The sequence below is a fragment of the Erpetoichthys calabaricus genome, chromosome 9, assembly GCF_900747795.2.
Source record: "Erpetoichthys calabaricus chromosome 9, fErpCal1.3, whole genome shotgun sequence".
Classification (NCBI taxonomy): domain Eukaryota; kingdom Metazoa; phylum Chordata; class Cladistia; order Polypteriformes; family Polypteridae; genus Erpetoichthys; species Erpetoichthys calabaricus.
The window spans coordinates 76,798,770-76,870,858 of record NC_041402.2 but is presented as its reverse complement, the minus strand read 5'-3'; the positions used below and the strand labels follow the sequence as shown (position 1 = coordinate 76,870,858).

The window sequence follows — 72,089 nt, the reverse complement described above, 5'->3', positions numbered from 1 at the left end:
GTATGCGAAGCACCGTGCAGCATGTCGCTTCAGGAAGCAGCTGCACAGAAGGTAGCAACGTGAAGATAATCTTTCAGCATTTTTAGATGAGCATCCGTATAGTCTAGGTGTGCGAACAGCCCCCCTGCTCAATCCCCCTACATCAGGATCATAGAAAGTCAGCGCAAGAGATAGAGAGAGAAAAGTAAGTTGGGTAGCTTCTCAGCCATCTGCCAATAGCGTCCCTTGTATGAAATCAACTGGGCAAACCAACTGAGGAAGCATGTACCAGAAATTAAAAGACCCATTGTCCGCAGAAACCCGCGAACCAGCAAAAAATCTGCGATATATATTTAAATATGCTTACATATAAAATCCGCGATGGAGTGAAGCCGCGAAAGGCGAAGCGCGATATAGCGAGGGATTACTGTATATGTATATGTAGATATGTGTATATGTAGATATGTATATATATGTATATATGTTTATGTATATATATATGTTTACATAACCTCTTTAACACACTACTTCTCCACTGCGAAGCGCGGGTATTTTGCTAGTATATATATATATATATATATATATATATATATATATATATATATATATATATATATAGTCACGCTTGGGTCACAGATTTGCACAGGAGGTTGTAGAAAAAAAGGAACTTTATTCAAAACACTGCAAACAAACATTTGTCTCTTTTCAAAACTTTAAACGTGCTCCATGACAAGTCAGAGATGACAGTTCCGCCAGGAGCAGAGAATGTCTGAGAGAGAGAAACAAAACAACTAATTCCAAAGCTGAGAGGCGCTGCACAATACTTTTAAGTAAGTGGAGTACCGCGTGAGAGGTTTATCGTGCATTATAGCGCAAGTAAGAAGGGTAAGGAGCAATGTGAAGGTAAACTGTCAGCTGTTTCAGGGGTTTTCCCAGGGGCGTCTGTGTCCTCTGAAGGTGCGATCAGTGCTCCAGCTTACAATATATATATACTAGGGAGGTTCGCTCACCAACCCCCCCTCCCCCCACCTGTGCTATGCGCCAGCAACTTCGCATCTCTGTCGTTCGCATATGTGGATTTCACTTTCACCAAACAACAAAACTTTTAATTCTCACTGATAGGCCTCTTAATTGGGAAGTAACACTACTTTTCCCTGATGGCAACACACATTAGACGATCTACAAGTCTCTGACTTAAAGTTTAAAGCCAAACAATATCTACATACTTCTGTCATATCACCTATGTCCATATATTCGATCTCTTTTCACTTTTACCTTTTCATCAATATCGCATTGAATTTTGATTCTGTGTTTGGAATTACATCGTGACAACGCAACGTATAACTGCCCGTGAGTGAATATCATTTCTTTCTCTCTACATGAACTGTGTCTGACAATACCATTCACACAAATGAGAAATGATTGAACCGTGTGCGTGGTTATGTGGGCAGAACTTTTCCAAATCTCTTTGCATAAGTTCTTGTCTCGCGGGGTTTGAAATTTTCTCTTGCGGAATTTCGCTTTCACCATACAACAAATCTTTTAATTCTCGCACATGTGCCTCTTCATTGGGAAGAAACACTACTTTTTTTCCCCACTTTCAAATTTTTGTACTTCCATTATCTCTAACCTGCTCTGCATGTGTGCCATGCCAACGTTTTTGTATTGTTTACGACGTTCTACTTTGTCATCTACTCTTTGTCTTTCATCTCCAGCCCCGGGCGTGGTTAAATCTCTTGGCACAAAGACTAGTCTCATGGGACTATATATACTGTATGTATATATATATATATATATATATATATATATATATATATATATATATATATATATATATATATATATATATATATATATGTGTGTGTATATATATATATATCTGCGGTGGGTTGGCACCCTGCCCAGGATTGGTTCCCTGCCTTGTGCCCTGTGTTGGCTGGGATTGGCTCCAGCAGACCCCCGTGACCCTGTGTTCGGATTCAGCGGGTTGGAAAATGGATGGATGGATATATATATATATATATATATATATATATATATATATATATATGTGTATATATATATATATATATATATATATATATATATATATATATATATATATATATATATATATATATATACTGTATATCTCCCCCGTGGCTCCACCCACATAGTAGTAAAACAGGACAAACTTTAAAAATCAATTAAAAAAATGTAATTTTGGCCAAGCAGAAGGCAGATATGCACCAACATCAAACATTGGCATTGTATCTGATTGTGTTGAGCTCTGACAGGAGAGTGTCCCAAAAGCACATGGCCATGATATCTCTGGCAATCAGCAGTTACACTCTAAAATACACGTAGCTCTGATCTCTCTCTCAAAAACATCAAATGTTACTCCTTAACAATCTGTAGCTGATAATGTCTGTTGAACAAACAGGTATCGCTAGCTAAGTGGAGGCAAGGTGCATTCCAACACGTGGTGAGAGGTAGACTGACTTGAATGGAGCCTTGTGAGTGAGTGAGGATGGTTTGGGAACCCCTCTTAATTCTTTGGATTTTTGTTTATCATTGGCTGAGCTTTCAAAGTAGCAACTTCCTTTTAACATATTACATGCCTTATGGAAACAGTAGTATTTCAGCAGTGACATTAAGTTTATTGGATTAACAGAAAATATGCAATATGTATCATAACAAAATTAGACAGGTGCATAAATATGGGCACCCCAACAGAGATATTACATCAATACTTAGTTGAACCTTCTTTTGCAAATATAACAGCCTCTAGACGCCTCCTATGGCCTTTTAATGAGTGTCTGGATTCTGGATGGAGGTATTTTTAACCATTCTTCCATACAAAATCTCTCCAGTTCAGTTCAATTTGATGGCTGCCAAACATGGACAGCCTGCTTCAAATCATCTCATAGATTTTCGATGATATTCAAGTCAGGGGACTGTGACGGCCATTCCAGAACAATGTACTTCTCCCTCTGCATGAATGCCTTTATAGATTTCGAACTGTGTTTTGGGTCATTGTTTTGTTGGAATATCCAACCCCTGCGTAACTTCAACTTTATGACTGATGCTTGAACATTATCCTGAAGAATTTGTTGATATTGGGTTGAATTCATCCAACCCTCGACTTTAACAAAGGCCCCAGTCCCTGAACTAGCCACACAGCCCCACAGCATGATGGAACCTCCACCAAATTTGACAGTAGGTAGCAGGTGTTTTTCTTGGAATGCGGTGTTCTTCTTCCGCCATGCAAAGCGCTTTTTGTTATTGTAGCTGCGTTTTTCCAAACTTATCAAAGTTCAGCAGCTCTAACTCAAGAAATGGGATTCAACAAAAGCCTGATGTGCATAAATGATTCCACAGACAAAATATCTTTGTTTTTAAAAGTTTAGTTAAGTTTCAAAGTAAAACAGTTCACACAAAAAACAAAATTAAAATAGCAAAAAAGGGAAAAAAATCATATTAAGAAAAGTTCAGTTCTAAGCTTAATCTTGTTACATCTCAAATTGTTACAATTTACTTAACATTCCTGAACCATTTCAAAACGGTCAGAATGCATGCTTATCCCATTTCTAAGTTGAAAATGGGTCTTTCAAGTCCCTGATTACTGGGACCTGTTCTAGACAACAACTGACTCAATTATCACACTGTTTCTCAGTTATAGCAAGAAGGTTCTATCTCTTACTAACTTATAGGGGGAAAAGACCATACCATTGTCTATGACTATGGAAGAAATTATATTCTATTCAAATTAAGCAAACATTAATATGAGTTTAACTCAAAACTTTAACTTTCTAAAATTGGCTCTTACATTTCCGACCCCTAATTGGCTATGCAGGAGCGGAGACAATTACTATACTTTACTTCAATATGAGCCAGTTAACTTTATATTAACTATTGTTTTCAAATCACTAGCAATAACACTGCAAAGAAACATTTTAAAAATTTAATATTTCAAACATTGGCTGTTTCTTGAAGCAGGCACAGTTTATTCACGGTCTGTCCAGTGTGCTGGTTTTGGTCTGCACACAAACTCTTCTGACTGCACCTTTGGCATCTGGCATCGTCTTGATGACTCGACCCATTACCCAGGAATTGCGAGGTGTAGCTTTATCTACAATTAAAACAACGTCCCCTGCAGTACCGCCGCTCCCTATACGCAGAGTACGCAGTCTGTGTAGGGCACCAACTCCCAGGGGGGCACCATCCCAGCTGCTCAAAAAAATCGTTTTTATATATTATAATAATAAATTAATATTAATAATATACATATACAAATAAACAAAAATATAAATGTATATATTGCATTTTACGGTGAACGCAGAGTAGGCTAAGCACACCTTATTTGAATAAAGTTCTATTTTGGCCCCTATAGTAGGTGTTTTTTTTATTATTTTATTTTTACTTCCGTAATATTTGGGGGAGGGGGCACAAAAGTAAATTTCTGCTTAGGGCACCCATTTGGCCAGCAGCAGCCCTGGTCCCCTGGTTCAAAATTTCTTCTTGGTGCAAGCCATTTTGGACGTTCTTGAAGTATTGGCAAATACTCTTTAGTCCATCTTTTCCAAAACAAATCAGCCATGAATTTAATTTGTTTCCAGCATTTTCTTGGGTATAGTTCATTTTCTGAAACGAGTTCAGGTGGCATTTTAGGTTGTGTTTTCATTAAGAGCAAATGATTGGGTGTGAGTGGTTCTAAATCATTTGGGTCATCTGATGTCTTTGTAAGGGGTCTGTTATTGAGTATTGATTCCACTTTACACATCATTGTATGAAGATTCTCATCATCGAGTGTTTGTTGATTTAGTGTTGAATTTAAGATCTTTCTTATGCTTCTGATTTGTCTTTCCCACACTCCACCTTGATGAGAGGCTGATGGTGGATTGAAAATCCATTAATTTTCTTCCAGCATCATAGCGTTGCCGATATTTTTTGGGTTGTAAGTTTTTAGCAGCTTCTCGTAGCTCTCTTTCTGCTCCAACGAAATTTGTTCCATTGTCTGAGTGCATGATTTTAACTTGTCCTCTTCTACTCGTAAATCGGAGTATGGCTTGGATATAAGAATCAGTGTCTAAGCTATGTGCAATCTCTATGTGCACAGCTCTGGTTGTTAAATGCGTGAAGATTACTCCATACCTCTTGACTAGACTTCGTCCTCTTTTGACTAGAAAGGGGCCACAATAATCGACTCCAACATTAGTGAACGGCGGTTGGGTGGGTGCTAGGCGATCTTCTGGCAAATTTGCCATTTTTTGCTCACCTGCATTCGCATTGTATCTTCTGCACGTTGTGCATTTTGAAATTATTTTTCTGATAGCTGAGTTTGCTTGAGGTATCCAGTATTTCTGGCATAACTGTGCGAGCACATAGTTGTGCCCACAATGTCCGATTTGTTTATGAATGTGCTGTAATATGAGAGAAGCAACATGTGAATGCTTGTGAAGAATTGCAGGATGTTTAGCTTCTTCGGGCATTGCAGCTTTGCAGAGTCTTCCTCCAACACTCAGTATTCCATCTTGTATGATCGGGTCAAGTTTATAGATTTGACTGTTCCTTTTAAAACAAGTCTTTTTCTTTAAAGCTTTTAATTCTTCTGGAAATTCATGCTGTTGACTTAGGCGGATAAGCTCTGTTTCAGCTTTAACTAAGTCCTCTAGAGAAATTGGACTTGGTTTTAAAGTCAGTTTATACCTTTTCATATGCTTTGTGATGAGTGATTTTTGTTCTTCTGGATTACTTTTAGTCTGACTGACTTCAAGTTGAAATGTTTTTCTTTCATTTCTTAAGTTCAGCATTAAGTCTTTAAGCTTGAGGAACCAAGCCACTGCTTTCTTCAAGCGATGCCAATCTGAAAAGTAGGTGATTATTTTGTTGATGGGCTTGGTTGCCTCCTCTATTCTTGTCATGTTAACTGCACAAGTTTTAACTTCTGGATCATCTTCAAAGAGTGAATCGCTCAGTTGATCTGGTCTTTTTGGCCACTCACGTTCGAGTTTCAATAAGAAACTTGGACCTTGTGACCATGTGGTGCTTTTGAGAAAATTTTCTATGCTTAGCCCTCTGGATGCTTAATTAGCTGGATTAAAGGCAGATGTGACACAACTGTGAAGGTTGTGAATGATCTCTGATCACGGAGATTCAGTTGGCAACAAAGATCTTGAATCAAGTGCTTTCATTTGAAATGTATTTTAGCACTGTGGTGCTGTCAGTCCAAAATATAGATTCTTCTAAGGGCATTTGAAACTCACCTTTAAGATTTTGTCCATTTTAACTGCCACAACGGCTGCTGTCAGCTCCAATCTTGGAATCGTGACCTGCTTCAATGGTGCAACTCTTGACTTGCCCATCAGGAATGAACAATGCTTTTTGCCCGCTTCATTGGTTAAGACAAGGTAAGTGACAGTGCCATATTCATCTTCACTGGCATCTGCAAAAATGGTGCATTTGTGCTGTCTTTATGGTTCCAAACCCGGTAGGATTGAAGCATCTGTTCACCTTATAGTCTGTAAGTAACTGCAAATCATCCATCCATTTTTTCCATTTTTGAATGTGTTTGACTTCTACTTCTTCAACCCACCCAAATTTCTCTTTGCATAAGTCTCTTAGAATAAGCTTTGCTGGCAGTAAGGAAGGTGCTAAAAAACCAAGTGGATCGTAAACTGAGCTAACAACAGACAGAATACCATGCCTTGTAGCGGGCTAGTTTTGTAACTTAATCTGAAATTTGAAACTGTTTGTTTCTGTGCACCACTGGACACCCAGGGCACGCTCTGTGAGAAGGAGACTGTGGCTCAAGTCTAAGTCCTTTTGTTCATGAGCTCTGTCTTCTTCAGGTATGGATAATAAAACTTCTCTGTTGTTACTCACCCACTTAGTCAAATGAAATCCTCCTTTGAGACATAGAGATTGGAGGTCCTTTGCCAGATTTATTGCTTGTTCTTCTGTTGCCACCGACCTTAAACAATCATCCACATAGAAGTTATTGAGAACGGTGTTAACAGCTTCCTCAGGAAATGTATCTCTGGCATCTTCGACTGTTCTACGCAAAGCATAAGAAGCACGACTGGGTGAATAAGTAGCACCAAAAAGATGTACTGTCATTTTGAATTCTTCAAGGTCTTTACTTAGGTTATCTTCTGGCCACCATAAAAAACGTAAAAGATCAGTGTCTTTATCTGGTATTTTAACTTGGTAGAACATTGACTTAATGTCTGCCATTAGGGCTACTGGCTCCTTTCTGAATCTTGTAAGGACACCAATGAGTGTGTTAGTTAGGTCAGGGCCTTTTAATAATTGTTCATTAAGTGAAGTCCCCTGGTAGGTGGCAGTGCTGTCAAAGACCACTCAAATTGTATTTTTCTTTGGATGACACACACCATGATGTCAAATGTACCAAACTCTGCCTTCATTGCAATTCAGGATTTCTTTGGGTACCTTGACAGCGTAACCCTTGTCAATAATGTCTTTCATGAAGGCTTTGTAGTCTTCGTGGAAACCTGAATTTTTGCTCAGTTTTCTTTTGAGTCCAATAGCACACTGTTCAGCAATACAGTGGTAATTTGGCATTTTAAATGTTTCATCTTTCAACGGCAAATTTAAACAATAGTGGCCATCTACCAGTCTCGCAGATTCTGAGGCTATGTGCATGAACTTGATGTCCTCCTGTGACATTTCCTATTTTTCTTCACAACTGCGCTCTGGAAAATCTGTGTTATATTGTTGCAACAACATATCCTCAATCTCTGTTATTGACACACGATTGATTGAATGTTTGGGCAGCTTACCACTTTGTTTTACGAGGTCATCTATCTCTTTGTATGGTCCACCAACCATCCATCCAAGTGCAGTCTTCATAGCATGAGGTCCACTTCCTTGGCTAGGTATGATTCGCGACTGCTCAAAGATTTCTGGGTAGTTGATTCCTATTAAAAGATCAACTTCAGAGTCAATATGAGATAGACGTACCTCTTTAAGATATGTCCACTTATCGATATCTTCTTGTAGTGGAATACTTTCTCTGTTCACTGGAATGGAGATCTGTGTGAAGACCTTTGGCAAATCAATATATTCAACATCATTGAGACCACAGACTTGTAAAGCTGATAAGACAGAACATTGGGTTAGCACTTTTGAATCATCATCATGGTTACTCATAGTTTTGAGGAATACTTGTGTTCTTCTCCCTTGAAGGTTTAATTGTCTCTGGAGCCTTTCAGTGCAAATTGTCACTGTGCTGCTGAGGTCTATAAATGTTGTTTCTACATACCTTTCACTTTTCTTTTACCTTAACGGGAACCACGTACAGTGTGCCCCAGTAAAGGCACAAGTCCCAGTCTTGGTTTCCCTTTCAGTAGGTGTCACTCCAACCTCTTTTGATATGCAAGATATCTGGGTGCTGAAAAGAACACATCTGACATTTCATTCTTTCTTTACAGTTCTTACCAAGGTGCCCCTGTTTGAGACAGTTAAAACATAAATCTTTAGATTTTAAAAAGTCAATTCTTTCTTTATGTGGCAATTCTTTGATTTTACTATATTCAGCAAGGGTATGCTGGCCATTACAGAATACACAAGGCTTTTTAAATGCACATGTATCATTAACAGTCTTTTTGACAGAGATTTCTTGAGTCTCCTTTTCAGCAGCATCAGAAATATTGTTTGTGAAAATACCTCCCCGATCTCTGTCCGTACTTCTGAGGAGGCCTGGCTTTCTCTGTCTTTTCTTTTTTCTCTATACAAGTGTAGCCTTGTGAAATGGCACTGTGCACGGGGTCTAGAAGCATTTCAGCTTCGCTACGCAAAAAATTAATTAGTTCAGGTATGCCAGGTCTCATTTGATTTTCTCGAAGCTTGTAAGCATACCTCATCCATTCGTTTCTCAGAGAAAATGGAAGTTTCTTAAGCACAGCACACACATTATGACTGTTATTGAATTCTCCACCGTTCCTTGAATCATTCATAGTGTTCATGCAGATTGAGAGGAAGTTAGTATAATCTCTCAGAGCCTCCCCATCGTTTTGCTTTATCGAGATATGTGTCTGCTATGAATAACTCATTGCCATAATATCTTTCAAGCAACATTCTGGTTTCTAAGTGATCTGCTTCTTGTAACATTCATGAAGAGCCTTTAATCATTTCTTGGAGAGAACCTCTGGTGTAATGGATCAGGTAATCTAATTTATCTTGAGGGTTTTTTAGCACATCCCCAACACAGCACGATCAAAAGCCCTAATAAAGTCTGCATAAGCCAACGGGTCACCTGCAAATAAAGGGACCTGCCTGTGTGGTACTTCACCATTGGTTAGCAATTTCACCATTTCAGTGATTGCTTTCTGACATACGGCTTGATTTTTCTGATATTCGGCTTGATTCTGAAATAACATATCAATAAGACCGTGTCCATATGACAATGACTCCCCTGCGGCAGGTACTGACTGTACCTGTTTTTCAGACTCAAGTTCATCTAACCTTTGTAGGATTCTATCGAGTGTTGATTATTCAACCAACACTGCTGTAGAAGATGTTGATGCAGCAGCGGTTTGCTGTTCTGATAAGTCGCATTTCTTTTTGAGAGCATGTTTTAACTGAGGCGAAGTTTATCGTACTTTTGACTTTGTGCGATTCCATTCTTACAATTGCATCTCTTTGAATTGATTAGCTAACTGTTCGTTAGATGTATGTGTTAACAGACTACAGTATTTGTATCTTTCAGCCATGCTGCTGTAGTGTCATGTCAATAAATTCATTCCATTTCTTAGAGCTTTCTGCGAATGTAATTTTCTGTTTCTTAATTGCGCCTTCTTTCCTTAGCGCTGATAGTAATCTTTTATTCAGCTCCTCAATCTGACTGTGTGTCTCACGAAAGATTCCAAGCTTTTGAGCTACTTCTAAAAGATTTTCTGGAGTGTCTTTAAGGCTTTCGATTTCAGTTATAAGCACAGGAAGCTGATCTTTCCTCCGATTTATATGGCCTTTAAGATCTCCAATTATATTCTCTGGCTTTGAGTCTGTACTCCCGACTTCACTTGAGCTATGCTTAGACGTTGCCATGACAGCAGCTCGAATGACTGACAGCGCGTTTGCTGACAGCAACAAACGTCACAGTTGAACACTCTGACAACAGACGACTTCCTTACAGTGAGGCTTCCATGACTCAGGCAAAGGCACAACCGATCATCCACAATGTCATTTGTAATATCACAGTCTCTTAAATCTTCTCAAGTTCAGGTATGGCGACCTTGCTTTCATTTACGATCATGCAGAGAGAAGGTAAGAGCACAGTACCTCGGAATGACTCAGTTCTTTTTCATTCGTTGATGAGTTCTGGAGCACAAGCGTCCTCTGTTCTCAGATGGTAGATTCCAGGTCAAGTTCAAGGCCTTCAGATGGCAAGTTTTCTGACGAAAATGTAGTTGTGTTTTTCCAAAGTTATCAAAGTTCAGCAGCTCTAAGTCAAAAAATGGGATTCAACAAAAGCCTGACAATGATTCCACAGACAAAATATCTTTGTTTTTAAAAGTTTAGTTAAGTTTCAAAGTAAAACAGTTCACACAAAAAAGAAAATTAAAATAGCAAAAAAGAGAAAAAATTCATATCAAGAAAACTTCAGTTCTAAGGTTAATCTTGTTACATCTCAAATCGTTACAATTTACTTAACATTTCTGAACCATTTCAAAACGGTCAGAAAACTGTATGCCTATCCCATTTCAAAGTTGAAAATGGGTCTTTCAAGTCCCTGCTTACTGTGACCTGTTCTAAACAACAACTGAATCTATTATCACACTGTTTCTCAGTTATAGCAAGAAGGTTCTATCTCTTACTAACTTATAGGGGGAAAAGACCATACCATTGTCTATAGCTACGGAAGAAATTATATTCTATTCAAACTAAGCAAACATTAATATGAATTTAACTCAAAACTTTAACTTTCTAAAATTGGCTCTTACAGTTATGACCAGATAACTCAAATTTTGTCTCATCAGTCCAAAGCACTTTGTTCCAAAATGAATCTGGCTTGTCTAAATGAGCATTTGCATACAACAAGTGACTGTTTGTGGCGTGAGTGCAGAAAGGGCTTCTTTCTCATCACCCTGCCATACAGATGTTCTTTGTCCAATTTGGAGAACAATGTACAGATACACCATCTGCAGCAAGATGTTCTTGCAGGTCTTTGGAGGTAATCTGTGGGTTGTCTGTAACCATTCTCACAATCCTGCGCATATGCCGCTCCTGTATTTTTCTTGGCCTGCCAGACCTGCTGGGTTTAACAGCAACTGTGCCTGTGGCCTTCCATTTCCTGATTACATTCCTTACAGTTGAAACTGACAGTTTAAACCTCTGAGATAGCTTTTTGTAGCCTTCCCCTAAACCATGATACTGAACAATCTTTGTTTTCAGATCTTTTGAGAGTTGCTTTGAGGATCCCATGCTGTCACTCTTCAGAGGAGAGTCAAAGGGAAGCACAACTTGAAATTGACCACCTTAAATACCTTTTCTCATGATTGGACACACCTGTCTATGAAGTTCGAGGCTTAATGAGCTAATCCAACCAATTTGGTGTTGCAAGTAATCAGTACTGAGCAGTTACATGCATTCAAATCAGCAAAATTACAAGGGCACCCAAATTTTTTGCACAGCCAGTTTTTCATATATGATTTTATTTTATACAACTAAATACTGCTTCACTAAAAATTTTTGTTCGGAAAACACCCCAGTACTCAGATGTTCCTAGGAAATGAAACACATACCACTGCTATCTTTTTTGTTGAAAGTAAATTATTATGCACTTTTTCATATGACTGTAAGTAGTTATTTCTATAGAATGCTTTATAACATCTGCAAATGTTTTGTACTTTTAATCATTATCACCTTTGGAATCCAGAGACACTTACGTACTACCTGCGCAGGAAATCCCAAGTGTGTGGCTGGCATTGTTCATTTACAGCTGGGATGTGCTGTTCTCATTGAGACCAGCTTCCACTTATTCCTGTACTACTAATACACCAGACGAATTAAAACCTTTAAAACCCAGATTGTGAGGAAAGAGAGGTAGACTTTGAGCATGGCTGAGACAGAGAAGTTTTAAAATACCTTTGCCAATTATCATATGAGCAATGTACAGTCCCTGAGGAATAAACTGGACGAGGTGATAGCATCTGCTCAATACTTCCACAAGTACAGTGAAAGCTGTCTGATGTGCTTTACTGAAACCCAGTTTAAGAATACCAAGTTTGATACAGCTGTTGAAGTAGATGGATTTGTATGTGTACAGCAAGACAGAAACCTAGCTTGTGATAAGCAGTCAGGTGGTGCTGGTGGTGGTGGGGGAGTCTGTTTTTACATTAACAAAAGGTGGTGCAAGAATATTACTGTAAAAGGGTGTAACTGTGCATTGAATACTGAACTACTCACCATCGGACTTCGCCCATACTATCTACCATGAGAGTTTTATCAATTATTTGTGAAAATGGTTTTACATAGAAAGTGGTTTACACACTGCTGCATGCTGATGTGGGAGTTGCAGCTTAAAACTGTATAGAAACTAGAAACTACAGTAAATCACCTGGCTCTATCAAACGTGTGATGGGTGATTTTAATTTTTGTAAACAGAATCAATATTACCACATTATCAGCAGTACATGAATATTAATACCAGAGGAGACAAAACAGTAGACAAGTGTTATGGAAATGTCCCTGGTGCAAGGACAGTGTAGAAGAACCGCAGGAATGCTTCTCCTGGACTGAATGGGATATGCTGACATCCTCACAGTCACTGAATGAGGCCACTTTCACTGTAAGTGAACATATGACATTTTGTGAGTCAATTATAATTAAGGAAAGAACTGTCAAAGTGTATCCAAACAATAAACCATGGATCACTAAAGACATTAAAAGCATTACTATTGGAAAAACAACATGCTCATCAAGAAAATAAGAAAGAAGAAAAACTAATATTACAGAAAAAGCAAAGTGGAGAAAGGCTTGTGGCAGGTTACAACAAACAGGACAGTGGGGCCCTTAAAGTCCTGCTTTAAGCAGCTCTCTCCAGTTTTTTATTTGCTTTTTAACTGGTGTCTGACCTGTGGCATTGAACCTAAGCTGTGGAAACAATCAATCATTATCCCAGTTTCTAATGTTTCCAGGCCAAGCTGTCTGAATGACTACAAATAAAATGCTTTGAACATTTGGTGAAAAACATTAAATGACAGAGACTAACACATTCCCAGATAACCACCAATTTGCTTACTGTGAAAACAGAATTGTGAAAGATGCTCTGCTTGTTATCTTACATCAAATCTACACCTTTCTTGATAAGTCTGGCTCCTATATCAGAGCAGTATTTTTGGATTTTTCTTCAGTGTTCAATACCATCGAGCCTCACATACTGATTGGGAAACTGAACGGTACGAATGTTAACAACCTACTTATCACATTATGGATTCAGGACTTTCTTTAAAATCGATCACAGACAGTCAGAGTACAGGACATTTTTTTAAAAGTCATTCATTCAAACACCGGAAGCCCGCAGGGATGTGTCTTATTCACTATTACTATAGACTCTATACACAAGTGACCTGAGACAGAACAATGACCACTGCTCCATTATAGTATACCAGGCTTATAGGATGCATATCTGGAGAGGAAGAAAGCCACTATCTAAATTAAGTGGACTGTACGGTAAACTGGAGCAATAACAACTATCTTGCTCTGAATGTCAAAAAGACCAAAGAAATTATTTTTGACTTTTAGAGACAGAAACATGCATGTTCACCCATTGTTGTTCTGGGAGAGGAGGTATAAATAGTGAATTATTATAAATACTTAGGAACTAACCTAGATAACAATCTTAATTGGAATACAAATAAAAAAAATCTCTAAATGCAATTAACGCTTATTTCTCTTATTATCTTTGATCTCTCTCTAATTTCTCTTACATAAACACAAACTATTTAAAGTAGACAAATGGCTCATGTTTTCCTTTTATCACAGTATGATCCAGTCTGTTACCACTTTCTGTTTAATTGCCTGGTTTAGTAGCCTAACAAACGAAAATGTTAAAAAACTAAATTAAATTAAATTAAGAAGAAGGACGCCTCATGCCTGGACAAACTGGTGAAGAAAGCAGGCTCTATTGTTGGCATGGAGCTGGACAGTTTGACATCCATGGCAGAGTGACGGGCGCTCAAAAGGCTCCTATCAATTATGGAGAATCCACTGCATCCACTAAACAGTGTCATCTCCAGACAGAAGAGCAGCTTCAGCGACAGACTGCTGTCAATGTCCTGCTCCACTGACAGACTGAGGAGATCATTCCTCCCCCAAACTATGCGACTCTTCAATTTCACCCAGGGAGGTAAACGTTAACATTATTCAAAGTTATTGTCTTTTTTTACCTGCATTTTTATTACTCTTTAATGTAATATTGTTTTGTATCAGTATACTGCTGCTGGAGTATGTGAATTTCCCCTTGGGATTAATAAAGTATCTATCTATCTATCTATCTATCTATCTATCTATCTATCTATCTATCTATCTATCTATCTATCTATCTATCTATCTATCTATCTATCTATCAAATTACTAAGCATGCAGCTGAAGTTATTGGGGTGTCAGAGCAGAATGCTCAAGAAACTGTAAATCATCTCAACTGATGACAGACATCCATTACATGTTGAACATAATTTTAGTAAATCAGTTTAAAAGTTTAAAAACTCACAAAAATTGCTCCAGAAATTCCTTTCTTCCTAGTGCAATATGACTTTATAACAAGGAATATCAGAGAAAATAATTAAGGTTTGACATGTATCCTGTAACCATTTTTGTGTAAATACTCAATATCAATACTGCCTTACCTTAATCTGTCTTGTCTGATTTACTTGTTTTATTTCTTTTTTTCTATTTCCCCTTGGGATTAATAAAGTATCTATCTATCTATCTATCTATCTATCTATCTATCTATCTATCTATCTATCTATCTATCTATCTATCTATCTATCTATCTATCTATCTATCTATCTATCTATTATTACATGCAACTGAGAAGACAAACTCCATGACTAAATAAAGAAACCTTGAAACCTGTATCAGTGTTTTTCCTGGAAAGCCCATGAGTGATGGACAGAAACATCTTGTTTCCAAACCTCCTAGGGTCAATTGAAACACCCTTGAGAATATACTGCAAAGCAAAGTTCGGTTTGACCTTCTCCCTCTTCAGGTGTAATGGAACTAATTCTTAACTGACCGTTGGGCCTGTTGCATTTTTCATTTATTCTCCTTGTGGGGCTCATTCATATTCTCCATCTTTAGACAAAATTACCTAGAGGCGCATATTCATCATGTCTATTAATGTACCAAAAGTGTGGGTGTTTTAAAGAAAGAAGAAGAGCATCTATTTTACTGAACTGCTTCCTACCATGAACCCAAAACTGGCAGGGTAGTCTCTTCCATGAACCCTCATTTGGATTAAGTAGGTTTGCCAATGTTATGTTGTCTCATACTGAAATTGCTCCACTATATTTTTTCCATTATATCTTTTGGAAGGCAAGTGAGTGAATAAAAATGGTGGTGCAAGGGGTAATCTACAGGTAGCAGCGTGACTTTTGTTTGTAGAAAGTGTGTGAGTTGAGTGCTGAAAGCTGATGTAGTACATGTAAATTTATATAACTGTGTTGGTGACTTTCCTAAGAAAGTACAGAAGTTCTGCTACTTTACTGACAGGATGAGTACAAACTGAGGCGTGGGCACTGCACTGAGAGCGAAAGTGAGAGGTGCATGGGTGAAATTTTGGGAGCCATCTTCCATTCTGACACTTAAAGGTTTGTCAAGGCTATGTGAGGACTAGCAATTTCTATAGGAGTTAGACACTGCCGATATAGGAACATGAAGAAAAACTGGAAAAAACAGAGGTAAGAATGATCGGTGGATGCGTGGAGTGTCATGTAAGGTAAAAATAAATGCTGACTTAAGAGAAAAAAATCTGTGTGTGGGTGTTAGGTGCTGTGAAGAAACAGATTAAGGTGGTTTGGGCATGTGGCACAAAAAACACAGAATGATTGGGTGAAAAGGTGCACCACGATGAACATGGAGGGTAATGAAGCTAAGACGAAGGCTGAAAAAGATTTGGTTGGACGAGGTGTCAGGTGAAAAGAATGGAGGGAAGAGCAAAAGATTTGGGGGCAACTGGATATAACCTGGGTGAACAGCTGTTAAAGGGGTGATAATGATGACCTTTTGGAAGACACTAGTAGGAGAAACAACATATGCAGGATGACATGCATTTCAGGCAGACATGCAAGTAAAAATGTCATTGTACTCTGTACACATTAACTTACTAATGCAAATGTAAGGTGTTGATGATTCCACTTTAAGTCACACTGTTTGTTCTACCTGTGTCTGCTCAGTGTTCATTCACTTGTGTTTTGAGAAAAAAAATTAAGGATTAAACTTAACTACAAATAATGGAAACCTAAAATGAAAAGAAATAATGGATGAGTGCCTTTTTACCTTAAGATACCTTTGTCTCCATCTTTTCAAGAGAGGTAAAGCACATACTGTTGTGCATTTCTGACTTCACAGATGGAGCTAAAAACTGAGTAATTCAATAACAGCTAAAATTAGTAAATTTACTGACATGACAACCAGTAGCTAAAAGGTATAAACAGTATTGGGAGCCAATTTTCAATTGCTTTTTATTAAGAGGTCAGTCCTGCCTCTGATTAAACTCAATAAGCTGGTATGTTTCAGCTGCCTCCCAACAGTCAAACATTTGCTGCAGTTCAATATTTGTTTATGAAATAAAAAAAGTGTTCCCTGGTTTAAAATTCTAACCTAAATCTTCACAATGTCTTCAGCATACAGCACACACACACACACACCTGCTCAGCTTCTGGATATTGCAAGCAAGCCCTATTAGGTATTTCCTAAACAGACAGAGACAAAGCATAGATTACACCAAACGAAAGGGTGAAACTGCGCGAAAATGATGGCATCAATTACCACCAGGACCAAAACCGAAAACTAGGACATTCAAATGAGCACCTTTCACTATTTAACCGCTTGCTAGTTGACGTACTGAGTACACTGCCTGCTGAAGTAATAATGTTCTGCCAAGAACTATGTGGTGTCCTTCACATTCTTAGCGTCCCACCCCATTCATTTCATGTTCCTGCATGCTTCTATTCCAGCACTCGTAGCCTGTCCCTGAGGTATCGGGAATAAAGCGAGGATGATAAACAGGCGAATCAAACTCAAACACTTACTATACCATCTCAAATCAAGAAGACTAAACTGATCGTTTGTAGTGACACTTTTTATCGAACTTTTGATATGCCGCCACCATCGCCATCCTCTCTCTAAAACGTCTGCGAACAAGAAAATACAAAGACGCAACACTCCTGATTTGAGGAATGGCAGTAGGGGCACATTACTGCCATCTAGAGGTCCAGCATATATCTCGCATCACTGGCTACTAGACTACATGCTCGAGACTGGCCTGACTAACTGCAACCCACAACAAATTACACTCGGTTGAAGTATTCATTTTAGATGCACGGAAAAATATGAAGAAACTCCTAGGTATTTAAGTGCACCATCCTGCACAAAACAAAGAGAACCTGGAAGACTAGAATAAAATGACAACAGTGCCGTTTTGTAGGCGGATGGGCGTAGCAAGGCCTGACCCCACCCCTCCGCCACAGGTGTGAACAGCAAAGAACCTTCGATACGCATGCGTGCAGGAGAGCAGTAGCTGTCTATAACTGCTGCTGCCCGTCATTAAAAGAAGCCCGTGTATATACAGTACTGTATATTTGTTAGTCACTCAGTAAGTATAGCAGGTGTCTTAAGTAGCTAACTGAAAGAGTGCACTTGAGTTTTGATTTCGTGTATTGTTTTTGCACTCTATGCAACGTTTATTATTTACGTGCAGTATAATAGGCGCAATTAATTGTAAAGAGTTAAGTGAAAATCGCTTTACCAATGCTGTAGCGCTACTTTTTAAAACTCTTTCGACTTATTCAATGTATGTATATACTGAAACAGTTTAAAAGAAGGAGTAAACGTTTTCTGCCTTTGTTACTGAGATTGTTTCTCTTTGGGAGTTTCGATCGACGTCAGAGTTTCGGTATCTGTTGCGTATGGCAGGTCTCCTGCTTTTAATAAGAACCGAAGAAGAAAAAATAAATATTATTGTTCAGCTTTTTGTTGATCGTCTCAACATAAACGTTTGTGATTTTAGTCAATAATCGACATACAGCTTGGTGAAATCCTACCAAACCAATCGTGTGCATTGTTCGTTTTACAGATAATTTGCGGTTGGATGGTAGTATTGAAAGGTCAGGCAGGTTGTACCAGAGAATGCCAGTTTGATTTTTATTTTTCTGTCTTACTCTTTTTTTTTTTCTTAGCCTAGAGATGTCAGAAAGAGAGAGAAGTTCGGATCGCGACTCTTACCGGCCTCGGAGCCGTGAGAGAGACCCAGAGCGTGGCAGAAACGCGCAGAGCCAACACAACAGGGACTCTTCGGGAGGTAGGAGAAACCGAGACAGACACCGGCCAGACGAAAGGTACAACGGAGAGGACCGACGGAATGGCCACTCGGCAGAGCGAGAGAGGGAGCGGCGCTACAGATACGAGCGCGACTCGTCGGGTAGTCGTTACAAGTACAGAGAAGAAAATGAAGCGCCGTACCCTGAAGACCCTCCGCGGTATAAAGACCTTCACGTAAACAGAGCGGAGCCCCGCCACTACGCGGAGAAGTAAGAACCTTTCCTGTTTGGTTTCTATTCACCTCGCTCAGTATGATCAGGTCACCATGCTCGCCTTTAACTATTTTTTGCCCGTACATGTTCGAGATTGAATTTTATTTAAATGTAATGATGGTATTTAAAAAATAATTTTGAATACCTGAAAAGTGCCATTGTGTGCAGATATGGTGACTAAATCACTTCCAACTCTTCAAACTACAGTTCAATACTAGGACGGAATTGTCACGTAAGCACTCCAAGTCACACTATTCACCTATAATTGTACATGCTGTAGAAATGCAAATTTTTTAAATGGCCGGTGCTGTGGTAAAATACTGCCACACATCTCCAGAGACATGGGTTCAAATATGTCTGTGGAGTTTGCATGTTCTCCCTGTGTCTGATGGGCTTTTCTTTGGGTTCACCCGTTTTCTTCCTACATCCCAAATGAGTGCCTGACTGGTGACTCGAAATTGACCCAGTATGACTGTGTGTGAGTATGCCTTGCCAGTGCCCTATTTGGCGGAGGTTGGCACTTTGCACCAAATGCTTTAGGATAGGGCAGTGGCTCAAGAATAAACTACAGATTCTCTAGTTGTGATTTGTAAGACTCTGGATAGATGCAGGAGGAGGTTGGGAGCATGCGCTGACTACAGCGCCTTACCGCACCCACCACACCGTGAACCACCTGGATTGAGGTCCAAGTGCAGCTGTGCAATGGGTGACACCTCAGCACCCCACTGAACAGTGTGAGGTTTTTACAGTGGCTGGATTGACAATCCTGGGTTTTACCTGAAAGTTGGAGGACCTGCTTGCAGGGCTGGATGCAGATTAACGTCCTACAGAGGACGGAACAATTGCAGGTTAAGGGCCTTGCTAGAGTCTCTTCTGGCATTTTTGAGTTTCGAACTGTCAATCTTCACATTGCCAGCACAGATCCCTAGCGTGAGAGCCACCTCTCCTCCCTAGATATAGAGATATATTGGATAGATAGAAGCAACTCCTTAAGTACAAACCATGCCTCTGGTATTAACAGTTTGGAAAACAAGTGTATGCAGTACAAAATGACAATTTCATTTTTGAGTAATCTCATACAGACTCAAAAAGGGTTTGCTGGCATGCAGTGTGTGCAGGGAACTCTACTTGATATTATATGGAATCTGTTTAGAGAGGTTAGGTACAAAAACACATGCACATAAACCTGCAAAATGGCACAAGAGCAGGTGTATCTGTGTAAAATGCTCAAAAGCCCATTTTTGATAGTGGATGCTGACCCACTCATAAAGCAGCTTGCCAAACCAAAACACAGGTTTTGGAAGATGTGACAGGTCATTGAAGGTTCTACTAACTGGGTCGAGGATCCCTTTTTTAAAAGGGTGAGGCATATTTGTTTTAAAATTGAAAAGGGACCATACCTACAGTAGGTGTAATGAATCCATTCATCACTGTCATCTGTGAGAAATCGCTCCGGTTGACACTGCCACCCTCTCTGGTTGTCAGAGGTGAGACGTGAACCCAGAATGCTTGAATCATAGCCACCAGTTCAACTGCTTGACTAAACAATCTCATTTAGCCAGGGACAGATTTGGCCATTTTTTCTTGTGACACAGCATTCCTGCAGAGTGGCTGTCACCAGTGGCATAGCAAGTCCAGCAGCGAGCTCCCCTCCACCATATAATATTAAGGAAAAGAAATATAAAGACTTCAAGAATTAATGTTTTAATAAAATGGTATGTTTAACCGAATATAGTGTCTTTGAAATAATTATTTATATATCAAATATTTCATTTTCGTGTAAGAAGATGACCCTATAAATAAGTTATTTGAGAAACGCGAGTAGGCCATGTAAAATTAAAATATTGGGTAAAATATTTGTAGGTTATCCATCCATCCATTTTCCAACCCGCTGAATCCGAACACAGGGTCACGGGGGTCTGCTGGAGCCAATCCCAGCCAACACAGGGCACAAGGCAGGAACCAATCCCGGGCAGGGTGCCAACCCACTGCAGGACACACACAAACACACCCACACACCAAGCACACACTAGGGCCAATGTAGAATCGCCAATCCACCTAACCTGCATGTCTTTGGACTGTGGGAGGAAACCCACGCAGACATGGGGAGAACGTGCAAACTCCACGCAGGGAGGACCCGGGAAGCGAACCCAGGTCCCCAGGTCTCCCAACTGCGAGGCAGCAGCGCTACCCACTGCGCCACTGTGCCGCCCATTTGTAGGTTATTTATTAATTTAATTGAATGGACATTTAATGCAAAGTAATTTAAAACTACTACTACATTATTTTTTTTTTTTTGAGTGGGCACCTTGGTAGAAGTGACCACTTTGTTGTTGTTGTTTTATATGCTATTTTACAGTACATCATTAACGTGTATGGTAATATTAATGACAGAATGCACACATTGAATTTTATTTTATTCAATATTTCACGTTTTACAATTTATAAAATTGTTATAAATATGTTACTCTAATATCACACAAACTATTCATCCATCCATCCATTTTCCAACCCGCTGAATCCAAACACAGGGTCACGGGTCTGCTGGAGCCAATCTCAGCCAACACAGGGCGCAAGGCAGGGAACCAATCCCGGGCAGGGTGCCAACCCACCCACATACCAAGCACACACTAGGGCCAATTTAGAATCGCCAATCCACCTAACCTGCATGTCTTTGGACTGTGAGAGGAAACCGGAGCGCCCGGAGGAAACCCACGCAGACACAGGGAGAACATGCAAACTCCAAGCAGGGAGGACCCAGGAAGCGAACCCAGGTCTCCTAACTGCAAGGCAGCAGTGCTGCCACCGTGCCACCCATAAATATCACAGTATGTTAAGTATTGCACATGATATGCTTATTACACTAATGAAATTACAAAATCAGGCAATAATTCACTTCAATTAAAACAAAAAAATAGTGCAAAGTTATTGTAGAGCTGGCAGGCGCAGAAACACAAAAGAATTTATCATACCTTCAATTTCATTCACTAGAAGCAATATACAGTATGCACACGAACTTACCCATACTGTAGATCCACTTCATTCTGCACCTTGCTGCCTTCCATTAACAATACACATGGATCCATCTCTTTCACAACTTTAATTGCTGCCTTCCAAAACTACTATGTTCCGTTAAAGTAGTGTACTCCCAATAACACTTCTTCACATGCTGCGTAACAAATAAAATAATATTGATACAATTTCAGAGAAGACTGGCCCCAGTGCAAGCGAAAATTCACTGTTTTTATATTCTGCATTGCGCATGTGCCTGACTTGTTAACTGAATTTCCACAGTATACTGCAGTGTGTTGCTTCTCAGCTTGCTGCCCAGTCACTTCCGCTGCTACCCGACCACCCTCTGTTATTTCAAAGGTAGGATTGTGTCCAGTGATTTGAAAACATATGGCTTCAAAGTGTATGACCAATTATTAGGGCCGGATTAACTAACTTGGAGGCACATAGGCTGATGCCAGCTTTGTGCCCCCTTTGACCTTTCTGTTAATGCAAACTCCCCACCTCTCTGTACCTTACCTTTTTGGTGCTGACCCACAAGCATGAAATACAAATCACTGTGTGGTACTTGATGCACACAACATTGCTTTTAACATACCAATGCAAGAGTCTGTTATGGGCCGTAGACCTGTGCACTGTCACCAATCTGAGTTTTAGACGAACAATATCATAACCGCAACATTGACTGAACGAAGAAGCAGTGAGAATAGTTGTAAACATCGCAGTGTGAGCAACAAGGTCACTTCCGCCAATCTACAAAGTGGCCTACTGCTGTCTGGCCAGTCTACCCACAATACCTACAATCCCTTTGGTGATTGCACAACATAACATAGCTCAGTAGTAAAGTACAGAAGATTTCCCTGCTTTCAATAGGTTTTTTATTCTGGTGCTCTTAGTAGAAAACTCTCTTTTATGATTCCAGTGAAAGCTTGTGGTTGAAGGGTCTTGGTTTCAGGTGGCAGCAGTGTTAGACTGTTGAGTCTTTCCTGTTGCATTATTGACTTCAGTCTATTTCTTGCCATAGCCCACTGTGGTAAGAAGTGCTCCTCATTGGAATTCGTGACATAGAATCGGAGATGGACTGGAATCAGAAATTGGCTGTGGACTGTTGTCCAAACTGGCATGCCACAATTGGCCAGGCACCAGCTATTCTTGCACCTTTCAAAGCAAACGCACATACAGTACTATTCCCTATTGATTTCTAAGTAAAGTAGTGTAGTGCACTCAGGTTCTCCGGTTCAGTCCGTCACCCCCAATCTTCAGGTTTTTGTTTTTGTTTCAGTCGGTTTCCCACTTAAGACATATTACCACCTTTGTATAATGCCAGGGTTAAGTTGTCTGCCACATTTTCATTTTCTACGTGATCATCTATTTCTTTACTCTAGTGCTTCTTTTTGATAAATGTTACAATATCATGCAGTCCGTGTCCTCGTCTCGATTTAAATCCAATGAGATTTGTTTTTCACAGTTTCTATCTACAGTAAGTTAAATTCTGTTTGCTTTGATCTAAATCCAGCAGAGGTCTGCCTTTGCTTTCTTTTATCTAATCTGTAATCTACAACAGTTTGTGCATGTTCATGATCTATTCGAAGTGTATTATTCGGGAGCTTTTATTTCTTATACCACTTTTTCACTGGTATTGCCATTAGGTGATTAAAAATAGAGATCTCCAACTAATAAAAATGTTTAAGAGTTCCGACTAGATTTTTATGTCAATAAATCCTTCATAAGACCGGAACGTTATGGCTGAATATTTGCTTTCTTGATCTTGCTTCCTGGCTTTGAGCAGAGCTGTGGTAGTTGAAAATAAATATCTAATTATTCCAATGGCATTTTCCAGCAAGTTAACTGCTTGAGCAATATGTCATGCTTTAATAATAATCCTGGAAAACAAAGCACCTAACCCAGAAAAAAAATGCAGCCTCAGTGAGGAAGAGTGAGAGTTAAAGAAATAAGGAGCCTCTTCCCAGGCTGCCGTCTCCCCTAAATCCTGAGAAAAAGAAGAAGCTCGTTTTACTTTCTGAAGACCAGTAAGCTCACAGCCATATTAAACGTAATTTAATAGTGGCAATTGCAGGCCTACAATACTGAAAATATCCATTTTCAGCTTGATACTTAATCTAAATTTATTTGTGTATTTTACCTGTGCCTGCATCCTTTTTGCTGTTGTATGAAGTTATTTTACTTTATTCCACTTGTAGACATGTTATTTTAAAATGTTTTTGACACATCATTTTAAATAAAGAGAACAATACTTGTCAGTTAACATTCCTAGTTGGTGTCTCAAAGTGCCAGGATGAGCACTGATTCCAAGACTCCTGTCCAGGAGAGATCAGGTAAGGAAACAGGTGGATAATTCATTGTTGCAGGTGAAGGTAATGGAAGATTTTTTTTTTTTTTGGACAAAGTGTCTCATCTTATTGACTATCTGTTGTAGACGTGTAAAGCTGCTCATTTGGACAACTTTGTATTATAAAATGAAGTCTATTTCCTAAAAAGCTGTATATTCAAAATTGTACAGATGTGTATATGGCTACCAAACATGGCCAACAGTGCCACAGTGAATAGGGAGCATGGCATGTTCTTTGGCGTTAATGACAGGGTCATTGCACCATACAAAAACAATAGGATGGAGAAGTTCTGATGACAGATTTGATTTGTCACTCAGGTCAGACCTTCTGATTCACAGTAAGATGTGGATTAAAGTTGTCTGTGTATAAGTGCCTCCTATGATGGGCTAGCAAATTGTCCAGGATTTATTATCTGCCTTGCACCACATGCTGTTGGGATAGGCTCCAAAACTGGATTGACAGGTAGCACTGTGTTCTTTCAGGACTGCATTGACGTTAATTTAATTTTCCTTTGAAGTCCTTTTTTTTTTATATAATATATAATAATTATTTATTGATAGGCGCCTTTCTGAACACTCAAGGACACCGAATAATACATAAAACACACATTATAACTAAAAAAAAAAAAAAATCGGAGCAATTGTAATTAAAGAGAAAAAGTAGTCTTAAATGATTTTTAAGTTTTAGATTTGAAAAGTGAAAATGATTCAATAATTCTAAGCTCAGATGGTAGTGAGTTCCAGAGCTGGGGAGCAGAGCAACTGAATGCTCAGCTCCCCATGGTGGTAACACGGATGAAGGGGGCAGTCAAGTGGATGGAGGATCTAAGGATGCGGGAGGGAATGGCAACATGGACGAAGTCAGACAGATATGGAGGGGCAAGATTGTGGATAGCCTTAAAAGTTAACAGAAGAATTTTGAATTGAATGCGGAACTTAACTGGAAGCCAGTGAAGCTGCTGCAAGATGGGAGTGATATGGTGAATAGAGGGGGTTCTAGTAATGATGCGGGCAGCTGAATTCTGGACCAGTTGAAGCCTATAAAGAGATTTGCGAGATAGACCAAAGAAAAGGGAATTGCAATAATCCAGACAAGAAGTGACAAGGCTATGAACAAGGATAGCAGTGGTATGGGGAGTGAGGGAGGGGTGAATACGATTAACGTTACTCAAGGAATTGGAATCCTATTGGGATTTGGGCTAACCAACTTGGAGAATAAAGTCTTAAATTTTACTTGAAATTGTAAAGCACAGAGGCCAAAACGTTTCTTTTTACCTGTGTGTTTTATGATCATACACAAAAGTACTTCACATAAGTATATTTCACACTAGTTCTGTAGCCTGGCCCCAGTGTCACAGTAAGACGTGCACACCGTGCAGGCTCCATTAAATTTCCAACTATATTTTTGCTATAATTCTGCATTTCACTGCATGATATAAATTTTTATGGAAAGTACTAGCAGCAGTGTTGGTGAAGACAAATTTCAAGTGCAGGTTATTGTTTTGTGAGAAGCTAGAAGCTTCTTTGCATTTCACAGGAAGAAACTGACAGAAATACAGTACATCATTAAGAATAAGAAATCTCTGCTCTTGGCCTGTTTGCACCAGGGATGGCCATGGAAATGTTGCCAGTCAGATTATTAGAGGGCATAGTATGGCTTAGGTGCGTTGTGGAAATGGGACTTCAAAAAACATTAATTTTGTGCTAATGGAATAAGATCCTGTGTTGAAAACCTCGGTATGCCATTGTTTTGGAGGGTTACTGGATAAATACTGGTCAGATGTCTCATTATGCATGCAGTACGTCTTTTTCTTGACTATGTGCCATTATATTGTACATTGTTTGAAGAGGACTATGCTTTTTTTTTTTTTTTTTTTCTTTCTTTCTTTTAAACTTTGACAGATACAGTGATGCACCTGTGTTCTCTACTTCAGCCAGACATGAGTATCCACAAGAAGAAATGGAATATTATGAGCCAGAGTCTTCTATAAATCTATTCAACTGTTACAAATGCGGATACTTTTGCACAGGCAGAGGTAAGACATGCGCTCCATCTAGTCACTGTTTCTCTTTTTAAGTGGGGTTGCAGAAGTGGCAAATGGCTTCTCCCAAATTCATTGCTCCTGTCCACCCCTTGGGTGGCACAAATTAAGCTGTTATATGAATACACTCTTTTAAATCAAGTTATTGTAATTATTTTTCCTTGTATTTAAAGCAGTTTACATGTTCTCAAATTGTGAAGTAGTCATAGAATCAACAGATCCACCCAACCCCCAATGATTTATTTTCTTGAATTATAAATTTATTTCCTTTTCAAAGCTGTTTTATCTGATCTATTGTGTATATATATTATCTTATTTGACTAGTATTTTAACAGTTAAGAAACTAACAGAAATATATTCAAGAGCTTCTCCAGCTTTATGTAAATTTTTCTTTTCCCAGGACATTAGTAACTGATAGTATCTACCATACACCATTACCTTTTATCTCTATCTCATGGAGCTCTCCTTAAATAGAATGGATAAAATGGTTTCAGTGTTTGAAGGCCATGTAGGATTGGTACCTGACATAAAAAAGGACACACCTGGGTAAATGAAGGGTACATATTATATTAAAACCAATTGCTTCTACAGATGTGTGATCATTGAGATAACTATACAGTGGACATCTCATGATACAGAAGGCATGCATAACAATGCTTGGTAGATTTAGTTTCTTATTATGGTGAGAATATGCAGAGGAGGAATGAATGCATGCTAACATTTTTTCTGGTAGGGAAGTCGTGGAAAAAGGACAACTGTGGACTAGGGCACAGAGCAATGGGCGACCAGATTAAATCAGAGCAAATGTTAATGTAAGACGCAAGTTTGATTAGGATCTATCAATCTTGTAGTCTTATCAATCCTGCACCTAAAAATGCACTGTGTGACCAGATCACGGGCATCTGGTCAAATGAGTCATCACTTACCTTGTACTCGTCTGTTATGTGTGGTGAACACCAAAAGTAGCCTTGGAGTTTTGGTGCCTCTGCAGTGGCACCAGGTGTATGGTTTAGGCCCCTCAGCTTTGCTCTAGGGCAAAGATAAATATTGATGAATACAAAATAATTTTGAGTTATCATTTTCCGCTAATGGTGAACAGTTTTTTTTTTTTTTTTTTTTCCCCCTCCCGCTGATTATGTAATCATCCACAATGACAATGCTTCCATTCATAGGACACACATTACCACAGCTGTCCCAGTTCTGCTAAACGGAGTACTTCTGGGAGATTTTTGAGTGGCTCTAAGTACCTTCTCCTAGAATTTACAAGACCAAGAATAATTCATTTTCATTGCTGTTGTATCCATTGTCTATCTGCAGACATTTGCAGCATCTGTGAAAAGGCGGCTCATAAACTGGTGTAAATGTACACTTGGTGGTGGAACGTAATAAATTACATTTACGTTTAGATACTATACTTGATTAGATTATAGATGGGTAGCACAACTAGTTCCTTACAAGATGGGTTGAAATCTAAAAAAATCAACAAAGACCTCCATGGTAACATTTACAGTGCACTGCGTATATCTCCGTTATATGCAATTTGGCAGTGCTTTATGTTTGTGATGTGACAACTATTGGAATGAGAAATACAATGCATTTTATTACTAAAAATGTTTGCGTTATGACCTAACAATTGGATGGACACACAGACAGACAGTCAATTATCCTTTTATTAAGGTGGATTATACTTTTGATCAGTAGTATAAAAATACTTTAAAAAAGTTCCAGAACACCTCAGTTTTTCCAGATTTTCTCCAAATTTAATCAGTTGAAATGCAATGAACGACCTAAAATGGTGAAAAGGTAAGCAGTAAGCTGCCAGTGGTTTAAATTTAAAGTTTAGGGTAGCAAAAACTGAAAAAAGGAAATACCAGAAAATTACAAATGGGCCTTCAGGGAACAACTACTGTACTTGGTTACAACCTTACAGATGTTCTGCAGCAATTAAAGTAAATTGAGCCTTACAAGTTGAAGTAAACAATTTGCACAGGTGTCCCAACTTCTATTGATTACTTAAAGCTGAGTTGGAACAGACTGTTACTACACCCTCTGACGCACTACTCAAACAAGATTCTAGTGATAATTGGAAGAAAATCGCAATTAACACATGAAATGAGACAGATTACCCTTAGAAGTGTAGGACTTTCATTTAGAGATCTTGCTGAAAAAATCAAAGTGTCAGTGAGTATGGTGTGTTGCACAATCCAAAGGCAATTGGAAACTGGAAGATCTGGCAGACCCAAAGTCACAACCCAATCAGAAGACAAGTTTCTGAGGGTCACCAGCTTGTGAGATAGGTGTCATAGCACAACAGCTTCAAGCACAGCTTAACAGTGGTCGAGAAAAGCAAGTCTCAGTTTCTGCTGTGAGGAGGAGACTTTTTCCAGTATGCAGTAGTCCACAGCTGGTACTTCAAGGCCCTATTTTTTTCCTTTAAGGAATGGCGATCTTACTGACACTCACCCTGTGAAACCTGTAGCACAAACTCTCCCCTTCACAGTGTTGTCTGTCCTTCTCCACAACAGGTCGCAAAATAGTTTCCATTTAATTGATGTTTATTGACATCAAACCCATGGATTGGAAGGGCTGACCCTTTAAATTGTAATTTTACTTGAGTAGTATTTTTACTGAAGTACATTTTTATCTATGTAGTAATACTTCTAGTTGAGGAGATATTTTAGTATTTTTTTTCCCACATCGGACACTTATTCAGTACCTATCGTTAATTTCACACCCTTTTTGCCACTGTTCTTTTAGATTTTGCAGATTGTCCTATAATCGGCACTGAACATTGCATTAAATGGTTTGTATTGTGATCAGCTAGAGTTCTGACCTCGGCTACGTCAACTAGCAGGGGAAGATGACAGGTTCTGCTTTGACATTTGAGACACCATGAATATGAATTGGTTGTTAACGTAAATGGGTTTATTTTCAGGTTGTAACTAGCATATCTTGTATGAGCACACTTCCTTCATTACTGGAAGCATATAACAAAAGATTTTGGTTTACACACACCCTTACCACCACTACCATATTAAACAACAGTATGAATTATTTTACAGCACAATGAAATCAAATACTAAACTGCCTGCCAAACCACAACACTAAAATACCTTTAGTTAAAAATTATGATTTTTATAGAGGAAAATAAGACAAATGGCATGAGGAAGATGTACAACAAGCAAAGGTCATTACACTTTGAACATTTTATCTACAAGAATACACAAGTAGACAAAGAATTGTGTGGGGAGCTGAAGACAAATCTAGAAAGGTCACCTCAGAAAAAAAACAAACAAACTTTATATTACGTACTGAGAGTACTAAACGGCCAAAAGCTGACCACATTCATTTGCATCACAGCTAATATTACCAGGAAGGATGGAGAAACTCTGTTTTCTCTCTGTAACTTTCTTAAAGAATATCGTGTTGTATTCATGCCCAGGTTTGATTCTGTGTCATGTACTTGTACTTGTACTTGTATGCTGGTGCTTCAGTAAGGCCTACCTCTTTATGAACAAGAGAAGACAAATGTAGACGATGAGATGGTGTATAAGATAGCTGAATGAAGAAAAAAAAATAGCTTCTGACTTGCATTTACCTGCCGTAAGAAGTGTGCTGGCATATAGACTCTTCCAGTGAAAAGTCGCTCAATATGTCTGAGCATCTGGTAGCCAAAATAATTCTATTAATTAGTGTGGGTCACTCGGAAGACCTAGAGCAGTCTCTAAACAGACAACGAATAGATGCAGGATTCAAAACTAGTATGCTGAATATGTAAGGCAACAGCATTACCTATGGTGCTGCCCTTGAAAAGAAATGGATACTGTAATATTTAATTTGGCTCATTGTGTGTGTGTGTGTAGTGGAATAGCATGCTGTGTAACAATTAGCCCTTTTCACACTTTCTGTATCTTTTTTTTTTTTTTCCCTCCTGAAAGGGCACAGTGAAAGGGTAGCCTCTCTTCCGGTCATCCAAAACAATGGTAGACTCACAAAACACAAGCTTCCGTAATGTTCCTCTACATTCAAATTCTAAACAAAACCTCCTTGCCGGAGTTTCAACAGCTTTCCCGCTGATCAAACACTCGGAAGACAATTAATTCAAGTAATCAAAAGAGATAAAGGACTAAAGTTTATTTTACATTGTGGAAGCACGTTTGGTGCTGGCACTTCAAAGCTGATGAGTGTATGAAGTTTGTGCTCCGCCTTATGACTGATGCTGTGCCAAACACTTTTAATTGAAGAGACTTTGGTGTCCTACCAACACCAGAATCCACTTTTTTTTAAAGAGCAAATGCTTGTCTTGAAATTAATGTTTGCAAGTCTGTGCTGATGAAAAATGGCATACCAAGTATCAGCTCAATAGGACACCACTATGCAGCAGCACCACCTGCTCCATTTTAGTAATATATAAAATTCACTAAGCCGGAAGACAAGTAGCCACCCATGGAAAGCACGCCGGAAGCGGCGTGGATTCACTAAACCGCCGACAAGTAAGACACCAATGGCGCACGCAGGAAGGAGCCACGCCCACCAGCTCTTAGACCATTGGATACGACGACAACTCGCAGAGCCACACCCACCAACTCAGACGCGACGCCTCGAAAAACATGCCGTCATTTCTGTTTGTCTGTGCCACAGTCCACATGCAGCTCTGAGCCACGTTGACTTTTCATTAGTCAACCTCAGTGGAACCTTGGTTCACACAGAGGCAGCGCCAGAGAGAGACAGAGGCACACACAGGTAGCCCGAGAGAGAGCCGCGCACACACACAGGCAGCGCGAGAGAGAGCCGCGCACACACACGGAGGCAACGCCAGAGAGAGACAGAGGCACACACACAGGAAGCGCGAGAGAGAGAGAGACGCGCAATCCTTTAAAACTGAGGTTAAAACACAATGAAGGAAGCAGTCTTTAAAAACCAATAAGCCCTGTGCCTCTTTTTCATTAGCGTCTCACCTATTCCCTGACCGGCGTCCACCGCATCCGCGACAAACATGCGTCTTCTTAGATGGTCCTGCAGGAACACAGAAGAAGTTTCCCCGCCCACCAACACTCCATTTTCCCCGGCCCGCGTCTACCCTCGCTCTCTAGGCATTCACACTGCCTGCTCATGTGCCTGGGCACAAAAACTCACCGACCACCCAGTTAATCCCTTTTCGTCTGTGCTAGGAGTTCAGATGCACCTCTGAGCCACATTGACTTTTCATTATTCGTTTCGGTTACGAAACCTGACCACATCCACCATCGAAAACCATGGGAGACGAACATCAAAGCCCCGCCCAGAAACGCTACCCCTCCACCAACTCGAACAGCTCCTCAAACACATACTCGCTTTGGTCTGTGCTGCTGTCCAAATCCAGCTGTGAGCCACGTTGACTGTTCTTTTGCCCTCCATGGCTACGGCTTCAAATGTATTTCATGGAAACAACACTTCTTTCAATGTTATAGAGAAAAGCCAAGCAAAATGACACCTTTTATTGGCTAACTAAAAAGATTACAATATGCAAGCTTTCGAGGCAACTCAGGCCCCTTCTTCAGGCAAGATGTAATCAATGTTATAGAAATTCCTGCATCAGGTAACTGTTTGTTTCTATCAGTCGGGTTTTTTTGGAAAAATGTCATTGACGAAACTGTTGCTCTCAAATTTCGCAACATGGCTGTTGGCTTTGTTTGCCAACATCGGGATAATGTCGGCGAGGTGGTCACAAACTGCAACAACTAACCACACAAGGACGCCCTGTCTCTCGAGACATTCACACTGCCAGTCAACGCAGATCAGACACCCAGGCAAACAACACTGAATAATCAATAGCTGCAACTACTTTGCCCGCCCCAACTCCTCACCTGAGTCGGTTTCGTTTGTGTTCAGCACTATTTCCCAAACTTGGTCCTGGTGAACCCCTGTGGCTGCAGGGTTTTGTTCCAACCAGATTCCTAATCATTAATGCCGGTGAAACTCAGTTTTTCAATCCCAGCCGTGTAGCAGATTAGTCTAGCAGACTAGCTGTATGTAATAATCCGAGATGAATGCGTGCCCTCGCGCTGCGTGAAAAGCCAATGTATATTGACTCTAGAAAACATGATCAGCAAGTCTTTGATAGGCTGCAACAAAGATGAAAGAACGGGCACATTTTTTTCACACAAGCTGGGTTTTTGGGTGTTAGTTAATTAGTTACTCGAAGGATTTCAAGATTTAATATGCACAAGTGGTAACACTGTAAAAGCAGCCCAAACCAGAAAAGACGGCTGGCAAAAAGTGACCAACAAATTAAACGCGTGTGCATTGTACTTACTGAAAGCAGCGTTACGGATTTTGCAAATGTTCATTTTTTTCCCTCTGCTTAAAAAACATCAAAAAAGCGGTGTGATAATGCGGCGTATACTACGCCGCATGTTGGTATGCAGCGTGTAAAAGTTTGTTTGTCGCGGATAATTGCCTTTTATTTTAACACGAAGACAATTTCCTGTTAGATTTGCCTTTGCCATGACAATTAATAAGGCAAAGGGCTAAACTTTCAAAAACATGGCTAGCGGGTCATGCGCTCGCACTGATTACGTCCCTGCCTTTGTTCAACCCCCCATCCCCCCACCCCCCCCCTCGGTACTCCCATGGTCGGGTGACCTGGTGGATTATATATAGAAAAGCAGCCAAAACCGCAAACAACAATGAAAAGTCTATGTGACTCACAAGTACATGTGGACTGTGCAAAGAGGAAAACGACTCGGGTGACGAGTTGGGTGTGGGCACATGAAATGTTACTTTTCTTGGTGATTTATTACATTTCCGATTTTTCAAATGTTAATTTTCTCTCTGTGCTTAAAAATCATTAAAAAAGCGGCCTGATTATGCGGCGTATGGTACGCCGCGGGTTGGCTAATACAATTTAGCATAACTATGATGCAAGTCATTTTTTTTTTTTTTCTATCGATATGAATCACAAATGTAAAACCACATCTAAAGCTATATGTCCAAGTATTTCATGGCATGAACTTAGTAACTTCTACACAACAAACATGAAAAAAATGTTTGAAACAATACAAAGATAAATGGTCAATAACTAAACAAAAATCAGATAGGTCAATTTATAGGGTTACAGCTAATTTATCTTGTTTATTCTGCATTGAAATACACTGACATCAGCTGAATCAGTGTGCACCAACATCTCTCTCTCTCTCTCTCTCTCTCTCATATATTCATATATAGTAAAAAGAAGACAAGACACGCATAAAGGGTTGGGGTTTTCCGGCCCCGTATACTGTAAAAATTGACACTGGGTCCAAAATATTGTACATAACAATATACAGTAGACAACAAGATGGTGCACTGGGGGAATCTTTATGGAGAGGGACCAGAAATGAAAGTGAAGGCTGCTGGGAAGGGACCAAGATGGATGCTGGGAAGCTGACGTCATCATGGACCGACAGATGGAATGCGGAAGTGGTATTGCGTGGTTAGGTGCTGGAGGTGTCTTCATGGTGGTGTTGTTTCTTTCTTTCTGCCGAAAACAAAGAGAGAGAGGTTAGTGCTCCGCTGTTCCCTTCTGGCCTGCAGTTTCACGTAACATTTTGAGTCTTTCCGCGGCTCCCTAAGCGCGCGTGCGTGACTAATATATATATCTGCGGTGGGTTGGCACCCTGCCCAGGATTGGTTCCTTGCCTTGTGCCCTGTGTTGGCTGGGATTGGCTCCAGCAGACCCCCGTGACCCTGTGTTCGGATTCAGCGGGTTGGAAAATGGACGGATGGATGGATATATATATATATATATATATATATAATATATATATATATATATATGATATAAAAAAATCCAACATCTGTCTGCCTGCTTTTCACTAGAGAACTACTTAACAGATTTAGATCGAGTATTTCTCTATAATTTGCTTGAACATTCTGGTTAATTTTGAAACTCTCATCGCGCGAAGTATCATATTTCACGCAGGAGGGGAGGGGTTAGCGTGACATCTGAAGAGGGGAGCTGAGCAGGGCCTTCCTCACTCACGCGCCAGCCTCTGTACGAATCGGTCTACCTCTGGCTACGTATTGGAGTGTACCTTGTCTCGGCTTAGCTAGTGATACCCATTTGTTTATTGATTTTTAAAGTTTGTCCCGTTTCACTACTACTTGGGCGGAGCTGCAGTTAGTTGAAACAGTTAGCATACTGGCATAAGAGACTTAACAAAACATACCTAGATAATTATAAAGGAATTCTGCTATGACTTGGTTCAGTTTTGATGCTTTTGTTGTTCAGTGCTTTTCAAGAATTCTTCTTGCATTTCTAAAATTGATTACTGGAAGTAAAAGGAGAGAGGTGAAGTAGACATGATCCACAACTAACAGAATGTACCCATTTGTGGAAATGGGCAAGTGTTTCTGCCTTCCTTCCAGTTCTGCCAAGACACTCCAGTTGTAGTGTCAAAGAAATGAACTAAGCAAGTTCAGGAAATGGATGTGTACATTTTAAAGAAACGTATTTATATGATTTAAGCATGTACCTGTGCTTAAAGTACAGTGGGTAATCCCCGAGGCCAGTGACATTAAGACCTCAGGAGAATTTATACTAACACAGTTTTGGCTAATAAAAACCGTAATCATACTTTGTTTTTGGCGTTTCATTAAAATATATACAGGTGAGCCAAAATGAAGTACCACATTTCTCAATGTCATTGCACGAGGTAAAGGCAGACGAGTGGTATGGGGGAGAGGGGGTTCTTTGGTAGGCGATCCCTTGTAGTTTTCAGTCAGCAACATGCCTTGGTCCAGTGCACACCGTGCTTTCGGTGTCTACGCGTTCTTCAAAAACAACAAATCCATCATCACTATGCAACGTGCCTTCCGAATGCACTTCAGCATTTTTCCTAACGGTGACGTCCCAAATCAGAAAACAGTTCTTCAGTGGGTGGCTAAATTTAGACAGACGGGTACAACATTGAACAGAAAATCTCTAGGCCATCCTTGGACTGTACAAACAGCTGAAAACATCCATACAGGCATCAGTTTTGCAGTCTCCTATATGTTCAGTGCGCAAACATGCTTCTGCCTTAGGCATTTCCAACACGTCATTGAGGAGGATTTTGCATGAGGACCTTAATCTCCATCCATACAAAAAGATGGTAGTGCTCATTGAACTCACTGAGAGAGACCAGGAGGGCTGTAGAGAGTTGTGTGTGAACATTCTGCAAACCGTTCATTGAGATGCCATCGTCATGTGCAGTGACAAGGCACATTTCCATTTGAATGGTGGCGTAACTAAGCAAAACTTTTGATACTGGGCAGAAACCAATCCTCGTAAACCTCATCAGAGACCCCTGCACAGTGAGCGTGTTAGTTTGGTGCACTGTTGCAGAATTTGGCATTGTAGGCCCTTACTTTTGTGAGGAGGGGGGAGCAATGGCTACCATCACTTCAGAACGTTGCATTGAAATGCTAGAGAACTTTTTGCAGCCCCAACTGGAAGAAGTGGATGTGGTGGATGCCTGGTTTCAACAGGATGGAGCAACAGCTCAAACAGCGCAGAGATGGTTCCAGGGGAAGCTGAATTCCCTATGTGGTGATGACGGGTGGCCTTCACTTTCTCCTGATCTTCCTCCATGTGATTTCTTCTTGTGGTGCTATCTCAAGTTGTAGGTAAACACACATCGACCTCAAAGGACGCTATTTGTTACAAAATTGCAGCTATTCCCCTTGAAATGGTCGAACGAGTCATGAGAGTGTTCACAAATCGTCTCGAAGAGCGTATTGCTAATGATGACCACCACCTTGAGGACATCATTTTTAAAACATGGTGAAAAATGATCTATTTTGTATACCCTTTCTTGTGTCATAATGATTTTTTATTTTATCTTGTAGCATTTTTGTAGAATAAATGTGGTACTTCTTTTTGGCTCACCCTGTATTATGTATCTAAGCAAGATGAGAAAGAACCACAGTAAAAGTGATGAGTGTCTAGGAGGTAGTTGACCCCAGAGCCAAAGTGTGAGGGAGACTGAATGTTGCCCCAGAGGGGATTCACAAGGAAGGTGGAAAGTGGGTGAGCCAGCAGACATCAGGTTTACCAGATTTGAATGAAACTCTCCAATGAGAGAAGAGGATGTGAAATGAGCAGTGGGTAGGATGAAGTCGGGAATGCAGGTGCATTCTTCCTACATTCCCATCTGCTATGCACCCTGAAAATGGGAAAGGTGCTAGATAAATAAAATGTAGTATTATTACCATTAATGGTGTTGCAGGACATTTCCTAATGTGACAACGTCTAATTTTAGAACGAGCTCAGGCATTCTTTGGTACTGCACTCATATTAGTATTTCTGTCGTTTTCAGCCTGTCACTTAAGTTGTACTACATTAGGCTAAACTGTCATGAATATGACGTTCTTGGGTGCTGTCATTCTTTTGTATTTGATTTGTGTATTTTTATGCTGTTTCTGGTGTGTTTTTATTTAGTTTAATTTGTGTATGTTTTCCTGCTGCTTCATCCAGTGAGAATTCTTACGCATTGCCATCTGAGTGTAATGTTACAGATTTAAAAACAATTTTATTGCAAAAAAATTGTTACATTTATAAAATGCAAGTCTGTTCACCCCAGAAGTACTCTTAGAAATTGTTGTCTGTGAGGTCCGTCAGTACATCAGTTTGGCTGTTTTCAATCAGTGGTAAGTAGTTTCATGATATGCTTTGCGTATTTCATTTTTGTATTTTACAGGTTTACAGGGTCATTGGTATTTTAAACAAATTGATTTTACGTACTTTATCAGTGATGGCATGTGAGGTACTGTACATGACAACAAGATCATCCGCTCATTTCATTTTCATCTGCACTAGATAAGAGGTTTTGCCTTGTTCCTCAGAAGTAACAATCTTAATAATAAAGAAACAAATCAACTGTTTGGATTGAGAAAGCCTGATAGATGTACAAATCTACACCTTGCTATCTGCACATTACTCTACCCTGATAATACAGAAGGCCTCTGCATGTTTTCAAAGATGGCATATTCTGCTGCTAAGTGTTTCTCTTTTAAAACGCACTGCAATCATTAAACGACTAATAAACTGACACAAGACTAGAGTGAACACGCGTGGAGTGGGATTTCAGATGCACTGCGTAGAGTTTCCCCGTTTGGTACCACTTTCTGAAGCACCCTCTCTTTCACTCGCACCTTTCAGTCTATGACTGGAAGGGGAGCAGTTTGCGGCAAGCTGCTGATTGTTTTGTGATGAGCTATAATCCATTACTAATGCTGCATATGTCTTCCAGTTTTCAAAATGGATTTTTATTATTTTCTAATAATGTGCTAATTAAGAATTACTGTTTATTGAACGGCACAGAATTTAGGAAAGGGGATGTTGACGAAGAGCAGGTTGCAGCGCACTCTTTATTATTTGGGTGTTTGTTTTTGGTTGCCCTTTGTCATTGAAGAAAAAAAAACTTAACAAAATTACAATAAATTCACGGCAGTTAGATTTAATCAAATGGATCAATCTTGGTTTGAATGGATTTGCTCTTACTGTCTGTTATGCCAGAGTGGAGCACAACAAGGATTGTGTTGAAAATTAGCACCGTACAAGCAAAAAAATAAACCTAGAAATCACAAATACAGCAAGATAATAAAAACTAGTACAATTAGACATGAATCGAAGGTGAATTCAAAAGAGTGAGAATCTAAACTTGCATCGAACCAAGTGGGTTAAAATAACAAATGATGGGGTGTGTGAACTGAAATGAAATTAGCAATGCATCCTGCACCAGATATTGCAGCCATGAACTAGAGTAAGCTAGGAGAAGACTGAAGGGATGCATTGAAAATTGTGCTAAGCTTTCAATGTTTTAGTCTTTCCATGTAGAGGTAAGTTGTAGTGTTTGTAACTGATGTCTGTCACCCTTCCAGGCAGTGGAGGGCCTTCAATTAACCAGATTGGCTCCTCTGTACATGGAGTGATTGGTTTTCAAAACAATTGTGGTTTGAACTGGTGCTACACTTCCTCTAAAATCTAACCAATGTAATTTTATTTTTTTGTGGGTAGTGGTATTCTCGATTGGCTCCTCACTGTTGTTGACTGGATGGTGTGCTGGGCTAATACAGTTATCTAAACTTGCCAGCACCGCAGCACATCTTTGCAGAAAGTAAACGATTTAACACTGACTCTCACACCGAAGGATTTAACACACAAAAAAGCAACCTGTCGTGATGGGTGTGGCTCGGCTGCCGGCTCACTTGAGGCTACAATAAATGGAATGTGGAACTTCTTGTTTTCCGAGCTGTTGTCTGAACAAGTGCTTAGTACTTCATCCTTGAGTCCTGCTGTCGTAAAGCACAGAAAAAGAACAAGCAGGTGCTGGGGAATGCTAATATATAGTAACAAGTGTCTGCTTTTATTATAAAAACACTATCTGCTTCAGTGTTTTCATTAAATATTTTCCATTTCCAGTAGTTTATCTACTACTGAAACTTGAAGGAGGATCAGTAGGAGAAGTTACTGTCTCTTTTGCTGTTCATTGGAACAGTAGCCGAGGTACTTGAAAACCTGAGCTTTTTGGGGGGGCATCTTCATCAAGACTGTGCTGATTGAAGTGCCATCATCTTTAGCTGCTTTACATTTTTTTTTTTTTCATTAATTGCCTGTAATTGCTTACCTGCCTCTCACTGTGTTTGCGCAGTTTAGTTCCAGTTTCTCCCCCTGATCCCAAACCATCCTTTTACTTCTTAGAGGTGCAGTAACAAATCTAGAAACAAAGCAGACCACCTTGCAGCCTAAAGGTTGTGTATTTTTTAGTGTAAAAAAAAAAAAAAAGTTAGAGCCCCTGTCAAGTACGGCATGGCAAGGATCCAAAGTGTAGGAATGAATTGGCAGCAAATGCACCAATCCCAGCAGCCCGAGTAGGCGTGGCACCGCTTTTAGCAATGCAGCTTCACAGCAGCTCGAGTTCTCATCTGATGAGTTTGTGGAGTTTGCATTTTTCTGTGTGTGTCCAAATCTGTTCCATCTACTGTATGTAATTTGGTGTTTGATTATTGTCATAACCGACGACTCTGAAATGGCCAGAAAGGACAGAGGGTGCCCTGTGATGATGTAATGCCCTGTGTTTTTACCAGATTTTGCCAACATAGATTCTGGTACCCTCCAAGTCCAAAATGAAGGAATGAATGAATGGACAAAAATATAAATAATGCAGTTTAGGGAATTGCAATGCCCAGTTTTGAGTTACAAAAAAAAAAAAAAGTGAAAGATGTCAAAAATACAGTATTGCCCCCAGAATCCGAACACCCCAGAACTCAGAACAACTTGGAATCCAAAATTTGAGCAAATTTTGCCCCTGAATCCGAACACTGCTTTGGAATCCAAACACCCAGCACGTTGTTAGTGTGTATGTTTCCCCTGCGCTCGGGCCACCCATGCGCTTTGTCGTTCAGTTCATTGTCGGAAGCTGTAGTGAAAGCCTCTCGTGTGATTTTTCGCTGCTAATTTTATGCTTTTGTGCCTGTTTTGTGTTATTTAGTGTAATCGCCATGGGTCCTAAAAAGTGTAGCTGTTAAGAGCTACAATTTTTAATTTTATTAATTTACATTTTTAATCAAATATTATTTTACATTAAAATCCAGTGTATTTACTGTTAAAATCATTTTTCATGAGATCCAGGAACGGATTAATCCAGTTTCTATTATTTTAAAGGGGAAAATTGTCTTGGAACTCGAATGGGGTTCTGGAACGGATTAAGTAGGGATTCCAAGGTATCACTGTATAATAAAAAAGACAGATGACAAAAAAATTAACACGTATTAGCTGAGGGCAGTAGATGGGTGCTTTAGAGAAGGTGTGAAATTGGAGATATCTGCTGCTGTCTTAAAGGTATTCCTGGGCCCAATTACATTTCCAGAAACTATCTAATGAATACATATAAATTTAAAAAGAATCCCATCTGTCTATTTTCTTTACCCACTTTATCCAACTCTGGGCCAAAGGGGCATGGGGTCAATTCCAGCAGCACTGACTGCATGGGGCAAGCAAGTTCCATTGCATAATTTTAAGATGTGAGTTCCAAAATCTGCTAATTACACCTTTTGGTAAAATTTAGTGAACACGTGATTGTGACTTTTCATGCAGTTGGTCATGTGCCGAAAATATGTTTGGGCTTCAAAACCTGCTAATTGCAACAGTGTAGCGCTGCAGTTTTAGGGATTTAGTTTCAAAATCTGCTAATTAGGGCAGCCACTCAGCGCCTTGCGTGACGATGAAGATATAGACTATTAACGTCTCGATTTGACATCTGTTCTGTAAATAAACATTTTGGATTTTAGGTTTCTGAAACTTACCACGTACTATTCAGTAAATGAATACTTTTGAAGAGTTTTTCAAATATTTTTGTTAGGATACTAGCTAGACTTATTTTTGTGAAGTTCTTTGTTCTTGATCAGCTTGAGTAAAGATGAAACTTTCTTACAGTAAATCTAAAACATAGCCTTTGGTTAGCGCCAAAACCTGCTAAATATACTTTTTTTTTTTTTCATTTATTTGCAAAAAAATAAAAAAATCTCATTTCTCATCTATACTGTAAATGACATTCACATATGAGGCAAATAACATTCAGCAAATAGAAGTTTCAAAATTTGATTGTAATTTCTTCAAATGTATTTTCCTGTTTATCTTTTGTACTTGGCTGATTTTGGAACTGAGCTCTTCAATTAGTACTGGGAGTAGGGAGGCAGTGACACTAAACACTGTGCCACCATGCACATTGGGAATCCCCCAAAATGAAATCAGTATAGTGCCATATGATTTGTTTGTTTTTTTTTCCTTTAATAAACTTTCAAAATGAAGTCAGTCAGTTATTTTCTAACCCACTTAGTCCTGGACAGGGTTGCAGGGAGGTGCTGGAGCTCATTCCAGGTAGTGTAAGTCACAAGGCAGGAACAAACCCTGGACAGGGCTGCAGTCTTTCACAGGGCAAACACACACACACACACACACACACACTAGGGCCCAATTACAATCGCCAGTTCACCTAACCCCCCCAGTCTTTGGAAGGAAACAGGTGCACCCTGAGGAATCGCAGACACAGACATGGGGAGAACATGCAAACTCCATGCAGGTCTCCTTACTGCCACTGCACCACTCTGCTGCCTACAAAATAAAGTGAAAATCTGTGTCTGTCCTGACTTTGGTGCTAGAAGGTAGGATCTTGATCACAAACTAGATAAATGTGTATACAAGATGTTAATGTGATTTTGGTTTCTGTACAAGACTCATTCCTTAGTAAATTTTACTATTCTTAAAGTCTTATAGAAAATTAATTGGTAATTGCAGGGGACACATGCAACTAAAACATCAAATATTTCACCTGTAAAACTTATTATGTCCATCACAAAAATGTATTCATTTTTTGCGTCTAAAACAAAAATCAAAAACTTTTTGGTCAGTGCAAAGTTTCCATGCCGCTTCCCGACGGCTCCTCTACCTTGACTGCGTGCTAACCACCTCTCTCTTTCTCTCCTGTGCTGCATATAGCCTTGTGCCAGGCTGTGGAGATCCTTATAAACCTGCTGCTCTTGATCTGCGCTGGTGTGTTCTATAGCAACTCTGAGACTTACCTTGACGTAGCCAGCCTTGGTGGAGTATACGCCTACTACTACGGAGGGGCCAACACTTTTACAGGCGCCGAGGCAGAAAAAGTGAAGCAGCTGGACTCCCAGTTCTATCAGCTGAAGCTGCCTGTTGTTACAGCCACCATGGCCTTTGCAGGCGCTCTCCTGGGCTACTGCTGCCTGATGGTGGTTCTGGGTGTTCTACGCATTCCTTTCCGGTGCCCCCCATGCCTGCTTTTGGAGAGTGCCTTGAACATTTTAATTGGGTTAGGCTACATCCCATGCCTGGCCTTTTATTTCCTGAAGTTGCAGGAGGTGTACAACTCTCAGACGTGCCAGGACAGACAGCAGATGTACAGCTCCAAAGGAATTCAAGGATACAGCTGTGGCATGAGCGGGACAGACATTGCAGGAGGACTCTTTGGAGTGATTGGCATTATTGTATTTCCTATTGGCGCCATTCTAGCCATACGAGCTTTCAGGAGGGTGCAGCAGTTAAAGCAAGGACCGCAGGGTGAAGGCTGCTTTTAGAAACGGGGGCATCAAAGACGGAATGAATTGCGGACCAACATCCTAAAACTGGCAGACACACAATGGCAAATGTCAATGTGACTGTCTACAATCCTCTTAGTCAGATTTTTTTTTTTGGGTCCAGTTTTTAAATGTTGTAATTAGAAGGCACGATGTACAGTACTTTATAAAATGTTTTACAATTGTAGTGTGTGCCACTTGAGTCCATCTCATTTAACTCTAATGCATGGACTCTGTCAAGCAAGGGTTTATGATAATAAATATTTCAATGAGTTGAATTCTCTTTGTGATGCAAAAATCTAAATTTCCTTTGATACTTGATGATTCTGTCTGTAGTGTATGGTCATCTAAACATAAATAATGACTTCAATATTAATTTAGAAATTCATTCTATTTAGCATAAAGTTGGAGTGCCCAAGGATGGCCTGATTCCTGCCTTGCTTTGACTACTTGTACCCCTACAAGGGCTAACTCCAGGTCTAATGAAGGACGGACATTTGGAAGGAAATGTGTGCTTAAGTGTACAGTCTCCCACCTTACACGTGTATTTGTTTAAAGAAAAATAAAACACTATTTTTTCTTAAGAATATTTACAGTGAAAGCTGGAGCGAGAGAACATACAAGTATGAAAAGGAAGGTTCTTGTGACAGTTCTCTTCATTGCATATACCGACTGATAACATTCATGGCTGCTGTTAACCCGTCAGTTCATAAATTCACCAAAAGTGTCCTTACTTGGCATTGTCCTCTTTACATGAATTACTGAAGGCAGTTTGGAGCCACGTAAATGGGAGGGCGGTGGACAGTAAACCTCTTGTGTACATTTATGTTCGGAAGAGCCTAAATCGACATGGTTTTTTATAAACTTTGATTCTTTTTAATGTTACAATATTTTATATTTAAAAAGCAAAAATAAAGACTGCTTAATTTTTATGATGATATTATGATTTTAAAGTGCATTTGTTTGAGTAAGCCTGCAGAAAGCTGGGACTGCTGTTTGTCTATATACCCCACTGAGGTGGTGGTGCCTTCTATGGCCTTTTTTTAAAATTAGAAATGTTCCTGTAAATGGCCTTGTCCTGGCCTGGGTTTGTTCCTGCCTCATACCCAGTTGAGCTCAGTTCTCCAAGACACTCCTATTGCACTAAACCTTGTGTGGATGGATTTTATTAAAAGTACAAGTGAACAATCTGCCATTTAAGCGCAGTACTTTACAGACCACAGTTACTTTCTATCAGTGTCACAATTAATTTTTTTTTTTTTTCCTTTTACCTCCATTGTACTTTGTATTAATGAGAAGTGCTTTATATTTGTTGTTTTTGTCTGTCCTGACAGGGGCACTGCAGTTGCTGGAGGTCCTGCTGAATATCTTGGTACTCGTGTGTGTGGTCTCCTCCTTCGTTTCCTTGTCTGGGTTCAGCTCTGCCAGTGCGGGTTTTGCTGGTGGCTCCCTAAGCCTCGACACCATGTCGTACCCGTTCCAAGGTACAGAGTTACAACTGGTGCGGGATCTGGACCAGAAGTTTTCCATTGAGAGAGCACCACTTCTTTATGGCAGCCTAGCTGTATCATTGGGACTGGGGGCTCTCACCTTGGGGATCATGATAGGCAACGCCAGACTACACTCACGCTTCTGGATCTTGTTGGAAATGATGTTCAGTATCATTGCAGCGGCAGCTTATCTTGCTGGCACTGCTGTTTATCTGCATTTTGTCTTACAGATAAACCATACTGATCTCTGCAAACAACGGGCGCAGTTGTATGCCAGGAACGGACTCACTTGGATGAATTGTGAGGTTTCGGGAACAGATGGGGCAGCTGCTTTTTTTGGGTTAGGTCTTGTCATATTTTATACAGCAAGTACTGTACTGGCAGCTCTTCAGTGGAAACGAATTGAAAGATTGGATGAGTAAGATTTTAAGAGTTGTAGTCTCCACTGTAGTCGACTAACCTTTTCAACATTAAGGTTTAAAATGACTCCATTTCAACTTGGAAATTCTGAGAACGTTATGCAGTATTCACTGTATCTGCAAGAGCATACATTCATTTCAATGTTTTACTAAGCCAGAGCCCTGCTCATTTCAATGTATAGACAAAGTACCGGTTTGGTATCACCTTTTTTTCTTCTTCTTTCTTTTAAGAGTATCTGTCAAAACGGTCAAAGCCCTCTACTTAATAGATAGTGGAAGTAACTAGTGGCATACTGTATTCATAATATGTTAATGTTTCCCAGAAAAATCACGTAGTATCTAGCAGTGAAGATGTTTATTTTCCCATTGTCCCTGCTGAACTACAGTGTCGGGACAATTACATAAACCAATACACTATTGTTTATTTACCATGTTTACTGTTAAGCTGGAAGAACCTTACAATGCAAGGTATTGCAATACACATGGAAGATGGTGGACATGTGGATGACTGTTTGTTTTTAGCCTTCTACTGTATGTGAATGAAGCTGTACTACTAGGGTAATGGGTGAATGAGAAAGAGCCACTTTTTAGCACCCATAGCTGTTCCTTATGTTTTTGTATTTTTGTTTGTTGTTCTCCTTCTAAATACTGGCTTCCATGATGATTGACTTTCTTGTTATGTTAGTAAATAGCTTTTTCCAAGCTGCTTTCAATGAGTTTATTGTACAGCAATCTATTTCTTTTGGGCACCTTATTCTGTATTGGATGGAAAAAAAAAAACGCAGTATGAAAACAGTGAATGGAAAGCTAAAAAAGTGTTGTCATAATGCAATCACCTAGTCCCTGAAGTAGAACATTTTAAAGCATATTCAGTGGCAAGAAGAAGCAACAAATGCTTTGGAACTTCTCTGAATTCCTTCAATGAATGGTGTTGTGATTCATTGTGTTTTATCACCAGGATGTTACTTTTCAAAATTTGGTATGTCTAAGGATTACATTTTAGGTTGTGGAATGTTTTCTTATCATTGTGTGAAGGACATGCAGGTGCTGGATGTCACAGAGCAAGATGTACAGGACAGGAAGATAGGGAACAAGATGGTCTGCTGTGGCAATCCCTAACAGGAGCAGCCGAAGGAGAAGATGATGATTTTGGTAATCTAGTCAAACTGTCATTGTTTACTGTTGCGCTGTGTCGTTGCTGGTCACTTGTTCTAAGTCAGCATGCAGACACTTCAGTTAGCAGGCATCTTATAGAAGAAGAAGTGGGCTTAGCTTTTGAAATAAATCTTTATTGGAACGCCTACCAAATTACCCATTTTTACTTTCTTGGATACGAGGTATAGGGAAAGTATTGTAATCGTCCAAAAATTTGATTTCAAGATTTTAATGAAACTCGATGTTTTAGACCTCCCTGACTTTCTTGTATACGAAGTATAGGGAAAATATTGGAATCCTCCAAAAAATTCCATTTCGAGATTTTGTTGAATCTCGATGTTTTAGACTTCCCCGAGTCTGAAAATACCATTTTTGGAAATTGTGTGTCTCTCTCTCTCTCTGTGTGTGAACACGATAACCTGAGTACGCTTTCACTTAGGTCAATCAAATTTTGCATACACATACACTGTACAAAACATAGATTTCTATACACATTTGGGCTATTGTCACTAACCGTAAGTGGTACTTTGCAGCTGCATGACTAAAAGGTAGAGTCTGATTTATTCAACTTTACTAATATATTGAACAATTATTATAAAAGTAATTAGATTTATTGATGGTTCTTTAATGTACATAATATAAAAATATAATCATTGGCTTGCAATTTACTTCTTAAATATCCATCCCCATATCTGAGTATACAAGAAAGTCTAGGGGAGACCACTGCTGATTTTTACTGAAAACAAACATTAGAAAAGGGTTACACAGAGACCCTGCACTTATCGTGGCTGTCCCTGGCATTAGAAAAACAGTTGGCATAGGTGGAAAGAGATCAAAGCGGAGCTATTGAAGATTTAGTACTAAGGTTTGTGGTACTGGTTTCACTTGCAGAACTCTCTGTCAAAGTGCCTGTTCAAATTACCAACTCGTGTGACATCTGAAATTTAACTGATTTTGGTTCCCCAAAATACCAATAAAAACTGAACCATAACCAGTGTGGATGGACATCTGACTGGCTGTAGATTAGTCCAGTTTCTCTCCTCCTTATCATCATCATAAAGAAGCTTTTTAATCCTAGAAATGGTGCCCTGTATGTTTTGGAGACTTCCAAATAAAAATGAATCTTAAGTTTCTCACTGTTAGCCAAACATTCCCCTTCCATTAATTGGAGAACTAGACTAATTGAGTTTAGGGCTGCAGTGTTTCAATCACTGTATGGAAAAGATCAGTCTTAACTATTATTACTTCTGGTATAAGTGACACAACTCCCCGTTAATCTTCTTCTTTCGGCTGCTGTCGTTAGGGGTTGCCACAGCGGATCATTTTCTTCCATAACAACTCCCCATTGATATAGATATTTTTTTCTGATGTGTTAAGCAAGTAGAAATCTTGTAATTTACCTGCACATCACAAGTATGATTCCACTATTGAATTACTTCTTGGTGTTCCATCACCTAAAGGAAAGATTTTTGCACTGTTGCATCCAGAAAGCAAAGCGATGGATAATTAAATTAAGGCCTTGTTAACACATTTAATAGCCCCCTCTAATGGTCTAATCAGCACAGTGTTTTTCATTGTTTAAAAAAGGATAATAGATTACTTGAGACTGTGTATTTATTATCTGGAATTAAAAAAATAAAGCCTCGCAATAAGGACACCTGGGTTCGCTTCCCGGGTCCTCCCTGGGTGGAGTTTGCATGTTCTCCCTCTGTCTCCTCTGGTTTCCTCCCACAGTCCAAAGACATGCAGGTTAGGTGCATTGGTGATCCTAAATTGTCCGAAGTGTGTGGGTGTGTGCCCTGCCCGGGGTTTGTTCCTGCCTTACGCCCTGTGCTGGCTGGGATTAGCTCTAGCAGACCCTTGTGATGCTGTGTTAGGATATAGCGGGTTGGATAATGACTGACTGACTAAAAAAATAAACTAACCTCCTCTACTAATACCATGTACTGAATGCTCAATCAAATACTTTTACAATCCTTACAAAATTAGAGTGACATAGTGCTTACAATTTGATGAGTATCAGTGAGGATGATGATGGGCTTTTTACTAAATACCTCAACTTATAAAAATGTAGTAATGCCATATGGATTATGTCTCTTTCAAGGATTCCTTAACCTTTTTCCTGATATTCTCATAGTTTATGTCCTCTTATATTGAGAAGTGTGAACATCATAACCACCTTTTGCGTTTCTCATAACATGGTTACAACATTTTCATAAACTGGGTTAGAATTGGACCACACTAAGGTCCAGGCGTTGTTGTGGAGTAAAAAATGCCCAAACTAATAAAGCAAGTTCATCAATTCTGGGATTTTCCTTTTATTACCAGCAGTTCATTAAAGATTTTAGCACATCAATTGCTCCCACTACCACTTTGGCTGAAAAATGTTCTTGAAAGTTTGAATGGACTGTGAGGGTTCAGGAAGCTTCTCTTTTACTTCTACATGAATCTTACGACACTTAGATAGATGCTTCAGATATTGGGGTGGGGGCAATTCTTTTTCAGAAATTTTTGAATGCAGGCAAAATTAGCCCCGGGGGAAAAAAACAACTCACTTTTAATGAACAGAATTGTGATGGAGGATAAACAAGCAATTTTGGTTAAAGTGGAGGCATTGGCAATAGGGGGCTGAACATCAGTTTGCTTAAATTTCTCACCACAAAAATGTAACTTATTTGAAATCCTTTATTACATGCTAGACAAACTCGATGGTCAATGTATTTCAATTGTTTTAATTTTGTTGTATCTTATAGGCCAGGATAAAAGAAAATCAAAGCTGGTGCCTTTTGTGTCTGTTTCATGATGACAACCTAACAGAGACCCAGAGCCAGTTTTAGCTCTTGACTGCTCTGTACCTGTGAACACTTTATAGAGGACCTGTCAAATTTCATTAATAAAACTGCTCATCTTAATGAAGGTCAGGGCTTGTATAAAGAGATGTCAGGGGGGTCTATGAGACTGTCCAACAGAAAGCACTTCTGTGGGAGTGTGATCCCCTTTTGGAAAATTTTCGTGTCATATTTAGTACAAAGGAATTAAGAGATTGGTTTAGTAGTGGCAATCGTTTCATAAAAATATAAAGGAGCAAGTTATGCCACCTGTTCCGTATATGTAAGGAGACCATGATGGACAGTATTATTTATCTTAAACAAATTGAACGTGTAATAGTTATGCATGAAACAAAATTAATTTAATTAAGCTCAGGCTTTTCTACGTTTGTATGAGAGAGCGCGGCCAGCCCTCTTACATTCGCACAATTCCTCTTCTACCTTGCCTGTCTCTGACTCTAGCCTCACATTTGACACTTCTTCCATACGGTACTCTGATGCTTCTACCTGTACAGTTCGGTTTATGCTGAGCAGACTATGTTGAAAAGGTCCTAAAAAGAAAGCTGCAATCATGATACAGTTTGACTTGGCTGGCAATCTGCTTAGCATTGCTGCTCCACTAATCCAGCATCCTGGAGTCAACTTCCATACCTGGTCGCAATCTTTGTGCAGTCTACTGATTCTCCCTTCACTGTATGAGTTTATTGCAAAACACTGAGTGTCTTTATAGAGTATTTTATATCATTTATACATCTGGAGACAATCATGAGTGAACTGTACTTAAAACTGGGTGCGAACTATTAGATGGCTCTCTGAGTGTTAAATTTCTAAACCAACCCAATGCCTCATGAAGGAGCCGCTCAAAGTAGCAGCAGTGATTTCAAACTGCAAAGAGCAGCGGTGCTCTCGCTACCTTGGTCTGACAGACAGCAAGCTTCTGATTATGATAAACCGCCTGTTTAACGCCCGGCCCTGCTAGTCTAGGTTATCCCAGATGCGAGTGTCGGTCTCCCTTACAGTTTTAAACAGGCCCCATAGCGGTGCAAGCGTTCTGTATGCCTTGGCCTGTATACTCCCAGGTCAGGCTTTTCCCACATGACCCTGAACTGGATTTATATGGATTTGAGAATTTTAATAAGATGTGAATTGATCAATTTTGATTGTAAAGTTTACCAAAGCATTGATGGAATACTCTACATGTTACTTGCACACACATTTTAGCATTTTTTAAAATAATTCCTATTAGTTTTACACCTGACAATATGATCTGTTTGGAAATCATCCAATTTGTGTTACCTTGTTGCAGTCCAAGGAATGGTGCATTTCAGCAGTTTGCTTTCAGTCAACTTGAAATGCTCTCCATGAAATGCAATATACTGTACTTGTCCCAGCATTCCTTGAAACAGATGCGCTCATGTTTTGCTACTATTCAAAGTAAAAAATCCTCTTCCTTTTAAGTTTCAGTTACAATTTCAGGTACATAAACAAGTCACAGGGAGCAAGATCTGGTGAATACAGGGGGTGCAAAGCAACAACTACATTGTTTTTGATCAACAAACTATTTTTGAGTGACAATGGGGTAGGTATAGATGTGCTTTCATATTGCAAAATGCAGTTTTGTGTGTGCCACTGCTCGGGATATTTTCTTCCTGATACCTTCTCATAGATGCGCCAGGACTTCAATTTAATGTCAATGATTAACAGTCTGTTCATATTTACTAACAAGTTCACTAAAGCCGCCTGCACGATTGTGGAATAAACACCAGAAATGCCACTCAAGTATACCAAACTGTAGGCATGTGATACTTAATGACATATTTGATAACTACATCCTACTCCTGTGCAATATGATCGAATCCAGGAATCTATGGGTCCTCCTCGTATACTTAACTAGAATAAAATATTGTTCCTGCATAAGAAAAAAAAATATAATATACTCAGAGCTGAGGGAATCTGAGGTCCAGCATCATGTGCAATGCAGGTGCTAGTCCTAAATAAGATGCCTGTGTATGGCAGACAAAAACATATTTAGAATTATTATAGGAATCATTCAAGACACAATAGTGGACTCCTGTAGGCACAAGGAACTAAACATGTTCACTATCAAAGAACTCTTTTTAAAAATCCCTTTGGAGTTAATAGTTCTTCACTCTTACAAAGATAAGATCAACAGCTGCAAGTGTATCTTAGGAAACAGAAGTTAAAGTAGCTCCCAGCAAACAGTGTTCTGTATGCTATGAAAGACCACGACTTTGACAGGTCACCATAAGGCCAAGGATGGGAGTCTCAGCAGTTGATCTCAGAGTTGGGCTGCTGCAGGTGCAGCCATTAGACATTTTTATACATTTCCTTGGGCTTATTGGTTTAAACAGAAATAAAGTATCTCGAGGGCTGTTTTGTGCTCAAGCATTCCTCTACATTTCTTATAAAGACTATAAACAAGAAAAACTAACATCTACTGGACTAAAGTGGAAGCAAAGCAGGTAAACATTTTTAGATTCTCTTCTGCAATTGAAAAGTGTTATTACATTTAAAGGAAATACAGGAGAGATAAATAATGAGTAAACTTGTTTTACTTTCATCAGAAGATATTTTATAAGGTAAGTTGGTAAGTGCAGTGTGTTATGGGATTAGATTTGCCATAATCAGGAGACACTAAAGGAAGTTTTCAGTTTAAGCAAATTGAGTTTAAAAGGTGACATGATTGGAATGTTTAAAATTACTAAAGGAATTATTACAGTGGAGCCTAGCTGTTACTGTAAACTCATCAAGAAGAACATGGGAACAAGGCAAGTTTTGCACAAATGTTAGAATTTTTTTTCTTAATGCAAAGAACCACAGACACTTGAAACACATTTCCAGACAGTATGGTGAAGAGTAAATCTTTAGAGACTTTCATATCTCGACTTGATGTTATTTTAGAGAATATAAATAGGAAGGACAAGCTTGTTGGGGTGAATGACCTGTTCTCATCACAATTGTTCTAATGTTTCATTTTTCTTTAACATTATTTTCAATTTACAGTAAACTTAAATACAGTATTACGTATAAAAGCATGTAACTTACATGAATAGAATAGGAACTAGATGGGAACTAAAATAGGAGTATATAAAGTGCTTATTTTTCGCTTGAAAGCCTTAAGCATGGGAAAGGCGCTATATAAATAAAATTTATTATTATTGTTATCCATCAGCAGAGGAAAGAATGAAGACAAACTGATGGCATTATGAACAATGCTGCACATCTTCTCTCTGGCACACTGCCATTAAGCACATTCAACCAAGACATTTTTCAGCAGATGTGTGTCAAGAAACGCTAGTGGGGCTCATTCATATCTTCATTTGGCAATACGCCTTTATAACGCCTCACTGTGGCAGCTCTCTTACCATTAGGCAAATCAGAAGCTTTCTTCTTTTTGTGCAATTTCTTGGGTGTATTAAAGGGGCTTTTTGAGGGAGCTTCCGTAAAAAGACAAATATCCCCCAGGGACAAATAAAGTTTGTTCATTCTATCTATTTAATATATATTGCCTTATCTATCTATCTATCTATCTATCTATCTATCTATCTATCTATCTATCTATCTATCTATCTATCTATCTATCTATCTATCTATCTATACCAAGAAACAACTTTTGGTTGAGATGCCAGTCCATCCGTGGTGCTCCCACACTGTACCATTTTTAAGTCAACATTTAACATGCACATATTTAGGTTGGAGTGTTCAAGAAAATCTGCATAGACACAAAATATGCCAACCTCACAAAAACAGTGACTGGCAAGATTAAAAAAATTATAAAGCGGCAGCAGTAAATGCGGCACCACCATGTCACTCATGTTTTAAAGTAATGCTACAATTAGTATGATTCCCACTACCCAGAGGTACTAAACTTATGGTAACTGTAATGTGATTTGCTCACACTTGATCCTCTTGCAACAATGCAGTACCCGTACTTGTTATTTGTTTTTTATTTTGCATTATGTGCACTGTGATACCTCTTATTTTTATTCTAATAAAACACATTAATACACAAGGTGTCAATTTCACAGTATAAATGTTTATTGCTACTTTGGCTGAAAAGTTAATGAAAAAAAATCCGCCTTTTCTGCCTCAAACATGTATCTACATAGCAGCATTTTAAGTGAAATCATGAAGCCCACCCGCTCCCTGAAACAAATGGGGAAACAAACCAGGCTGTAGAGCAGCGGTAGTGCTCACAAGTGCATAACCAAAACTGAAAAATGTAAACTAACTAAATCCAGTAAGAACATAATCTGTATTAATATATTAAGCAGTACCATATACCTGCATGCTAAAATATATTATCCACTTATTATTTAAAATAATGTATCAATATAAACAAAAACATTAATAGTGTATAAATTATTTCATGACATGCTTGAAACATTTAATATATTAATTATAAGATTAAATAAATGGAATAAAAAAATAAAACAAAATCTTTGACTAATATGGGTCACTTTTTAACATCACTTCAAGACTTAATATATTCCAGCAAAAGTACAGATCTTATCTTGAACAATCACTCACCTTAATCAAAAAATTCAATTCAATGCAGTTAGCAGATCTACATATCTGGATGAGACAATGAAGTACAAAAATAAACCTCTGCTTTGTTGGCATACAGACAAAGTATTTAGGCATCTCTAGAAAATAAAGCAGCTATACAGGAGCATGAATGTGAACAGTACTAACTTTGGTCATTAAGTTCAACACAATTTTAAGAACACGGTACATTATTTGTAATGTTTACCATAATTTTATGTAAGTAACAAGATTTGATTTATTTATTACTACTAAGCACTAACATGTTTGTATGTATACAAATTTTCCTATTGTTTTTGCAATTTTAGCATATAAATTACTAGCAAACCATTTGATTTTTTTAGAAAGATGATTTCAAAGTTGAAAAAAATATTTTTGACATTCTCCTTTTTTTTGTCCTACTTCTCTAGTAGTATACAGTTTTATAGTTTACCAGCTTGTAGTGGACCACTCACTTCTTTTCAGCTCCCGAATAATGCATTAGAAAGTGCATGTTTATCAAGGAAAAATACGCATCAAAAGTATACTTTCTGTAAAATTATTCAAAATATTTCAAAAGTGATCATTCCATTGAACTAAACTGAGCATACAGGGCATTAAAACTAACAAATACTTGTTTAAAGAGGGCTTGTTCCTTGGCCGGGCAGATTTTACCCTTCATGTATGCTTTATTGTTGTACAGATTAACATTATCCAGTTTGGTCAGCAAAAGGTCTAAAATGAACTTCAAACAAAAGTTGCAATAATTACATTAAATTATGGTAAAGTGTAATCTGATCTCTATATCAATACTAACTAGAGAGTAGCTAAAAATACTCTGCTTTAGTTTACTTTATAAAAATGCATTGGGATTTGGAAGGTAAGTAACCTTTTTGTTCACAACAAAAATTTAGACCTTTGTACATCTTGGATATTAAGGAAAAATACATCTGAATGGTGCACGTGTTTCCTCTAGGTTGTATAAGATGTATGTATAGTGTCCAACTTGTTTAAAAATCAACTTGTAAACTGACAAACTGCAAAAAAAGAAAATATTAAGTCACACATTTTACAAAGCATCCATCACATTTCGATGTAAAAAATGTTGATCTTTTAAGAAAAACATGAAAGTTTTAACTCTGCAGCACAAAGAATATAAATGCTGAAATATATTAAGAGGGCAACTATAATAATATGTGTGTCCAGTGTTTACAAAAATACGGACCACATGCCAGCATACTTGCCAGCCAGCATATACAGATTTTAAAGTTGTACTGTATGGGCACTAAACCATCATAAAACACGTTATTGGATTATTATCACCCATAATTACAAATGTTTACATTTTTCCAAAAGCAGAACCTGGTAATTAAAGCTTGGTTTATTTTATACAGTTGTTTTCCTTATTGACAATTTTCTGCATAGAAGTTACATTTCAGAATTGATAAAATGCGGGTGGAATCTTACCAGATTCTCCTATCTGGCTGGAGTAAAACTTCAATAAACTTCAATTTATGTATACTTATACTGAAAACTATAAATGGTCTTTCATAGCAAGGATCACAAGTTTTTTGTCAACTTCTTGAGGTGACAGTTAAACAAACATAAAGATGTCAGTCCAGGATTTATTTTGTATTATATTATCATACAAAAAATAAATTTCAACTATAGTGGGTAAAATCTAGGCAGGTTTAGAAAAGGCACTGCTAGTGTCTGACTGAAACTGTGAAAAAGTCAGGGTATTATTTGTAATTTAAACAACTGCTCTGAAGAGCATTCACAGACTGCATGGAATGGTGAATACAGTTACTTAATAATATCGTGTTCTATTACCAGACATTATAAACAACTGTATAATGTATCACATAATATACATACTGTATATTACAGCCACATAATTAGACTGAAATCAATTTCTTTCCCACCTTCACTGTGCTGGAGCTCATTATCCTCACGTAACTTGAACATACAAGTTGTCATGTCTTTAATGCTTTCACGCTAGGACAGAATGCCTCATACAGGATGAAATACAGTGACGTACAATGCCTTTCAATTCCCTTGAAAGTCATCATAATATTCTGCATGATAAAAGATTTGTACACATATTTATCCATTCAGTATTTTTAATGTTAACTCTTACGCTGTAACTGTATTTCCAAAATCATAATCAGATATTTAACTGAAGAAGAAAAACGTAACGTTTGCATAAGTATTTAATACCTCTGTGCTTTGGAAGCTCCAGGTTTACACAAACAACAAATTAATGACAACACAAAGGTGTCATTCATTTGACCATAATTAATCATAATTAGGTACTACTTGCTAGTAGTTCTTTAGATCTCTCTGGATATAAAAAGCACCCTTTGTAAGTCTTTGTTGGCCAATCATTGCAAAAATGAAGTCAAAGGAACATTCTGCTGATGTGAGAAACAAAGTCATTGAAATGTACAAGGAAGGAAATGGCTACAAAAAATATTGAAGGGTTTGAATGTCCCGTTAAGCACTATCGGATCCATCATCAGAAAGTGGACGGTCCATCACAGCACCCAGACTCTTACTAGAACTGGCCATCGCTCAAAACTAAACATCAGAGCAAGACGTTGACTGGCGATAGAGGCTACTGAAAATCCAGCCATCACTCTCAGACATCTGCAATGCTCTTTGGCTGACAATGGAGTGAAGGTGGATGGGTCCACAATTTCAAGAGCTCTCCACAAAACAGCAATAAAGAAGCCATCCCTTAAGAAGCTCCACATAAAAGCACGTGAGCATCTGCTACAAAGCATGAGAAAGACCGAGTTAAGATTTGGGATAAGGTTTTATGGTCAGATGAGCCCAAAATAGAACCTTTCAGCCAGATTTCAAAGAGGTATGTGGGGCATAAAGCTAACACCGTCCATGCATCAAGAAACACCATACCTACGGTGAAACATTGTGGTGGCAGCATCATGCTATGGGGATGCTTTTCATTTGCTGGGACTGGGAAACATGTCAGAGTTGAAGGGACAATGGATGGATACAGGAGAAGATTCATCTTTCAGCATGACAGTGACCCTAAGCATAAGGCCAAACATGACACTGGAATGGCTCAAAAACAGAGAAGTGAACATTTTGGAATGGCCAAGTCAAAGCCCTGATCTGTGGCACTATTTGAAAAGTGCTGTCTGTGGGTCACCATCCCACCAACTTAGAGGATCTCCATAAATTCTGCAAAGAAGAATGCGGAAGAGTCGCTCCTGAACAATGTGTAAAACTGGTACATACTTAATTAAGGCTGTTACTGCAGCAAGAGGATTCTCAACAAAGTATTAATGTGTAGGGCTTGAATACTTATGCAAACACTGACTATTGAGTTTTTCGTCTTAAATATCTACAGAAAATGGTTTATTTTCGCTTTGGATATGTATTGTTACAGCATAAGAGTTCACATTAAAAATACTGAATGGATAAATATGTGTACAAATCTTTTGTTATGCAGAAAATTATGATGACTTTCTAGGGGACTGAATACTTTTGCATGCCACTGTAGGTAACAAAAATGTCTACATTTATACAACTTGCAACATTTATCTGCAGCCTAACTTTTTGAGTGCTTTCTAGTGCTCTGCCTCCAAATGTCAATTCGAGACACAGGCAACACTGACTCAGTTGTTGAAATAATCTTTCAGTTAACACCAATACTACATCTCACACATGCGGAATACAATTTTTTTTAGGACGCCAAAGTTTGCATTGGCAGCAGCAACAGCAGATCAATAGGTATCTCTGGATGGGACGATGATCTGTCGTGGAGAGACCTCATGCAAACATTCACATTCACTCGTCTCAAATTAGAGTGAACAATTCACCTCACAACAAAGACTGGAAGTGAAAACCTACACAAATGTCACCCCAGCCAGAAATGTTATGGTGATCCAAACCAGCTGCACCACCATACTGCCCTCAATAATATGTCGTCAATGCTGTTAAAGTTTGTTGACACTAATAAAACATGCCAACAAGTTAAATATATACATAATTGTCTTAGAATAAAAGTGAAAAATTAAAATAATCTGCTAGTGGCTGAGGTGGAGAAAAAAGGAAAAAAAGATAAAATGCAAATATTATAATAACATTTACCTTCTGCCTGTTGTTTGATTTCTTACTATTTAATTTATTAATGCTAATTGCTGAAAAACTGTTCACACAAGGATATACTTACAGCTTTTTGGCACTAACAGAACTCATACTGTGTAAAAAGTACAGCAGATGCATGTTAACCCAGGCAAGTGAGCCATCCATTCTTCCAACCTTTATCTGTAACCACATACCATCTGTAATTTATGGGGGTGCAGGAGCCCGGGGTCTTACTTCAATGAGCTCCAGCACAGTACTGGGCATGCTGGAGTACACACTCACACTCACTCATATGGGGCCATTTTAGGGTCAACAATTAACCTAACATGCAGGTGGTGTTTGGGATGAGGGAAGAAAAGCCACACAGACAGGGGGAAGAACATAATTGCTGCTCAAACAGTAACAAATACTGTAAATGGCTTTAAAAGAAAGAATAGTAAATAACTATGCATTACAGTGAATATCACCTACCTGTGGCAGCCATGTGGTGCAGTGCTTAGTGCTGCAGCTTCACAGCTCTAGAGTCCCAGGTTCAAATTCCCTCCTGGGTGCAGTCTGTGTGGAATTTGCATGTTTTCACCATGTCTGTGTGGGTTTTCTGTTGATACTCCAGTTTCGTATCACCTTCCAAATGTCACCTGGTCGGTATTAGTTTGTGTGGCTATGTGTGAGTGCACCATGGGATGGACTGGATGGTCCCTGCCTTGTGCCCACTTATAGAGGATTGACTGTGGCCACAGAACCCTAAACGCTAAATGGATTTAGAAAATGAATGGATGGATATTTGTATTTTTTAATTGCACAGCTCATTTTGTTCTGGGAAATGTGAAAACTGCTCAGAAACGTCCCTTGTTTAATGTGTAACTGTTCTGCCAAAAACATTTGATTTGACAAGTATTAAGAAGTTATTACAAATTCAGTATTGTCTGGACCTTACCTCCTTTCACAAGCTACTGTACTTGTCTCTGACAACACCTGCCTTATGAAAATGCTCAACAACACTTACTACATGCCAGTGACGTAACAGAAGACCTAGGGAAACAAACGAGTATCGCTTCTCACAGTGTGTGCTCTAGCTTTTGTAAAAGGCATTTGATTTTACCTAGATTATTCTCTTTGTGCAGGGTCTGTCTGAATAGACTTCTTATGAAAGAGAAAACTCCCGCTCTACCACTTAAAAACATGAAATTAGCAGACAGAAGAAAAATATTAATAATAATGAAATGTCTCCACAAAACATGGTGTCACAGTATTAGTGGTAATTCAATGAATAATCTCCATTATATATTAAACAAGTAAGTCAAAGTATATGTTCCTTGCACACTTAAATAAACATGACAACAAATCAGTGGAAATTCCAGTATGTATGTACACCTATGTAAAATAGATGTTCTCGAATAAAAGTTATTAAATAATACAGTTTGGCAGAGTGGAATTAAGATACCATACCTAAAACCACCTTTTATAACCAACAGAATGCCCATGTTCTACTAATGAAATAAATCTGTCACTATACTAAAGTGATATTTCCATAACAATACAGTCAGACGTGTGCTGAAGATGAACATTTGTAAAAATTATTTAGTGTTTCTCCCTACTCAAACAAACCTACAAGACTGACATTTTTGAAACGGGATTCATTTATGAATCAACTTCCAAGAATTCATATAAAGTTACATTATGCTGAAACTCTTTTGTTGCCAAAGGTGAAAACTAGTTTTGGACAGGAAAGGCTTAGCAACTGCTCCTTTCAATCTGAGCCCTAATTTATAGTTGTTTATGTTTATATTTTTCTTATGTTTCATAGCCTTTGTATTTTGTGTAGTGTCAAAAGAGTGGACAGGTGATAACTTGCATAGATCTCACCAAAGCTCTACCTGCTTGTAGAATTATGTATCTGATGGCTAACAGTTGTAATTTTTTCTCACTCTGATTACTCAGTTAACATTTGCAGAAAACAATGAATTCCACGAATCTCTGGATATTACTCTGTCACCGATCATATACAGTGCAAATCAGTGCAAGTGGTAATATATACGAGGGGGGACCCAAAAATAACCGGAATTTTGTTGTTGTTAGGTTGGTACTTGTAGTACGTGGTTGGGCTGCTAGGGCGATCTAGTTACACTCCTCACAAGTCAGTCTGCCAAGTGCCATCACTCTGGAAGGTTGTGCTTGTGTTCAGTGAATTTTTTTGTAAAAGTAGGTTCCACAACAGTGTGAGAAGGAAACACCCTGATTTGTGGGAGTTGGGCGATTGGTTCTTTCATCATGACAACGCTCCATCTCACACTGCTCTCAGCATTCGCCAATTTTTAGCAAGAAACGGTATGACAACCCTGAACCACCCACCCTACTCACCGGATTTTGCTCCGTGTGATTTCTTTTTGTTCCCTCGGATGAAAAAAGACTTGAAAGGAAGGCGCTTTGCTGACGTCGAAGAGGTAAAACAAGAAACGACCAGAGCATTAATGGGCATTACTTCAGATGAATTTAAAAAATGTATCGAACAATGGAACAAACGGTTAGATAAGTGTATTTCCGCCAATGGAGAGTACTTTGAAGGAGACTAATTGTAGTTTGTACAGAAAATTAAATTAAACACGTTTTAAAAATATTTCTGGTTATTTTTGGGTCCCCCCTCTTATAATTCATCCATGGAATTACAGAAATGTTTTATACGCATACATACATTATAATTCTGGCAATTATTTATGAATGGATGTTTATGGGGTGTGTTCTGGAAATAATTAATGGTTGTGAATTTAAGAGAACAATTTTCTTTAGTAAGCAAATTAAAAAGATGCATTTTACCTTTGGATCTAATCTAGGTTTACAAGCAGACTTTTTAAGAGCCACACTCGAATTTCAAATCTGATGAAGAGTGCACAGCTATCAACTTTGTGGTGTTTAAATTCAAAATGTGTAGACTCTGACAGGTAAACAAGCAGGCCAGATTTTTTTTTTAAAAAGCCCTTAAAACTATCCCAAACTCCCTATTATTTCAAACTAAGACTTTAACTGAATGCAGTTGTGGCATTTGTAGTGCATGTTGCTTTCAATTCTAATAAGATCTACTAGAGTCAATGTGGGGTCTTACATAAAATCTTCACATGAAACACATTTAAAAAAAAACAAAACACACTTCCAGTACTTACTTCCTGAATGGGCCTCACATTATTCTTTTAAGAATTAACGCAAGAGTGTGTGTGCAACGATACCACAAAACATGAACACATACACACACATACACATGAACACAGTATATAACTGACAGTGATAAAATTACTGAATTCTGCTGAAATATGACAATTCATTACACAATTTTGTATACAATAAGCTTATGCAATAATATACTATTATATCTTTTGACGCTGTGTTAAAGAAATACATTACTTTTGCAAAAATAATTGATTACACATGTATAGAAAAGCAACATGAATTTACCTGTATCTTTGTACAAGGTGTCATTATTATTTAAGGTAAACAAACAAATGCACTGTATTAAATGCCAATTTCCACCATCCCAAAGTACAGTACTATATGCATACAGTAAAGAAATAGACATACTGTACATACAGTACATAGTGCAAATCGTTACTGACTTTGGATTTTTTGTGCCAGTTTCACAGTGTGTATACTGTCACTGAGTGCCTTCCAAGTCAATTTCTTCCCGGGGATTTTGTCATGTACAAAAAGAAATCCTCATATTGGGATTTTATAAGGGTTTAAATATGATTTCAGAATGCATTGTAGTGTGGAAGATGGCCATCCTAGGGTGACCATAGTCATTTAAGATATAACCTTGCATCCCATCCTGGTGTCTTTAGATCCCAAAAGTATAATTCTAGGTGCTTCAACGTACCTTGTGTTTAACAGGAAAATACATCAGTTTTTTAAAATACTTTTGAGAATCAGCTGTACTTCTTCACCAGTTTAGCATAACATATCTATTTACTCATATACTTATTTAATGCAAAACTGTTCTTATGCATTTGTTGCCAACAGTAAAATTTTAATGTCGTCGAGAAATATGCATAACCTTCCTCGGTGTACTAGTTAGCACTGCCTGGATTAACAATTGGTATTTTCATTGTAGAACACTAATCAATTAATACATTTTCCAAAATGTACCAGGGTAATGCAAAGACTTTCAAGAAATTATTACTTACAAATGTTACTTTTAAGTTATTGTTCTGTTCTTTTTAATGAAAATAATTTCATTCACTGTATTCTCTTTACTACTCCAACTGAAAATGTAAAGGGATTGAAGCGATTTGATTCAAGTAGCAGTTTAACTTTCCATTTTGCTCCATTTACATCTCCCATCATCCTACTTTTAAATCTACATAACGTTTTCCCAAAAATAGGTTCCTTCTTCCTCCCTGATACAGTAGGTAAAGTGACAAAAAGTAGTGAGCTGGCTCAATCACCAGAAAAAATACTCCTATGAAAGAAGTTGTTGCAGCATGGCTGTAAACAGCACATCTTCAAGGTCATCTCTGTTCTCTTCTGAAGTCCCATGAGCTTGTATCATTATGACACAATTTTAAACATACCCATTTACAAATGAAATGTCAGTTATGTCTGTGAAAACTTTCAGTTTTATCTCCTGTTGTTTGATATTCTGAGATTTCCTTTGTAAAAATTAAGGCCTACAATCAGGAATTGCCTTCCACGTCTATTTTAACTAAAACAATACATAGCCAGCACCAAAAACTTAAAGAAAAACAGAAAAAGGGCATTTACGCAATATATGCTCATTTTTTAGTTTCTCTATTGATATTTGTGTAGTTATAAATAAAAAAGAAATGACATGTTACACTTGATATTTTACCTTTAGACACAAGTGCTATTTCCTGTCATGTCAACGTCAGGGGGCTGACATCTCATTTGTTTGCTACAATGCAGTATCATAAACTTCCTGGTGTGTACTCGTGAAGTTGTGGTCCAGTTGAAGTTGTTGATGATTACCAGAATTGGTTTCATTCCATTCTGAATGTTCTAATGTAGATGGCGGCTGTGAAAGTGTTGGCATGGAATTTGGATTGGAAAGCCTAAGTTGATCTTGTACTTCCTGCTCTAAATTGGAAGGCACCACTAAGTTATCTTCTGGATCCTGCTGAGCAGGTGCAGCAAAGTAGCCTGATTTCTTCTTTGGGGCCTCCAAGGCTACTTCGATTGCATTGTGACTCTCCTCAAGAGGAACCACTGAGCCATTTGAGAGTTTTTTTCCAAAGAGGCTGGAAGTGGATGGAGATTTTTTAAGATCCGATATTTCTTTGCACACTGAGAGATGGCAGGTATTGGTTGGTACTCCAATACTGCTTTGTCGTCGCAGTCTACATGCAATCCTCGTAGAACTAACAGTCACAGATTCCTCTAGCTTCTTATGTGCTGCCTGTTTTTGTTCCTCGGAGGTGCTCTCCTCTACACTAGTTTCTTCTTTGCTTCCTCGTAGCCGAAATGCACAGCAATGGATGTCCACTTCAACTTCTAGCTTACTGCCATTAGAAATGACTCCATCTAAGGGAGTCTCATCATCACTATCCAGTCCATTGTCAGACTGGTTGCTGGAAAAGGTAGCACATGAAGGTTGTCTCTGAAAAAGCTCCAGATTGTTGCCCATACTTCCAATACCACAAATGAAAGCTGCCGGGTGGAGGCTGCATCTCCGCTCTGGTCTTGAGGTGAGTCCTAATGCCAAGTGCTCATCAGAAGCAGTTGAGCCTGCCTCACTGCCTACTTCTGAGGCTGACATTTCACTGTTAAATTCTGAAGCTATACCACTACTTGAAGATGGGGTAGCAGGGTCTGCCAGCAGCACAGAGTTTGGATAGATAGCTGGTGCTGTTCCAGTGCATCCAGCCACTGTGGGCAGTGGCAGTTCACATGTGCAGCTGTCTTCCCCGATATGAAGGGACACAACCACTGTCCCCACATTGTCTTGGCAACCATAACTCTGAGCAAGAGTACAGAGCTTCTTGGCAGCAGCTCTGGGGTCTTGCATTGCCTGCACCGTTGATACAGCCTCTTGGTAAGAAATCCATTCAAATAACGCACGGTTTCCAAGAATTAGAAATTCATCTTGGGCACAGAGAGGCACTGTCTTCACCCAGGGTTTAGGAATGACCCATGGAAAAAGGTAAGAGCAGCCCAGTTGACGTGTGCAGCATGTAACTCCACTCACCTTGTTGTCCTGAAAATAAGCACAAGAAAATTAGTGAACAGGGACATTCTGTACAATATTTCAAGCCGTTTGGCTGCTATGCTGTATTTTGGCAAGGTTCTTTGACTCTTTATGGCTTCATGCTGACTCTTTCTTGCATGTGACCATAATTATCTTTTAAATGTGGCTGAGTTCACAGGGTGAACATCTCTTTCACACTACAGACTGCATGTTTGACTGCCCTCTAAATGAAAAAAGTAACAAACTGGTGTATTGTTTCCCTCAGGACACTCCTCTTTATACTACTACAGCTCAAGTTAAGATCTAATAAAATTCCCTGCAAGACGTCATAAAGATACAAATAATTTTTAGCTAGAATGTAGGTCAGTTTATCATTGATATCATTTTTGTGCAACAAAAAATGTCAGATTCAATCTTAAATAATTCTTTTATTTCGAACATTCTTTAAGTAACAATCTAGTGTTTCCTTCTTTTAAACTACCTAACTATACTGTATATTGTTTCTCATGTAGTTGACATAATCAACTTTAAACTTAAACTGATTTCTGAATCTGAATGAAAAACAGCCAATTTAATAGTTACAATTTTTCAATGCAGTACAGAATGATTATAATTTTCTATAAGATTAACACAATATTTTGCTCTGTTAATGCAATCAATATACCTCTAATACTTATTATCACGGGTGGCATGGTGGCACAGTGGTAACGCTGTTGCCTCACAGTAAGGAGACCTGGGTTCACTTCCCGGGTCCTCCCTGCGTGGAGTTTGCATGTTCTCCCCGTGTCTGTGTGGGTTTCCTCTGGGTGCTCTGGTTTCCTCCCACAGTCCAAAGACATGCAAGTTTAGGTGCATTGGTGGTCCTCAATTGTCCCTAGTGTGTGCTTGGTGTGTGTGTGTCCTGCGGTGGGCTGGCACCTGGCCCGGGATTTGTTCCTGCCTTGCGCCCTGTGTTGGCTGGGATTGGCTCCAGCAGACCCCCGTGACCCTGTGTTAGGATATAGCAGGTTGGAAAATGACTGACTGACTTATCACACTTAATACAAGCATCCCAAAATTGTCCATTTTAATTTGTTTGACAGCTCTACTTACTTACTTACATACCTGGCAAGTAAGATACCATTGCACTCCGGGTGTGCTGACCCCTGCAATTTCCCCAAATGCAGGAAACTTGACTACTGTACATGATTTGTGGTAGTGGGGGACTGCGTTCGTGCTCTCCCCTGATTTTAGCCAAATATCCTCCTGGGGACAAATAAACTCTCTAAACTAGCTCTATGATAGGCTGGTACACAATCCAGGAGCTTCTGGCTCCAACTGACCATTTAATATAAGGGAATGAGTAGATTCTGAAAATTAATCAAATGGCACTCTAGCAATGTAATTTATGTGCTTTACATGCTGTCTTTTGTCATATGCAATGTTTATGGCAAATATTACTGCGGGTCTTCAAGTAACATCTCCATACACTTTTGCACTTTCCATGCCAACACATTTAATAACCTTTATTTGACAATTCAAACATGTCTCTATTTCTGGACCATTTATTAAGTGCAGATATGTGCACGTTCCTTAAATACTGTCAAGAGAAATTTAAATAATAAGTTAAGCACAAAAAATATTGATTTATGTTTTTTCCTGTTGTGAAACTGCTGCATCACACTTCAGAAATCCTGAGTTACTAATATAGTAGGCTGCTTCATTGAGCTGCACAGTTTGTTTTCATTTGAAGAGATATGTAATAAGCAACACAAGTAATGTGCACGGCTGCCTCTAAATATTTCCACAAAGGTTACACATTGCAGGTACCTAAATGTGTTCTATAATGTTCAAAATATTTTATATATTGTTAATGGCATATATATATATAAAGTGGAGGGTTTTTGTTATTTGAAAAGGTACACAGTTACCATTAAATATTACACAAAGCACTACATCACATATCTGTGCAGCTCTTCCTACTTTATATTTAGTGCTGAGATTTTCAGCTACCTGATATATCAGCTTTATTATTTTACTTCATACCCTTCCCTTTACTCAACACCTTTTTTTATACTAGCAGTCCTTACAGTTAAAGTGGAGCCACAACTTTCAAGCTTAATAATAATAATAATGATAATATATTTTATTTATATAGCGCCTTTCCCATGCTCAAGGCACTTACAGAATATAAGAAAGAACGGCAGGGTATACAGTATATAGCATTGTACAAACCAGATAAATAAATAAAGACGATTATGACAGTGAATTCAGAGAAAAAAAAAAACAGACAACATAATTGATGGTCTCGCACACACACATACAGGTTACATGAGCATCTTGACAGAGAAGTAAACTGAGAGAAGGGTAATAAAGTCAAGTAGAGCTAAAAGCCTTCCTGAACAGATGAGTTTTGAGTTGTTTTTTAAAAGAATTCATGGAGTCAGCTGACCTGATTAATTTCGGTAGGTCATTCCAGAGTCTGGACGCTTAGGGCTTACATCATAAAACAAGTAACTACTGAGATGTAACACATGAAGGTTGTCTGTCCAGGTGTGGTGTAGCGGGTCCACAGCTCACATTAAAAAGGCCACTTTTTAAATAAATAATCACCGCACTCACAGCTTAGAGAGGTGGCGTGGTAGTGTGGCTGCAGCGTTTCCCGGATGATGTGGACAGTCCTCACTTAAGTGCATAGGTGAGGAGTCGTCCGCATCTGTAATTGTTGCTGGGAGCTGCTAATTGCCACATCTGATCCATGTCCCCATAATAAATAGAAGCGCGAGGTGGGCAGAGAAGAGAGGAGAGAAGAAGAAAGAGAGAGAATGGGAGGTTAAGGGAGAACAAGGATCGCTTGAGCAATGGCAGGCAGCTGAGCTGGTAGGAGAGCCCTGGAGGAGTTTGGCCAACTCTCGGAGGGGGCAGATTGAAGCAGTTGAGCAACTGGGAGGAGCTGGAGTGACCAGCAGTGGAGACGACTGGCCGTCTAAAGGCAGCAGCAGTCGTGGAGGCTTTGGGCGTGTTGAGCCCCAGCGTGAGTGCCCTGGCCTCTGGGAAAAGAAACCTGACATAGCCGGGGATCGGAGGGCTACCAGACCAATATTGAAGGAGCTGCATTTTTACTGGTAGGGCGACTCACCTGTTGCGGGGCCCAGAAGGGAGAAGCAAGGGAGTAGCCGGGTTAAAGAAGGATGCACCAGATTTTTAAAGAAAGACTGCTTCCAGACGTTATTTTAACCTTGTTTTTAAAAAGGATTTCTTCACTATGTTTTTAACCTCCACTAGTTCACTCGTTTTATCAGATTATTTATTTAATGACATATTTTTGATGCAGTGCACTTTAATTTGGGCACTGTTTTTGTTTGTTGATTTTAATAAAAGCACTTTGCACTTTTTGCACCATCCCCTTGCTTCATTGTGGTGCCTCACTGCCTAGCTCAAGAGTGACATTACCGACGGTGTCGGGTTCAGAGCTCCCAGAAGGAAGATGGGAGCATGGAGTAGAACTTGCATCATCACACCAGGATCATAGAAAAAAACATTTCAGGCACCTAGGTATTTAAAAGGCAAGTTAGTCCTGCAAACTCTTATGCCATGTGACCTTTCATTATACTGGGCATACTTGTTGCAAACTATAGCTTTACCCTCACATCTGATATAAGGCAAACTGTATTATCAAAAAAAATGTTTTGATTAGTGCTTTATTTCTTTGGATTACTTTCTAGCCTTCCAAGTGTTTTTTTTTTCTTTTTTTGATGTTTGCACAATTCTTTGATTGTGATTTGAGATTTTTTTTTCTTGGCTTCTTTTAACTATTCTTTCTGATAACTGTTATTTATTGACCAGGTTTCTAAACTACTCATTGTTCCTGATGTACCTAGCTTCAATATATCATTGTCTAGCTACCTTGTTCCAGATGCACTGCCATAAAAACTAAGTCTCAGCCTAACTTATAAAAACCTTCCAGCACTTTCTGGAAGTAATTCAGTGTGTTAAGTCAAATAACATTTCAATTAATGTTAGTACAGTCAGCTGAGGGGTTCACCTAACCTCAGCCAACATGTGTTGAACCAAAGATGAAGAGATCTCGAAGACATATTTAAATTGACTTTCACATTGAAATCTGTGATACAATATTAGGTCCTCCTCCAGTAAAACTTCACTACAAAAAGCTATGCAAGATCGGATTGCTAAAATCAATGATTTAAAAGCTTTCTCAGTACAGCCTGTTGCCCAGCAATTAAGTGACCTGATCAATGATGTGAAAGTCCACTCTGCTCTGTTTACTGCTCAACTCAACTTTTCTCTGCCTTATAAATGACTGTATGTCTGCTCCTATTCCGCAGTATCCTGTTTGTATATATTTTCCCTGATTATTTCAAAAATCCCTCCCATATTACGTAAATGAGAGAAGAAATGACACCAAATAAAGCGTTAACAACTGCTTCACGTTTTTGCCTACTGCTATATGTTCAGATTCATTGCATTTGGATATTTGGATACTTGGAAGAATTACGTGTCTCCCTTTTATCACCTTTTGTCTTCAGGTTAGAACATTTATTCCAATATACTGTACAGTACTCCTACCAGCATGATTTCTTATACTTTTTGTTACACAATAAATAACCACTGAATACTGAGCTTGCATATTTAGAGAAATGTGCATATATAGTAAGGCACTAAAAGGTAAACCCACCGACATCAGTGCCTGAGCATGTGTGGTTGGTAACACCATCTTAGGTTTCACCCACAGACCAGACGATGACTCCCACAATAAACTCTGATGTCACTTCCAGTTTTGCAACAGAAGTCTCACCCCTTCCACCCCAAAGTCTATTTAGAGAATTAAACAATTAAAGACGCAATGAAAATCAACATTCAAATATGAATTCAAATTTAACAAGGATAGTGCTCCACAGTGCAGTACAATAGTTAATTCAATCAAAGGGAAAGGCACAGAAGATGTGTGTCATTTGCATTATTGTTTGGAGTTTACTTTCACTTTCTTCTCTCAGTTTCATATTAAACACAAATTATCATCTCCCTATCATTTTTCCCTATACAGTAATCCCTCCTCCATTGCGGGGGTTGCGTTCCAGAGCAACCCGCGAAATAAGAAAATCCGCGAAGTAGAAACCATATGTTTATATGGTTATTTTTATATTGTCATGCTTGGGTCACAGATTTGCGCAGAAACACAGGAGGTTGTAGAGAGACAGGAACGTTATTCAAACACTGCAAACAAACATTTGTCTCTTTTTCAAAAATTTAAACTGTGCTCCATGACAAGACAGAGATGACAGTTCCATCTCACAATTAAAAGAATGCAAACATATCTTCCTCTTCAAAGGAGTGCTTGTCAGGAGCACAGAATGTCACATAGATAGAGAAAAGCAAACAAATCAATAGGGCTGTTTGCTTTTAAGTATGCGAAGCACCGCAGCACAAAGCTGTTGAAGGCGGCAGCTCACACCCCCTCCGTCAGGAGCAGACAAAGAGAGAGAGAGACAAAGTTTGTTTTTCAATCAAAAATCAATACGTGCCCTTCGAGCTTTTAAGTATGCGAAGCACCTTGCAGCATGTCATTTCAGGATCAGCTGCACAAAAGATAGCAACATGAAGATCATCTTTCAGCATTTTTAGATGAACGTCCGTATCGTCTAGGTGTGCGAACAGCCCCCCTGCTCACACCCCCTACGTCAGGATCATAGATAGTCAGCGCAAGAGAGAGAGAAAAGTAAGTTGGGTAGCTTCTCAGCCATCTGCCAATAGCGTCCCTTGTATGAAATCAACTGGGCAAACCAAATGAGGAAGCATGTACCAGAAATTAAAAGACCCATTGTCCGCAGAAATCCGCGAACCAGCAAAAATTCCGCGATATATATTTAAATATTCTTACATATAAAATCCGCGATGGAGTGAAGCCGCGAAAGGCGAAGCGCGATATAGCTAGGGATCACTGTATATATATATATATATATATATATATATATATTGTGGCAGATGGGCGGGGCTCTTACCTGGCAGGGACGACTCCATGCTGGAAGGACCAGGGAAGCAAGCACGGCCAGAGCGTTACCTCCCCTGGTGCGCTAGATGGCAGCCCCCCTGTGTTGCAGTGGTGCCCAGGACTTCCACAGGGCTTCATGGGAGTTGGAGTTTGGTGTAGCCCTGTTGGGATCCATGGGCGCCGCCAGGGGGTGCTGCAGCTGCTGCTGAGCCCTGGAAAGAAGCTCTACCAGCATACCCAGAAGTGCTGCCAGAGTTAGGTCAACGAGCACCTGGAGCATTTCCGGGTGCCTTATAAAAGGAGCCAGCAGCCACTACTCGGGGAGTCAGAGACGGGAGTAGGGAGACAAAGCTTGCTAGGAGTGGAGGAGAGAGAAAGAGGGGAAAGGATTTGTATTGTGCTGGTGCTATCTGGACTGTGTTGTGCTTGTGGGAAATGGGGAAGACGTTTCTCACAAGGGAGAAGAAAATAAAATAACACGTGTTTTGACCTTGTTCCTTTTGCGTCTGCCTTTGTCAGGGTTGGCTTTCACTATATATATATTATATATATATATATATATATATATATATATATATATATATATATATATATATATATATATATATTTGTCGCATTCAGTTACAGAAAAGCAACAAGGAAAGCTATCAGCTATCCCTATTCTGTTTCATGGCAGTGCTTTTGATCACACTGGATTAGTTGCAGAGGCTGCTGTGCATTCAAAGAGATGTTATACCTAGCCTATTCTCCAGCCCAGCCTAATATCACCACCACCTATTCCACAATCTGAAGGATTTTTTCCATGGGGCAGAATGTAGTAGCGATGAAATGAAGATATCATGTCAGCCACAGAAAAACTGATGCAAAAACAGGACAAAAAATAAATTTAAGTGGCATAGAAAGCATTATGATTATTACAGTTATAGTTATTAGTGTTCATAGGGATTATGTTGAAAAAGGAAGTCTTGTTTCTCTTTTAAAGGTCAGGCTAAAAATGTTTTGATCACTTATATATATGCACATATATATACTGCTCCAAAACATTAAAGGAACACGTTTTAATCAGAGTATAACATCAAGTCAATGAAACGTCTGGGATATTGATCTGGTCAGTTAAGTAGCAGAGGGGGTTGTTAATCAGTTTCAGCTGCTTTGGTGTTAATGAAATTAACAACAGGTGCACTAGAGGGGCAACAATGAGACGACCCCCAAAACAGGAATGGTTTAAAAGGTGGAGACCACTGACATTTTTCCCTGCTCATTTTTTCTGACTGTTTTTTCACTAGTTTTGCATTTGGCTATGGTCAGTGTCACTACTGGTAGCATGAGGCAATACCTGGACCCTACAGAGGTTGCACAGGTAGTCTAACTTCTCCAGGATGCCACATCAATACGTGCCATTGCCAGATGGTTTGCTGTGTCTCCCAACACAGTCTTAAGGGCATGGAGGAGATTCCAGTTGACAGGCAGTTACTCTAGGAGAGCTGGACAGCGCTGTAGAAGGTCCTTAGCCCATCAGCAGGACCGGTATCTGCTCCTTTGGGCAAGGAGGAACAGGATGACCACTGCCAGAGCCCTACAAAATGTCCTCCAGCAGGCCACTGGTGTGAATGTCTCTGATCAAACAATCAGAAACAGACTTCATGAGGGTGGCCTGAGGGCCTGACGTCCTCTAGTGGGCCCTGTGCTCACTGCCTGGCACCGTGGAGCTCAATTGGCATTTGCCATAGAATACCAGAATTGGCAGGTCCACCACTGGCACCCTGTGCTTTTCACAGATGAGTGCAGGTTTACCCTGAGCACATGTGACACACATGAAAGGGTCTGGAGAAGCTGTAGACAATGTTATGCTGCCTGTAACATGTTCAGCATGACCGGTTTGGGGAGGCATATTCATGGAGGTACGCACAGCCCTCTACAGGCTAGACAATGGCACCTTGACTGCCATTAAGTATAAATCCTTGGACCCATTGTCAGACCCTATGCTGGTGCAGTGGATCCTGGGTTCGTCCTGGTTCACGACAATGCCCAGCCCCATGTGGCGAGAGTATGCAGGTAGTTCCTAGAGGATGAAGGAATCGATACCATTGACTGGCCACTACGCTCGCCTGACCTAAATCCAATAGAACACCCCTGGAACATTATGTTTCGGTCCAGCTGACACCACCAGGTTGCACCTCAGACTGTCCAGGACTCCATTAATCGTCTCATTAGGAGCATGACCCGACATTGTCAGGCATGCATACAAACAATGGGGGCCATACAAACTACGGAGTACGATTTTTGAGTTGCTGCAATGAAATTTCGGCAAAATGGACTAGCCTGCCGCATCATTTTTTCACTTTGATTTTTGGGGTGTTTATGAATTCAGCCCTCTGTAGGTTGATAATTTTCATTTTCATCAAATGATGTGGTATCCTTTCATTCCTAACACATCACCCAGCCCATATCAGTATAGATATCCAGCACAATCAATGATTTTTTTTCCCATTGAAATCTCATGTGTTTTCAAAGTGTTCCTTTAATTTTTTTGAGCAGTTTATATATATACTATATATATATATATATATACAGTGGAACCTCGGGTCACGACCATAATTCGTTCCAAAACTCTGGTCACAACCCGATTTGGTCGTGACCCAAAGTAATTTCCCCCATAGAATTGTATGTAAATACAATTAATCTGTTCCGGACTGTACGAGCTGTATGTAAATATATATACGTTTGCGTGCTCTCTCTCTCTCTTGCTCGCACGCTCTCTCTCTCGTGCTCTCTCGCTCTCTCTCTCTTGCTCACGCTCTCGTGCTCTCTCTCTCTTGCTCTCTGCTCTCTCTCGCTTGATCTCATGCTCTCTCTCGCGCTCTCTCTTTCTCGCTCGTGCTCTCTCTCTTGCTTGCGCTCTTTCTTTCTTTCGCTCACTCACGGTCTCTCTCTTTCTCGCGGTCTCATGTTCTCTCTCTCTCTCTGGTGCTCTCTCTCTCGCTCACGTGCTGCACAGGGAATGCACAGGGAGAGGCTGAACATGTGCAGAAATCATCGGCGCGTATGAACTGGAAGGGAAACTGGCTTGTTCGTCACCCGAGTGTGTGGCCGTGAACAGATGCAAAAGTTT

The 72,089-nt window shown here is 39.3% G+C and overlaps 2 protein-coding genes and 1 long non-coding RNA gene across 6 annotated transcripts in view; 1 reads left to right on the top strand and 2 right to left on the bottom strand.

Annotated features, from left to right (window-relative positions):
- The first annotated feature begins 17,483 nt into the window (after nt 1-17,483).
- Nucleotides 17,484-44,862, top strand: marveld3 (MARVEL domain containing 3). 3 transcript variants are annotated; one of them, XM_028809785.2, is made up of 4 exons: nt 17,484-17,797; nt 18,381-18,731; nt 25,999-26,132; nt 43,580-44,862. In XM_028809785.2, exons 2-4 carry the CDS (start codon nt 18,388-18,390, stop codon nt 44,155-44,157), a joined length of 1,056 nt encoding a protein of 351 aa, XP_028665618.1. In that variant the 5' UTR covers nt 17,484-17,797; nt 18,381-18,387; the 3' UTR covers nt 44,158-44,862. The 3 variants fall into 3 exon arrangements, with proteins under 3 accessions (XP_028665618.1, XP_028665616.1, XP_028665617.1); XM_028809783.2 differs by lacking the exon at nt 43,580-44,862 and adding an exon at nt 41,638-43,183 and having other exon boundaries at nt 17,522-17,797; XM_028809784.2 differs by lacking the exons at nt 17,484-17,797; nt 43,580-44,862 and adding exons at nt 17,955-18,201; nt 41,638-43,183.
- Nucleotides 44,863-52,174: 7,312 nt separating this feature from the next.
- LOC127529125 (uncharacterized) lies at nt 52,175-58,833 on the bottom strand. The gene is made up of 2 exons (XR_007935808.1): nt 57,087-58,833; nt 52,175-56,325 (listed from the first exon to the last, which is right to left on the bottom strand). It is a non-coding gene; the product is annotated as an uncharacterized LOC127529125 (long non-coding RNA).
- A 1,518-nt stretch (nt 58,834-60,351) lies between these two features.
- phlpp2 (PH domain and leucine rich repeat protein phosphatase 2) overlaps nt 60,352-72,089 on the bottom strand; it is a 213,412-nt gene continuing 201,674 nt past the window's right edge. Inside the window, exons 19-20 of one of the 2 annotated variants that reach the window (XR_007935807.1) lie at nt 60,686-62,997; nt 60,352-60,652 (exon numbers count right to left, since the gene is read on the bottom strand). Coding sequence is in view for 1 of the 2 variants with exons in the window: in XM_028809782.2 (XP_028665615.2) it covers nt 61,699-62,997 (1,299 nt within the window). In the remaining variant the exon portion in view is untranslated. Of the gene's footprint in view, nt 62,998-72,089 lie in introns of both variants that reach the window. The other variant, XM_028809782.2, reaches the window with a different exon arrangement.

Excerpts from the sequence above, each read along its gene's own strand:
- marveld3 (XM_028809783.2), top strand. The coding sequence starts at position 18,388 with ATGTCAGAAAGAGAGAGAAGTTCGGATCGCGACTCTTACCGGCCTCGG. Across the intron at positions 18,732-25,998 it reads CCCCGCCACTACGCGGAGAA|ATACAGTGATGCACCTGTGT; the intron begins GTAAGAACCTTT and ends AAACTTTGACAG. Across the intron at positions 26,133-41,637 it reads ATACTTTTGCACAGGCAGAG|CCTTGTGCCAGGCTGTGGAG; the intron begins GTAAGACATGCG and ends TGCTGCATATAG.